A 60882-nucleotide genomic window follows, 5' to 3' on the forward strand; every position below is an offset into this window, starting at 1 on the left:
AAGATCTAGATTGCGGTCACCTAATCTTGCATCTTGAATGCATCCAAAGGCATTTGGCATTATGCATGGCCAGGGGCTTTTGGTTGTTTTCATTGAATGTGAAGTGAGGGACTCTCTCCAAATAAGATTGCCTATGCTTTCATCTTGAAGCCATGTGGCATGTTGCATCATGCAACACAATGTGGACAAATAATTAATGATGAGGCTGTTACTCAAGGGCTACTAAGTGCTTTCCATTTTCTTGGGTTTTGAAGGTTGTATGTGGCAAAACGCAGGAAGTTGGCATAGGTAAACAAACTCATTCTGAGAATAAGACTCAGAGGGCTGTTGGAAAACGGCATTAATGCTTGGTAATGCTTTCATTAACATGTGTGCAGCCACTCCTTTGAATGTATTGAACCTCAAGGGCCATCTTAGGACCCTTGGGCTACTCGCATAAAAGATCTTATCGACACTCCCATTTGGCATGAATTGGTATACAAGCAGCTTGCCTATTGTCATAACCTCTGATTTGAACTCTTTTTCCCCTTGCTTTGAAGCCTTGGCAATCTTTTTCATGGCAAGATGCAAGACCTTTGCATTGTTTCCAGTAATTGCACCTTTGAACACTTCTCCCAATCCTCCCTTGCCTAGCCTCTCCCGGAAGTCTTGAGTGGCCATCCGGAGCTCCCTAAATGTGAATTTCTGGGGAGCTACCATGAGATCCACATCTAGGTGAAGGCCAAATGTATAGACCTAATTCTTCCGTGCGAAGACTAAAAGCACAATAAGGAGCATAAAAAATCCCACAGTGGTACCTATTATCACTTCATTTCTTGTAGTTGTAGTCAACGGTGATGGTGGCAGCGAGGAAGAGATGGTGAGGGTGATGATATTGGTTGATAAGGGACGGAGACAAGCCATCTTGTAAAGTTCCACTCATTTTCCTGAAACATACTAGTTCTTGCAGTAAATCCTACATATGAAGTGCCTTTCACATGCTCCCATAAGCTCAGCTTTGAATAACTCAAAATCTTTGTGGCGGATGCCTTCCATACGTGGGCTACTGCAAGGTGCACATCTATCCATTGTGGTGTTGCATGAAGCTTTGATATGTGGTGGATGTGGCGAATTGATGTACAAGTTGACATGGTGGCCATCCCCAGATCATTGTACTCAGGTTCAGGAAGGTGTCATACTCAACAGCAACAATGTGGAAGCATTAGAGCCTTTGTAGAAGTCGACATCAAAGAGGCCCATGGCAGTTGCAGTGGCAGATCGGGTGATTGGAAGCAGGTCATTGGGTGCTATTACGAATGTGAAACCATCCCTAGGGAGGTCAGTCTGGTTAGTGGATATGGAGAAGGTAAAGGAGGTAGAAAATGAGGCAACTAGCACTTGGGAGAGGTTGTGCATGACCGTGGGCATCTTGTAGAGAACTCTTGAAACAAAATAAAGACATGTCGCTCCGCTTCTGTTGTATGTCATGAAAAGAGAGCTGCCATCTTTACTCTTTACTGAGGTTGGATATACACTGCCAATGCGGGTGTCCGTCACTTTGGGCATGCATTACACACTAACTTCAGTATTTTATCATAAAGCAAAATGCTTTTCAGCACCTGCATCCATCGCATCCGTTCGCTGTCTGATTTTGGCTGACCTGGCAAAAGCTCAACCCCCGCCCGAGCTTGGGCAGGGGGTATCGCCTGTCCAAAACCTTGTACTCTGCCCTTTCTGCGTTGTATATCACGTCTACGTGCCCAAGCTTGGGCACGCGATTTGTAACCAGCCTGATGGTCGTGTTGCCGAGGATAAGAAGGTTCTCTGTGGAACAAAAATCTAGGAACATGAAGCTCACATTTTGGGAATATACAAGCTGGGTAATTATGCTTAGAGCAAGGGAATATACAGCAAGTGAATATAAAACGTCTTGGAAAGCGTTATCAATGACAAAAATTGATGAAAAGAGTGTCACAAGTAGCTAGGAAAGAGTTGGCAATTTGTTGATGCAAGAAACAGAGGCATTGATAGCCTTGATGACATGGGTGATATCCAGATTTTGCCTGCATCCGACTGTGCCAGTAGCTGAGCAAGGTGAACAATGTTTTGAATTTGGCGGCCATTGAAATGATGGTGGAGGAGGTCATCATAGGTGACATTTCAGATGCCAGCACGAAGAAGCAATGTCTGCTAGATGTCACGATGCAACGAATCCTCCTCCAATGCTGAGTAGAAAATTGGGCAATGTGATGCGTGATAAAATTGCATCATAGAAGATTGTCACCCAATTGGTAGTGAGGAACACGCAATGATACTTGAACACTTAGAGAAAGACTCCAATTAGTAGGTCCCTCCTTTGCAAGTATGCACCCGCCTCATCCAACAAAAGGATCGCATGCCAATTTTATGCGATTTGCTTGCTTCCACCTCATTTGCTTCCTTTCCCAGCTCGAAGGTGCTTATGTACCACAACGCACATTGCAGACTTTCCACTAGGGCCTCCATTGTTAGAGCCTTGCTTGCCCTTGGTGGGCCATGACAAATCACTAAAAACTCACGCTGATATTGTTAATCGCGGGTTGTTGAAAAAGATGTCGTGCTTATCAATGCCTTGGTTGACATGTTTGCTAAATGTGGCACACCTCAGAGAGCACCAGAACTTCTTGAAAAGCTTCCTATCTGGAGTGTGGCCTCTGGGAATGCATTGATTGCAGGATTTGTCCCATAGGGGCAGAGCTAGAAAGATCTAGTCTGTTTTCAGCAAATGCAAAGCATTGGCCTTTCTCTTGATTGCAAGATTTTCTCCACAAGGGCAACACCAAAAAGCTTTAGGGTGCTTTCAACAAATGCAAAGCAAGGGCTCTTGGAGAAAGATGTTGTGCTTGGCCGTGTTTTGATCAATATGTATGCCAAATGGGATGCCCCAAAGACTGCGAGTTTGTCTATGTGTGTGTGTGTGTGTGTGTGAGCCTACAGACAGAAAATACAACAAATTCAACCTACCCTTAGACCACGAACATCAAAAGCAGCGCAAGTAATGGTAGGCATGATAGCAAAAGTGAATGTGACAGTCAACATGTTGGTAGAAGTCGGGGAAGGGATGACGATGGCAAAACACATACTAGTTTAAAGGTCGTGGAACAATGTAAGGAAGGTCTAGCAACCAATCCATCCAAGATTGCACTTTACAGATGACCAATACCAAAGGTGCACTTATATTCCATATTTTGATTTCCTTTATGTGATCTCAAAACTACTTAGATTACATCATCTACACATTAAAGGAATGAATTCACATCATTTTCATTGAAAAGATTGTAGATGAAGGTGACAAGGACTGAAATTTTTTTGTTATGCCCACCAAAGAGACACATGGGTAATACACCGCGACATGGCAACATGGAATGATACATGGTTTTATAAAACATCAATAATGATTTCTTCCTTGTACAAATGCATTATTTTTACAATAAAAAAGTCCCTCCAACACTAAAGAAGAAGCATAAATTTCCCTTCAACACTGGAGGGGATAAAAGTGGCAAGGGAAGGGCATGTTCCCTACAGTATTATTATAAATGTGGAGAACGCTGCCAAATCAACACCATTCATATGTATAGTTTTTTCTTTTGTTTTTTGGCACAAACATCACAATGTACAAAATGCATCTCTCTCCATCTTTATTATAATGTGCACATATATACCTCCATACATCTTTTAAGATAAAATCTCACTTGTGATGCGAGATTTTGGTGACAACTTCGAGTAGATATGCTATGGAGCCATCATCACAAGCTATGCCATGTGGTAAAATCCACACCACCACCACTTTTTACTTCTTACCATATACATAGTGAAGCAATCAAGGCAAGCTAGTTGCATTATCCTTGCATATTATGAGGAAGATCCTCACAACTTTATGATGTTTTTTGGAGAAATATATTCTTGTGAAGACTATGGCTTTGAAATGTAAATCCCAAAACTTGTCAACAAACTTTTGAATAGCTTCTCCTCTTTCAAATTTGAGACTTCTCCCAAGTAGTGAGAACTTCATCCTTTTCTTGCTTTGTGAGAAATTTCTTCATGATAATAACTCTACACTCTTTCTAAGTCCTCAGTGCCTCTCCCTAAGCTTTGAGGCTAGCCCACCATTGCCTACCAGTATCTTGGAAATACATAGCCACGTGGTGTAGCTTGGATTGTTCATCATAAATTCTCTTTACCAAAATTAGCATCAAATTGTTGTCAAGTATTTCCATATTTTTTTTTAAAAAAAAAGAGAAAATTTATGCTCTTGCCTCTTGCTTTGAATTTTTTCATGCGACTTGCTCTCTACCATGCATGATAGATACGCCGGTGCCCTCTCTTCTTTTTCCCTTCTGAGGCATAACATTCTTGTTCAAGAAAAGAGCTTGTTTTTTCCTAATGAGTACAAGAAAGAAGAGAAAGGACGTGGTGTTCCCTAAGTTCAGCTCCCTTGATGATCTTCTATGATTGACTTCTCTTGAGAAGAAGAAGAGCTTAGACTAGGATGGAGGTGGAGGACACATAAGCTTCTCAAAAAAAAAAAAGTGTTGTCTCAAAGTCATTTTTAAGTCATTTTGTTTTTGAGAGAATCAGTCAAAACTCTTAAACCAAATCTAGTGGCTTGTGAATGTTCTGGAGCTCTTTTAATACTTTAGATCTAGTCTTACCATTCTCATTCACTCTATAGTCCATTTTATGTTAGATACAAGCATTTTCTCTCTCTTGACTGCAGATAGGATTTACTCATCAAGCTTTAGGATTTCATTTTGATCACATTAAAACTTCTCTAAGTGATCAAATGAATTTTTGTTTCTTTTAGAGTATTAAGCTTCACCAAAAATGAAATTTGGTGACATTCCTAGCTCTTATACCTTGCTTGACTTGTCTTTGTTAGGCATATCATTGTAAACAATGCATTCCAAGGGACCGCATCTAAGATATTATTTTACATGGGAAAGCGGCATGCAAGTTTTGCATGGATGTCAACAAGAGGCAATTCTTTGGCTATGCAAAAGTGGAGTGACCAAGGCATTGAACAACAAGAGTTCTTGCCCAAGCATGGCGGGTGTTAGTTTGTCAAATGCATTTTTTGAAAAGAAAATGGATATATTTCTTAGTTTAGTATATTTATTTTTTGAAAGGAATAGTGGAAGGAGGAAAGATATCTTAATTGTAGTAATTGTGAAAAGAAAGAGAGAGAGAGAGAGAGAGAGAGAGAGAGAGAGAGAGAGAGAGAGAGAGAGAGAGAGAGAGAGAGAGAGAGAGAGAGAGAGAGAGAGAGAGAGAGAGAGAGCACTTGTGCTTCCTCTTTATCCAAGCATATGAAAGTGTGGTAGAGAATGTGGCTTTCAATTGCAATAGATGTTGTTGGAAATAGGGTTGCAAGAAAATACACAGCTTGGAGAACAGGAAGGAAGCTCAAGGCACACAATAGAGAGTATATTACTTAGTGTGCAATGGAAAGATAAGATAGCCCTAGAGTGATGGGCGTATATACAATGCACGAGGGGGGGGGGGGGGGGGAATCTCCTAGCAAGGGAAAAAATGCCCCGGCGGTCACACACATCACTACCACATGCATATGGTAACAAATCCCCCTTGGGAGTGATGTGGTGAACAAGAGCTGTCACATAGAGTATAGGGAAGTGCCATTTTAATGACAAAACCACAAGGCTGCGTTACACAAACCTCCTCAAATACGTCACCACTAAAGAAAGCAATAACATTGTCACCACCATCAAAAGTACTTGGAGACTTATGACACAAAGAAATCAAGAATTTGTCAAGTTTGATGCATTATGCACATTGTTGTTGCAAGAGTCACTTTCCAAAAAAAAAAAAAAGGGCTAAACAACATGCAGTTGAACATGCTTTTATCACTACTCAAAGGAAGGGTGGTAACAGCAATGTAACCACTTTTCATGGTCGTTCTATGAGTGGAAAATCTTTTGCTCCTAATGCTTCTACTGGAAACACTTTGTCTGAGAATTCTAGTGATAAGGGCAAAAAGAAGATGCGTTGCCATTATTGTAAAGCTAATGATCACTAATCAAGCAGTGTCCAAAATTGAAGGCAAAAGAGGCTAAGAAGAAAGAGGTTGGATCTACTAAAGGGTCCAATACAAGTGCACCTATTTAGAGTCTTCTGTGAAAGGAGATTGTGATGCCGGTGTAGATGCAGAGTGGGCTTTTAGTGTAGAGTGTACTTATGATCCTCCATTTATGATCAATGCATGTCAGTTGCTGCAGATTCACATGTGTGGTAATAAGTTGCTCATTGATATCCTTAACACCAGCAAGGAAAGTGTCCATCTCATCTTCCTCATGCATAATCTTCGACTCTAGCTCTTTACGCAGCAATGCACTTTTAGCCTCATTCTGACTTGCATAAAGACCAACCAGAAAATCCCAAGCCTATTTTGCAAATTTTGCTAAATGAATATAAGGAGTAATAGTGTGCTTCATAGACAACACAATCAAAGCATGAGCCTGTGCATCTTTTACATCGCAACGAGCTTGCTCAGTCGTAGGAAAAAGAGCTATGGTAGCAGCAATCCTACCACCAAAACATGCAACATCACCTACATCGTCACAACCAGGACATACAACAATGCCCTGCACAATATTCCAGATGCCCTTTGACACAAGGACATGTTGCATCATGTAAGCCCGCATAGGGTAATTGTCCCCATCCAATCTATCCTCAACAGTAAACATCTTGAACACATCTGTGTTGTTGTCAACCATGGCAAATGCTGCACTTGATGTGAAAATTGCCCGAAAAGAGGAGACACGAAGCAAAAATAACACGTGCTATATAGCACAAACCCTATTGTAAGGGACCTGTTATGCAAAACATGGCACTGACAAAAATTTTGCACAAAATGACGAAATAGCCTATGCAATACTACCTGTAGTGGAAACGGAGGTTGAAACAAGCCCAAATGAAAATTCTGACGAATCAAACCAAAGTGAGCAGGCGTGTGCTGGAGCTACTAGCGACTAAGCCCGGGACCTGTAGTGGAAGAAACGGAGGTTGAAATGAGCCCAAATGAAAATTCTGACAAATCGAACCAAAGTGAGCAGGCATGTGCTAGAGCTACTGGCGACTAAGCCCGGGAGGACGCAACCTGTTGTGATACCAATTGTTGGAATTAGGGTTGCAAGGAAACACACACAGCTTGGAGAAGACGAAGGAAGCAACATAGAGTGTATTACTTAGTGTGTAATGGAAAGATAAGATAGCCCTAGAGTGATGGGTGTATATACAATGCAAGGGGGGAAAACCCTCCTAAGGAGGGAAAAAATGCCCCAGTAGTCCTAAGTGTGTTCACACACATCACTACCACATGTATATGGTAATAGATGTGCCTCACAAAGCTTGCAAAGAACCATAACAAGGGTCATAAGTTTGATGTTTATAATCATACTGACTTCATTATTATTTATAACGCATTGTTTTAATTTTTATGTTTCAAAAAAAAAACTTGCAATTTTCCTTGCACTGGGGAGTTTGCACAATCCTTCCTAGATTTATAATATGTGGGCACGTGCCATCCCCACACCACAACAAAATTCTCAACATGTCAGTTGATTGCATGGTCATTTCTAAGTAGAGAAATAGAAAATGCTAACTCACCCTCTTATACAAGCATTGACTTGTTACTCATGGTCATTGACACAACGCTGTTACCAATCAAAACCTTTGGAATGGGAATTCCATTGCTAGTACTTTGCTGGCATATCCTCGTGAAAGCTCGTACTCAAATATCCTCTTGAAAGTAGTCCAAGATGCTATAATTAGAGAGAAACCCACCTCTCCATTTGCTGAGAACAACATGGACCTTCTTTGCCTTGACCTACTCGGTACACCTTGCAATTAATGCATTCCAAGAGCCCACTTCCTAACATTTATTAAGAACTTCTTAAAAAGTTTCTAACGATTCCTTTGCCTATCCTTGCACCTATAATTGAAATCTAACTTTAATAGACTACATATGGAGAGGAACCCTCACTTTGCATTCATTGCACTACAACAGCCCAAACCATCCTAGAGAAGAACTTATAGCCCAATCCAAGTTGCTTCTCACATTTCCTAAAACCAATGCAATGCAAAAGACATCCAACTGCATAGGAGGCCTACTTCTTACTATGCTAACAAAGTGAAAAAAAATTGCAATCAATTTTTTTAATTAAATCCAAAGCAAATTTGCTGCACATCCTTGTTGAGACAATTTTACAAGGCCCTAGCTACACATATCCTCTTATAGATGTAGTCTGAGAGCGAACTTTTGACAACATATCTTTTTATGGGTGCCCTTGTTGTGTATAACCTCATATAAGTGCAGTTCAAGAGACTACATCATGAGAGAAAGCCTCCCTCCACATTCATTAAAACAGCCCTAAGCTTTGTAGCTCCGCTTGTGGTGGTGGACATATGCTGCAATAAAGCATTCCAAGAGATTGCATCTTGAACAACATGCTCATCAAGAACTTGAAACTCGCACTGGATTCCTTCACCTCCCACAATTTTACATGCCTACAATCAAGCATTCCAAAATACCATGACACAACATAGACAAGTTCTCATACAACATTCATTGAAAATAGTATATAGTGCCTTTTCAAGCCCCTTACTGGGCATATTTTGGACCACAACTTCTCACCCATCTTCCCTCCCTCCCTTTTCTTAAAGGGGATGCTCCCTTTGTAGTAGTTAATATCGTTCCTCAATTGGTCATAAGGAGTAGGCTCATACATACCATCCAAAAGGGCTCCATACAGTCTTGGGGGAGGGTTTGTTAGCAAACCCTTTCCTCTTAGCATTTCTTACGGAGACTTGCTAAATAGGTTGAGAGTCCTTCCCTTTAGAATATTATATTTTTTCTTTGGCCTGAGAAATCCTTAATAAGGTGACTTTGTGTAAAATAGTGAGAGCAGGCATGAGGGAGGATTTTGTGAATGACTTCTAAGCATACAATAAATCATTTGATAGAGATATAATCCCTAAGATCTTGCTTAATATCAACTTCTATAAGTAGTTGGGGATCCCACTTAGGATTGATGCCATTTGTAGTCTTTTGGCCCAACAATATAACTATCAAATTGCCAATAGACTTCAACTAGGAGTAATACTATTCTATTGGATGATCACACTGCCCCTTGTTAATAACGTGAAGGGTATTGTCTAGGGAATCAAAAAATACGCAAATAGTTGTTAGGTAAGTATTGACCATACCTGGCAAACAAATTTCTGGCTTCCTAGCTTTGGGACATCCTTTGCTAGCAGGGTGATCTTAGCCCATGGCAAAGCCCAATAACAACCCTTTCCTATAGCTGTTTAAATTCCTCATGAACCCTTTGAGCTAACGGACACTGGGTTACATTTATTTGATTGAATAATGAAAAAATAATATTTATTTAAAAATAAATACGTATTTTTGAATAATACATAAATAAATGATTAAATTATCACTTTTATCAATTGATTAACTTATCAATCGAGAAACTTATTAACCGATAAGCATATCGACTGATAGGCCATAGGTATAAAGCCGAGAAAAACTTACATTCAATATATTAATCGCTAGATCTCTCTCTCTCTCTCTCTCTCTCGCCACTTACAAACGCACTCTCTCTCTCTCTCTATCTCTCTCTCTTTCTAGCTACACACACTCTCTCTCTCTCTCTCTCTCTCTCTCTAGCTTGCAGACACACTCTCTATACTTTCACATCCTCTGTCTAGTTTATAGCCACTCTATCTAAAAGATGCAAGGTTGGATTAGACACATGAGGATACTAAAGACGACACATAACCATGCCAGGGCAAAGAGGATAGTGTTTGGAGGTTCCCTTGTCAACTGTTGTAGGATCAATAAGTGAGCCAAAGTGTAGGGAGTAGACCCACCACCCCACAAACATTGCAGGCAGCTTTCCAAAAGTAGGACCTATACACATTACACCTAAAGTGGGCATAGGCTTTCATGGCATGTGGGATTTTATTCAACGTCATTAGAAATTCCCTTTTTAGGAATGCTTTGATGTCCATTGCAAAAATGGGTTTGTCTTGTCTAACTATAACAAAATGCGCCTTCTCCCTGCACTGCTTTATGTAGCCTACAAAGTGAACCCAAATATTCGTAAGCAATGCTCCACAATTCGACACATTTGTGCCAACAATAAACAAGTACTTCTTGATGTGAGTTGCATTCAAGCTTGATATAGCTTTGCCATGGCGAAGCTCTTGCACATATCCCCATTCCTTTTCTTGCACCACATTCTTCGAGCTTTACTGTTTTGAGCTTTACTAGTCCCTTCTACAATATTCATGGATTGCATGGTTAGTATTTCCATCCATAATAGTTTTCTAAGGAACCAAGTCTGTGTAATTTTTGTAAAAGTACAATGCAATTTAGGGATATTATAGTTTAGGGTCTAAACAACATTCACTAGTGGACATTGATATATAAGGCTACTAGCCTACTTGGAGGTCAAAAGAGCTAACTCATGAACAACTAAGACTAGCTGACAATCTAGTCTCTATACCTCTTGGAAGCAAGAGTGTAAGGTTAGAACACCAAGAGACCCTAAAAACATAATTCTACAAGAAAATGGAGCTAAGAATCAAAGTCAAAACACAACCAAGTTACGCTTAAAATTACCGATGACCTTCTCTTCCCTAGGATGTAAAAGTTGTTGGCTCAAACACAACTAACTACTGAATTTTAAGTAAGATACCATCTATGCTCACAAATAAGAGTGTTTGCTAAAAAACAACTAATCAAGCACTATTGTCTGTCCTAACAAATAGAGCTTACTTGGAGGTAAGAATATCATCTCATAACAACCAAGAGGTTTGTTTGTTGCATTGTTCTTGTCCTCTTGGGCGTAACAAAGAAATTTAGAACAACCAAGAGAACTTCTCACGCCATATCAACCTTGGAAGTAAGAGCAAGTGCTCGAATAACCAAGAAACCAATTATTACATTGTTGTTCAAAAATCATTTTGAAGGGGTTGACTAACATTCTATCTTAATCCACAAAGATAATTGGAATTTAATATCCTAATCTATAACATTGTAAACCTAAATGACATATTAATCTCTACATCTAACATATGACCTTGATGCTTTAATTATTAGAATGCGAGGGATTGTCGATGCCACACTAAAGATAGCAAAGCTATTGACTCTCCAATGACATCAACTATTTGTAGGTAAAAAAATTTGGAGCAAAAAAATTCTTTTGAGCTCATCTATTTTCAATGTTGTATTAGCTCAAAAATCAAAACTAATGTATTCTATATTCAAGCTACATTTAAATTACCAATTTAGAAATTCTTCTTAGATAATCAATTTAATTATTTTGTTTAAAAATCTTAAGTCCATGGAAAACAAGGACCGTAGCGAGGCTAAGGGGAAGGAAAACGTCCAAAAGTCTCCCAAAGGCAACTCCAACGATAACAAAGCTAAGGAAAAGGGAGTTTATAAAGGCAAAAATAAACTCTCTCCTGAAGAGCTAGAGCGTTATCAAAAAGGTAACCACAACGTTGTTTCAAGTGCGGGGAGCAAGGGCATGCCTATCGTGCTTGCTCCTACAAGAATACACGTAATGAGCCTTCTAGAGCTACCTTGGTCTAAATTCAAGAAGAGGATGCTCATCACAAAGGATCTCCTCTATGTCATGCTTGGGGAAAGGTAAGAGAACATGATGCTTTCATTCTCTTTGACCCTGGTTCTACTCACAATTTCATATCCACAGAGTTGGCCACCAAGTTAGGCATCCAAGCCTACGAGATGGGAGATGTCCTACCTACCGATGGTGCTTTCAATGGACAAGAATCCTCAGTCACTCCCTTAATTGAGAAATTGAGGCTCCATGTCCAAAGCTATGTGGACAAGGTGGATTTCTTCATCTCTCCTCTCAAACATGAGGATGTAATCCTAGGGGCACCATGGTTTGATCGCATGGCTGCCAATGTTGAATTCCCTGAAAGACAAATCTATTTTAGGTACAGGGAAAAAAAAATGTACATAGATGCTAAGGAATTGGGTAGCACCATACCCATTGTACATGTGCAAGATTTCAATAAGTCAATAAAGAGCTCTATTTCAGTGTACATGATTTTTGTTAAAGATTCCCAAAATGAACCAAATGTTTTAGCAAAAGACGATATAAGCAATCAAAAGGAATTACAGTTATCCAATTTCCTCAAGGGATTCCAAGATGTTTTTATTGATGACATCCCTTGTGAGCTACCTCCCAAAAGGGGATGAAGACCATGCAACTGAACTTCTTCTAAGAAGCTCACCACCTAATAAACCTCCTTATCAAGTTTCTCAAGCTCAACAAGAGGAGATTATGCCGCAAGTGCATGAGTTGGTTGAGAAAGGCATGGTTAGGCCTAGATCATCTCCATTTTGTTCACCAATGTTATTAGTGCAAAAGAAAAATGGCACATATCGTATGTGTGTCGACTATAGAGCACTAAATAGGATCACTATTAAGACTAGGTTTCCCATTCCATGGGTAGAGACCTATTTGATAAGCTACAGGGGTCGACCTACTTTAGTAGGATTGACCTAAAAAGTGGCTACCATCAAATAAGGATAGTTGATCAAGACATTGTAAAGACCTCAATTTGCACTACATTTGGTCTTTACGAGTACATAGTCATGCCTTTTGGCTTGACCAATGCACCAGCCACATTTAACCACCTAATGGAGAAGCTATTCAGGCCTCACCGAAGCTTTACTGGAGTGCTTGATGATATAATCATCTACTCTAATTCATTAGACGAACACAAGCAACACCTCCATGTAATATTTCAAGTTTTATGAGAGAATAAACCTTATATTGATCGAAAGAAAAGTAATTTTTACTTACAAGAAATTTAGTATTTAGGTCACATTATCTCTCAAGATGGCATCCAAATGGATCCATCAAAGTTAGAGGTAATAAAACGATGGCGTAATCCAAGGAATCTGCATGAACTAAGAAGCTTTATAGGTATGTGTGTATACTATAGATGCTTCATAGAAAAGTTCTCACAAATCGCGGGACCATTACATGACCTAACAAAGAAAAAAGTTAGGTATATATGGTCCACTAAGGAGAACAATGCTTTCAAAAAGCTTAAAGAGAAGCTTATCTCTCAAGCCGTGCTTACATTGTTGGATCTCTCAAAGCCATTTGAGGTCCAATGCGATGCCTGTGGTGATTGCCTTGGAGCTGTTTGCTCCAAGAAGGGTACACCATAGCCTACGAAAGTCGAAGGCTCGACCCTGTTGAGCAAGCTCTAGGTATATATGAGAAGAAACTCTTAGCAGTTCTACATGCTCTAGACTCGTGGAAGCACTATTTATTGGGGACTCCTTTTATTCTACAAACGGATCACCGAAGCCTTAAGTACTTCATGACGCAGACCAAGCTCTCGACAAACAAATGAGGTGGGCAAATTTCCTTTCACAATTTCATTTTCATATTGCTCACATTGCTGGCAAGCATAATCAAGTAGCCGATGCACTCTCAAAACGACCGAGAGTGAATGCGGTATCCATAGCAACTCACAATGATCTATCTTCTATGATAGATGACTACGCTATCGATCTCGATTTTAGAGATGTGATTTCAGCCCTTGCACTAGGGAAGAAGGAAGAACCATTTACCTTACAAGATGGTTATCCTCTCTATGGCAATAGACTATACGTTACTACCTCACTACGTGAGAAAGTAATATATGAATCCCATGCTCCTCCTTATGTGGGGCATCGAGGGATTTAATCTACCCTAAAAGGGATAGAAACATATTTGTATTGACTTGCCATGAAAGCAAACATACAAGAGTATGTTTCAAAATGTGTGGTATGCCAAAAGACAAAACTTTAATGGAGGGAAGCAACCTAGATTGCTTCAACCTTTGCCAATTCCTAATTCACCATGGGAGAGTATATCCATGGATTTTATCTTTGGATTGTCCAAGTCTATCCATGGAAATACATGAATATGGATGATAGTGGACAGGTTTAGTAAACAAACACATTTTATACCTATGAAAAAGACTATCAAGGCCCATCAAATGGAAACCCTCTTTATCTCACAATTCTTCAAGTACCACGGCTTGCCAATGTCCATAGTGTCAGATAGAGATCCTAGAATGACGAGTAATTTCTGAAAGGGTCTCTTTGAGGATTTAGGTACAAGGCTAAACTTCTCTTCGGCCTATCACAAACGGATGGCCAAAGTGAAATAGCTAACCTAAAAATTCTTGATCTATTAAAAGCTTATGTCACAAAAGTAGATCAAAAGTCCCAATGGGAGAAGTACTTACCTTTAGTGGAGCATGCTTATAATAACATTGTACATACTTCCACGGGAGAAGCACCTTTTGACGTGATTGAGGGAAGATAAAAAAGTCCCCTTCTACTCAAGGTACATGGGAAGATCTTCGCTCCATATGAATATAGCCAAGACCTACAAGAATCTTTCCAAAAGATTAAGGATGCTATTTTCATTTCTCAGCAAAGGTAAAAGGGTGTTGCTGCTAAGCACAGAAGAGCCCTAGTCTTTAAACAAAATGATTGGGTCTTGCTTAAGTTTTCCAAGGCTCAATTAAGACACACGACGGACAAGAATCCTACGGGACACCAAAAGTACTATGCTAAGTCGGCAAAAAGGTACTATGATCCCTTTCAGATTCTTAGGCTAATCAATGAGATGGCCTATCAACTCAAGTTTCCCAACCATTGGCTCATACACAATGCTTTCCATGTGAGCCTACTAAAGCCTTACAAACGAGAGCCACCTCGAGAAGGAACCATTGAAGATCCACTGGAGATCAAGGACCAAGAAGAGATGTTGCAGTCTGAGTCCATTCTCCGACACAAAGACAAGGTATTAAGAGGCGGTAAGACTATCTGATGATATCTTATCAAGTTTAAAAATTATCCTTTTGAAGATGCTAGATGGATGCAAGGCATACAATTAAAGGATAACCTAAACCTTGTCAATGCTTACAATGATTCCCCAGAGTAAGCAAATTTAAATATGTATAAATGAACAAAGTTTTTGTCTTATAAGACTCTCTTTTTCTTTATCGTCCACAAACGTTAATAAATATGCATGCTTAGGATCATGTTTGTGGAGAGACATCTCCCGAACACCAAGTAGAGCTTGTCACTCTATGGAAGATTGATACGGACTGATGTGCAGACATGCTTGCGGCAACTAAGGCTCTCAAGCACCAAATGAACTAGTCATTCATTCTGAAACGGTGTCGTAGGGTAAAATAGGGATCCTCTACCCGCTAGCAAATGGACTAATGACTAGGCTTTATCTTCTCTACCTCATGGTCGAGGACGACTATGATTTCAAGGGAGAGGTAATGTCATAGAAACTAATATCTAATTCTTCCAAATGATTTTCTCATGTCAAACTGATCATTTAATATGAGAAGGTACCAAGGGAGTAAAAGCTAGAATATTGGTAAGACTGCCAAACCGGTCGTAACAGGGATCTAAAGGAGAAAAAATAGGGATCCAAAGGGGGACATTCTGCAAAGAGCAATGTGCATCAATGGAGCTTAAAAGACTTAAGGTTCAACTCCATTAAGACTTCCATAGGCTAAAGTTCCTAAATTTAATTAAATTGTCCAATGGCCAAAAGTGGAGAAAATTGGATGGTTATGGGAAGACGAAAAAGTCTTCCCACATCCCTAGGAAGGATGGGGCGAGGCCTAATGGTAGGGGAAGAGAGAGAAACACACACACACTCCCAAGCTCCCCCTTTACACAGAGGTTATAATGGACACATGGCAAGCTGCTAACCTAGTTGCCCCCAATCTCCCCTCAAATCCTATTGGATGCCATAGAGGTGGACCAATGAGAATTAGGCTAGAGTAAAATTAGTCTAATCAATTTAAAAATGCTTGATAAAAGAACCCATATAATTTAAGCTCTCTAAAAGACTATTGGACAGTCTACCAAGGGGTCCAATGAGCATCTAGCAGTCCAATGGCTTGTTTGATTCCTATTGGCCAGAAGACTAAAAGGTCCAATAAGAGTTTAAATAAATTATTTTAATTACCTAAAACTCTCACAAAAGGAAAAAGGGGGACACATGTCACAAGGCTATTAGTTATGCTTCTAAATTGTTATTGGCTAAGCTTTGTAGGAGCCAATGGAAAGCTAGCAAGAGTATTTGGAAGGAGGGGTCGACCAAAAGAGAGAGAGAGAGAGGTTGGCATTTTAGTCTACCAAATTTTTGCCACACACACACAACTCATGTGTTGAACAAGAACTCCATCTCCTTCTCCAAGCATTGAGGAGTAGAGGCCTACACCAAAAACTCTTGACTATGGAATGCAAATCCAACCAAGAGCCAAGCTTCAATGGCATGCTCATCTCCTCTACCACCATGCTAATTACTAAGCTAAGCTATGCTATTAGAGTGGTTACGTGAGGAGAATACTTCTTTCTCATAGGATACATCTTCTTCCTCTCAATCTTTCCTCATTCCCTACTAGCTCTCACCATCTTTGAAGGTGTGTGAGCTCTTGGGATTGAGGCTAGGTCCATTAGGTGTGTTTTTCAAGCATAATTTGGTGCATGAAGCTTCTATCTTCATTGCACCATATAGTTTTGTCAAGGAACACAAAGATTGTATTGTACAAAAGTCTCCTTTGATGGAAGAAGCTATAATACAAAGCCTTTTTGGAGGGGGGGATCGACTCCAGGTAAATCCGGTCCTCAACTGTAGTCAATTGTTCTATTTCTCTCTTTTCAAGTAAACTAGCTTTGTTGCTTTCTCAAACTTACTCTCTGTATGCTCATTAGGACCTTGTTCTTAATGAACTGTTCACTATGTTATCATTTTTCGCTACACACAAGTTCCTCGTGCATTAAATATTACAAGAATATAATAAGTTCATGGAAGCAAAATGTTCACATAAGAACTACCTATTTTTCTCCTCGTGTACCTCTCTATTTGTGCAAGCAATGTAAACACAACTTTTGATGACACACAAAATCAAACTTTGTGACCAAGTTTCAAAAATGTTCCTCAAAGCTTCATTGCACAGTCGATGAAGATAATTAAGTGCCATAAGGGTGCAAGCAAGTGTAAGCAACCTTTGATGACACACAAAGCCAAACCTTGTGACCAAATCTTTTAAAAAAAAGGTTACTTGATGCTTCAAATGATGTAGACATCCAACAGATGTCACCAAGTGTCAAAGAAGACGATACACACAACCATATAATATGGTCAAGCAACAATTACATTATATATCTTCCAACATCGACAAATATGATCAACTTCTGATCACCTTAACGAAATACGAAGATGCTTTTGCACCTGAAACTAGTAGAACCAATCAACACTCAAAGGGACTTGAAAACACACAGAGCATATAAGGAAAGCAACTCTACATTCAAAACTTGGAGGAGTTGTGGCTATGTATATAAACACACTTAATCAAAAGCTATTTTCCGGTCAACAAAATCTTTCACGCAAAAACTCCCTCCCAATCGTTCACAACACCAAATTGTGATTACTTTAAACAACCTGCACGTCAGACATTAGCTTGACCAATTAGATCTCTCCTCAACAAAAGGCACCGATGAAATCCACAGCAGAAATTATGACATCAACAAAATGATCAAGGTTTCAAATCAAAGCAACAAAACTTGTCCACTAACAACCGATCCTTGCCTGTGCACTCATCTACACAGCACACGCACCTTGATGCTGGAAATACTCATTATGCACCTTTTCCACCTGGGGACTATATCCAGTGCATTCAATGTTCACACAAAACTGTAAATGTTGCAGAAGCCGAAACATTCTTGAGCACGAATCATCAGCTTAAGCGATTGCGATGGAAAAAGAGGGCGCCTGGCAGGGTGGGCAGTCTTAATTAACCCAACCTTAAATTTCAGAAGACCCAAATGGAAACTACTCAGTCATATCCCTCCTAATATATTAGGCTAGAAACAAATAGGATAACAAACATCAAATTTTTGTTAGTGGCCAACACGTACAACATTTTTAGTCGATGCCTCTCTCTTAAGTTAAAGAAAAAAAAGTTATCCATGCCTGATGTAGGCCAACGCCATTGATTTTCATCCTTTTTAACAACCCACAACAAGTGAATACGTGACCTGCAAGACTAAAATGACCCTGCTCAACATCTGTAGGTGCTGACAGCTGTTTCAATGACTTTGACTTTCCACTTGATGGCTCTCTATCTACAACGCTATAGACTTTAACCAACCAGACCACCACCTATTTGGGTAACACTAAATGACGGTTGGATCCACTTGAGCGGCAATATAGTTCAAAAAGGGGACAAAAGAAAAACAGCTTTTACTAAACTAAAAAGAAGGGGCATTGGGGCTGGGCGCCCTCGTAAATTCTCAGCAACTCCAGATTGAAAGAAATGGACTGTTTCACAGAATACAACAGTTATTCATGTATACCAGAAGAACAGTTGTTCATCTTAAATCACAACTTTGTACACAAGACGTGTAGCCGTATACAAAAGCACAAAGCTTCATTTGACAGTATAAAAGTTCGCAAAGGAGTGTGTCTAAAATAGGCTTCTTTTCCTCGTGTAGTATTTTATTACGTGCACTATTGCAAAGAGTGTTTACTCACCCTCAATTTTCCTTTTAAACAGCAGGGCCCTCATTGCAACCAACGCCTTTGCTCCTCTCCACAAAAAGTTTTTGAACTTCTTCAAACGAAAGTCCCTTGGTCTCAGGAACAAACTTCCACACAAAAAGCAGGGCAATCAATGCAATCAGCCCAAAAATGGCAAATGTAATGGATGCTCCCACAGCCTCCGTGAGAGAGAGGAATGATTCTGACACGATCAAGTTTGATACCCAATTTGACATGGCAGCGATGCCTCCACAGGTACCTCTGAATTGCAAAGGATATATCTCGGAGTTAACAGTCCAAGGAACAGGTCCCATACCAGGAGCAAAGAAGATTATAAATAAGGTAAGACCCAACACTGACATCCAACCAAAGTTTCCTGGGCAAACACTTGTATACCAAGTGCGAGACTGATCTGTGCACATAGCTGCACTACCCAGCTCAAGACAAGTACCCATATTCATCTAGAAAACCAGATGCATAATTAGTTAAATACATCTCAATGAACTTATTCTAGTAATTTGTTTCAAAAGATTAACACACTGTACCACGTTTTGCTCCGCTGCACAAAATCCACATCGTTGTTGCAGACACGTACTGCAGCTCCAGGACATTGCTCTTGGAGTGTTCACAAAAGCAGGGCATGCAGCATCTGACAATTCTAATTGAAATGGCGGTGAGGAAACTGCTGATAGTTGGAACGAAGCAGAGAGCAGCACTAGGGCTAATATGACACCAATTAGGCTGGACATGGCTAAATGTCGTCTGCCAATACGGTCGATTAAGTACATTCCTGCAACAGTGCCTAGAGCATTAAAGCCTGAAGTTATTAAAGATAGTGTCATTGCCAGTCGGTTGGAAGTGAATCCAGCCATCTGCATGATAGAAGGACTGTAGTACATCACAGTATTGATGCCCACGAACTGCTGAAAGGCCTGCAAATGAGGTGCCGACAAAGAAAACTTATGAGGTAAGAGCTACGGCAGCAATTTCGTAATGACATACCCACCAGGGAACGTGCACGGAAACTTTCAATCATTGGGATTGTGATGCTTCTTTACATACCTGAAGACCAACCCCCACAACTAATGCAGACCGCACTTCTCTTCTCTTCATCAAATCAAACCATCCTACCCTTCCAGAATTTGTTATCCGAAGGCCACTGCTGACAGAAGACATCAACCCCTGAACTTCATCTTCTACTTGTGCCTGAGGGTAGATTTTTTCAAGTACGGATACTGCATCTTCAAACCTTCCCTGCATGACACAAACTTATTGCCAAGTATATTGTAGCCTTGAAAGCATAGAGAGCAGGAGCATACCTTGTGAAAAAGCCAACGTGGAGATTCTGGCAGAGAGAACATCACTATGAATTGTAAAACAGCTGGTATAGCTGAAACCCCAAGCATCCACCTCCAGGTTCCTGACACCTGCAATAACAAAATAACTCTCTACTTATATATATGACCTTAAAAAAATGAGCACGTTAGATAATGGTAAAGCTAAGCCAGGTTTTCTAGATTTAATGATTGTCTAAAACTCAACTTAATCTGTCCCTAGTTTCCCTCCTGAGCTCTCCATTGTCCTGTTTCTATGCAAACCTCATGTTTCTACCACTTCTCTCAGTATCATTGCCTCGATGCCTTTCTATCTTTCGCTTCACACGTGAATCAAATAGACTGCCTTAAAAACTGCTAAACATGCCAACCGGTTTGAATCTTCTCCCTCTATGACATTGGGGCCTATGCCCTTAACGTGGTCTAGATAACTTTCACCGGGGGTTGTTGGGGGGGGGGGGGGGGGGGGGGAGAGAGAGAGAGAGAGAGAGAGAGAGAGAGAGAGAGAGAGAGAGATTTTCGTCTATGAGAGGCCGAAATCGGCCTATGAGATGAATCAAAAGTATGGGTGTATGTCCAACTATCCGTAAAGGACAAAAGATACAAATAACCCCATAATGGGAGAAAACTTCTAAGTGGACTGATAGAAGGGTAAGGAAGGGGGTCGAGGAGGAAATTGCTACGTCCCAAGACTACAGGATGGACACCCAAGCATTGTCCCCTTAGGTTAAGGGAATATGCAGTCATATAAATAGGAGCCTAATAGGCTTGGACACTCCAAGCGTGAAATCTAAAGCAAACATGTGAGAAAATTGCAAACAATTGGAACTAAACTTGAATAGAGAGAGAGAGAGAGAGAGATGAGAGTCAACACGAAGCGGCGGAGTTCCGCTTCAAGATGCACTATCCCCAAAGACTAGCGCTCCTTTCAGTATTTCTTTCATATTGATGCTTCACAAGGTACAATGTTCGAGGATCCTCTCTCTCTGAGTTGCTCCCGAGCTAACCTGCCAGAGAAGCGGGTAATTCTTAAGGTAATCTACATATTTCTGGTCCTTGGAGCACTTGATCAATCTTTTCATGCACATGTCAACCTGTAGTTGACATTTGTACTCCACTACGTCGAGATTCCCCACCGAAAATGTGCCAAAATCTCCAAACTCCTCGGAAAATTTGCCAAAATCTCGATTGGTTTCCTTTTTTTCCCAGCTAAGATTTTGCTTTTCTTCATCTCCCCGCAGACTAACAGTCAAAGGGGTGTTGTCTCTGTCAGATTCTTTGCAAGTACCCCTATGTGTTTGAAACTAAAGATTCAGGCATACCATGTAATCTGAAAATCTACGAGACAAACAGCTTAGCCAAACGGTTGCCTTTAACTGTCTTCTTTATTGAAATGAAGTGCGCTGTTTATTGAAGCAGTCAATGACTATCCAAATGCCATCATGCCCACTCTGAGTCTACGAAAGATAAAAAATAAAGTCCATTGCTATACTCCCAAGGTCGGATAGAAATGGGTAAAAGTTGTAGGAGACCATGCTTGTGTCGGTCAAACCTGACCTTCTTACACACCAAACAACTGCGAACAAACTCATCCACATCGTTTTTGAGCCTTCGCCAATAGAAATATTTTTCCATACCTTTCAAGGTGCTTTCGATGCGTCTATGCCTAGCAAAAGGTGGATTATGGCACTCTGTGTGTTCCTCAGCCCCTGAGTGCATTGTCTTTCGAATTGAATAGCCTTCCTTTAGAGCATAGCATGCAAATTGTCTCCCCACTCTGCAACTGGTCAGATGTCTGCGAAATTTGGATCGTATTGATCAATCATATGCTCAAAGTTCTATGGTGTATCGTCGAAATAGCCGATATTTGGGGCTTTCGAGACAACGCGTCTGCCACCGAGTTCTTCTTTCCCGTAACGTGGACTATCTAAAAAATGAAACTGCGACCATCTCATCTGCTTATCCAAAAGCTATTTCTGAGACAAGGAGAATCTCAAACTCTTGGTGATCCGTGAACATTGTGAAGTCTGCTCCGAGTAGAAAATGGCGCCACTGATTAAGAGCATGTATAATTGCCAATAGCTCCTTCTCGTAGATCTATGCAACCCGCTCTAGTTGTGAGAACATTGTACTCTCATAAACTACAACATGGGCCTCCCGCATTAAGACAGCCCCTAGACTGCGTCCACACGCATCACAGTAAACCTCAAATTGTTTCTGTAAATCTAATAGAATCAACACCGGACCATTGTCAGTTTCTCCTTAATAGTCTTGAATGTGTAAGTTCCGACGGTCGCCAAGTAAACGCAACTCCTTTCTGAGTCAAAGTGTGCAGGGGAGAAGCAATCTCTGCAAACTTTTCAATGAACCGTTTGTAGTACAAACAAAAGCCCAAAAAGCTGCAAACTTCATGTACATTCTTCAAATCTAGCCAATCTCTGATAGTTTCGAGTTTGGCAGGGTCCATCTTTACACCCTTCGAAGAGATTATGTGTCCTAAAAATTGTATCTCTGGCAAGAAAAAATGGCTCTTTTTTCCATTAACCACCAATCTCTGTTGCCATAATGCCTAAAAAACGTGTAAGAGATGGTGTTTGTGCTCTTCTTCAATCTTGGAGAATACGATGATGTCGTTGAAAAAGGTGCCCACAAATAACCGGTACTCCCTAAAAATCCTATCCATCATCTTGTTAAACGATGAGACCAAAAGGCATCACTGAATACTCGTACAATCCGAGGGACGTCCTGAATGCGGTCTTGTATACATCTCCATAAGTGATTCTGACCTGATGATAGCCACATCCTAATCTGATAGCCACTTTTCAGGTCAATTCTGCTAAAGCATGTAGAACCCTGTAACCTATCCAGTATTTCATCGATCTTGGGTATTGGAAACCTGTTCTTCATGATGATTTTGTTGAGAGCTCTGTACATTCTCCAATATCCATCTTTCTTTAATACAAGCAACACTGATGAACAGTAAGATGATGTATTGGGCTGAATTAGACCCTTTTCCAGAACGGTTCATAATTTCTTCATTCTGGGCTCTCCTTATCTGTAAGGTTGCCAATTCAGTGACGTGTTGCCGGAATCAAATCAATAGTGTGATCTTTAGGTCGCCGAGGAGGTAGCTCCCCATGCAAACCCTCAGAGAAACAATTGGCTAGAGCTTGCAATAAGTCTTGTCGTTTCTTCTCTAGGTCCGACATATTTGACGTTTTATTATCATTTAGCTCATTCAAGTAGATCGAGTCAACAAAAAGACTGGATTTCATTAATTTTGAAGCGGTCGAAGCCGATACAAGTGAAACGGACTCACCATTTAATTTTACATCAAGAATAATATCTCAACCCTTCTCGTTCTTCAACGTTGGCCCTTGTTGAGCAGACACTGGCTTGTCCGTTGGGAACGTCAATGTGCCGGTATGCATATGAGTCGTTGACCACCTTCTTTTGCAAGCGCCGGATCTCCTTGGACTCATATGCATGCCGGCACATTGACGTTCCCAACGGACAAGCCAGTGTCGAAAAAACCTCTTGCAATAATCGTCCAAGGTCTTCTTTGGTCATCTGAAGTTCAGTGAGCCATGCGGAGGTGAAAACTCGTTTGAACTTTATCCATGACTTGGGTGCTTTCTTTCGCAAAAGTAGGGTCAACCACCAAGTCTAGGAATTGCCTTTCAAATAGGAAGATGCTCGTCGTACTTTAGAGTGTTCGGAAAAGCGTCCTCCTGAGAAAACAATGTTGAACTGTTCTGGGTATCTTTATATCTCAAAAAGGTATCAGATTTGAGTGCTTGCTCACGCTCTTCAAAGTCTTTGGTCTTCCCACGGGATCTGTTCTTCTTGGATCATTTGCTCTACCGTTCTTCTTGCTCTTTCGAGTCCTTCTCCGTTTCCGGTGTTTCCCGTCCTCCCCAACTAGAGTCAAAGGAGGAACTCTCAGAACTATCTAAAGACGAAGATGAACTGAAATCATCCTCAAAGCGTACACGATTCTTGGATCTGCTAACTGATTTGAATGTAGATTTCCGACCTAAAGAGCCGAGGTAATCCGCTCTGCAACTTTTCTTTCGAGACTTGTTCGAAGACTTAATGACTTTGTTGACCTGCAGCTCCACCGCACTATCAAACTCATCCTGGGAATACAGTCTTCGCTTATCTGCACTTGCCTTAAATTTATGTTTCATGGCCGACTTGAGAGGTGAATGGATGGCTTTCGCATGGATCCTTGGTGTATTTGAGCATCTGGTTGGCATAGATGTCAACCTTAAGTTATTGTTGGGCTTCCATCCTTTCGAGGTCGCTCGGCGGAGGAGGGCCGTACTCGGCTCCCGAATCCTCGGGAGAAGTAAGACTCCCGCTAGATCCTCCATTGGTCTCCTCACTCAAGCGAGTAGGTATAGCCGTCTCCTCCCTGCCAGATTCACTACCAGAAGCCATGTGTGTTGCGAGAAAAGGGATTTGATCCTTCGTCGTCTGAGCTCTGATACCACTGTAATAGATTTTGGCACCCCACGCCGAAGATCAACTGCAACGCACAAGAGAAACTGCAAATAACGTGAATAGCGAGAGAAAAAGAGAGTCGACACGTCACAGATTCACAAGAGAAAAGGAGAGTCGACACGTAACGGCGTAGTTTTGTGCCGAAACGCATTGGCCCCAAAGACTCGCGCCCTTCTCGATATTTCTTTGTTATTATGCGTCACAAAGTACAATGTCCGAGGGTCCTCCTCCTCTCAATATTCCCCAAGCAAATCTGAGCCAAAGTGAGACCTTGTACACACTTATGAAGGCCCTTGGACAAACTATAAGCACTTACATGAAAAGCTCACTTCTAAAAGCTCTTGGCTCCAAAAGCTAATGCACCCATGGGCTTTCCGTACGCTGCTGCCATGTCATCAACCGTTCGCAATATGCACCACAAATCGTGGGTGCCCGTACAGCCTGCCACATCAGCATCTGCTACGCAATTTGAGCCTCTGCTTCATTTTAATAAGGGTTTAGGCCCATCGGCTGGGTTTCCTAAGTTGTGAGGGTTAGGTTTTTTATTCCTAACCCCTTTGAGCCCCTCTGCAGGAACCTGTAAGTTTTAGGCCCTTTCTGTCCGGGTTCTTGTCCTTTAGGCCATGCCACGCCATCACTTTGTGACATGCTTGGACAATCTGAGCGAGTAATCAATAGCAACACACATGAACAAAAATTGAAAAACTGCAAACAAATAAACTTGAACAGAGAGAGAGGAGACACAGCACGGCGGAGTTTCGAGCCAAGACGCATTGGCCCCAAAGAGTGGTGCCCCTTTCAATATTACTTTATTATTGCTTCACAAAGATATAACTCCCCGAGGGTCCAGTTCTCTCCGAGACTATGCTTCCAGAAGCTCTCTAGAGACTGGCCCAGAGGGTCCTCATAAAAAGTACAAGGGATGCCCGAAAACAGAGCCCCAAAAAGCTTCAGTTCTAAAAGCTTATGATCCCGAAAGCACTCGACTCTAAAAGCATGACCAAAATCTAGCCTTGGGGGCTGACTGACAAATTCCACTTCTGGCTACCACATCATCCCCTCTCCATGTTTCATGCTGCCTACTGCCACATCAGCACTTACCTGCCTTTTACACTGCTAGCCAATCCTTGTAGGTCTTCTATTAGTAGGGTTTAGGCCCCTTGGCCGGTGCTCATCAGTTGGCGGCGTTAGAGTTCTCTAACCTTTTTAGTCCTCTTGGCCCATCTTTTAAGTCGGGCATGCCACGACAACAACTTGTGACAGATCTTCTCCTTTCTTGGAGAATTCGATGATGCCGTCAAAGAAAGTGCTCACAAATACCCTAGACTCCCTAAAAATTTTGTCCATCATCCTGTTGAGAACGTTGCAAGAGCATTTGTGAGACCGAAAGGCATCCTACAATCCGAAGGATGTCCTGAACACAGTATTGTATGCATCTCTAAGAGCGATCCTCATCCGATGACAGCCACTTATCAAGTCGATTCTACTGAAACATGTAGAACCCTGTAGTCTGTTAAGTATATCATTGATCTTGGGTATTGGACACCTATTCTTGATGGTGATTTTATTAAGAGATCTGTAGTCAATGCACATTCTCAAAGATCCATGCTTCTTTAGGACTAGAAGCACTGTTTCTTTAAGACAAGAAGCACTCGCGAACGAAAAGATGATGTACTAGGTTGAATTATACCCTTTCCAAGAAGTTCCTTTACTTGGTTCTTGATTTCCTCGTTCTGGGCTTTGCTTACATTGTAAGGTGGCCAATTTGGTGGCGAATTGTCGAGTATCAAATCAATCGTGTGATCTTGAGGTCTCTCAGAAGGTAGCTCTTCAAGCAAACCCTCAGAGAAACAGTAGGCTTGAGCTTGCAGAAATTCTTGTCGTTCTTGTTCTATGTTTGACAAATCTGACTTGTTATGTTCGTCTAATTCTTTCAAATAGATCAAGTAAACAAAAAGATTAGATTTCATTAATTTGGAAATGGCCGAAGCTGATACAAGTGGGATAGATTCGCCTTTTAAAACTACATCAAGGGTGATTTCTTTGCCTCTCAATCTTCGATTTGGTTGCTCAATAATTGAACACGACGAGGTTCTTGTGGTACCAAGAGATCCCCAAAAGTACATCACACCCCCCAAGACAGATGATATAAAAGTCCTCGTGCCCTAAATACCCCTGACAATGCAACAGAAGTTTGCCTATGACAGGTGTAATAGCATCACGCCCTGATGCCGCTAAACCCGCCTACATTGGTGATCCCATTTCTTTGGGCGTTATTCCAAGTCGACTGCCAATTCATGGGAGATGAAGTTAGCCTTGGCTCCTCCATCAAAGAAGATAAGAACTTCCTGATCTCATACTTTGCCCCACGCTCTGCAAAGCTCCGTACTCTCATCCTTTTGCTCTAGGCTCGTTGTCACAAATTGTTCACGTGTCAAGCCACTGAAGAACGGAGCCAACTTGCAGATCCTGGCCAAGGAGCCTAAACCATAAGTGAAGAAGCAGAAGCAGCAGAAGAAGTTTTACCAACTTTTAGAGTCTTTCCGAGTGGCCTATTTTTAAAGAAGAGTTCCCACCAACTTATGGGACCCTGTGCGATGGGGCCCAAGGGACCTAAAGCCTTTAAAATAAAGCGGGACCACACACACTTAATCTCTTGAAAAAAAAAAAAAAAAAAGGTGATGACGTGGCACCTGTACGAACACCTGCAATTTACACTGATGATGTGGTAGGTTGTATGGACTTCTGCGTTTTACGCTGGATTGCTGACGTGGCAGTTGTACGGAATTCTGTCTTCCATTGGCAGCTTTTTGGCGCTAGAGCTTTTGAAGAACACACGCTTTTGACTTTGATGCTTTTCATGTAACTTCTTTTCATAGGCCAAGGGCCTTTAAATATGTGCAGAGGGCTCAGTCTCTGGCACTACTCTGTCACAAAATGTGATGACGTGGCTATCCATGTGTACACACACACACATTGCACAAGCCGGGAAAATGCAAAGACGTTGAAATGCTGACATGGCAGGTTCCGTATTTTGCGGCGTGACTCCCGAGCTCACACGTGGCAACTGTACGGACTTCCGCGTTTTGCGGCAGCAGGAAAAAGCAACTTTGGTCATTGCTTTTTCTACGCACTTGCTGAGAGAGCGAGAGCCCTTTTTGCTTTATTTTACCCAAGGGTTCAAAGAGAGAGGAGAAGCCTCTTTTGCTTTATTTTTCAAAGCTTTTAACTTGAAGCTTTTGGGACAGCTTTTGAAGCTTTTGGGCCTCTGCTTTTAGCATCCCTTTGTAATCTTTAAATAAGCAGGTAGGCCTCTCATAACTCAGAGCATTTGGACGTAGAGTCTGAGTGTGAGCGCCTGCCTGCACTCTTGTACTTTGAACACAGATTAATACAAAAAGAAATACCGAAAGGGCCGCCAGTTTGGGGCCAATATCTCTAGGCACGGAACTCCGCTACGGGCCAATGTCGAATCAATTGTGAACTGTGAATTGTTTTGAAGTGATCTTTTGTGGTGTTGTGGTAGATTCTCGACTTGGAGTGTCCAAGTCTATGGGAAATCCGATCCTTTTTACGCGGCGCCTATGGCTTCAGGCAAAGATCAGTCGACTCCCTCTGCATCCGGAGATGTGGGAAGGGATCACAACGAAGATTCACGCGAGTACGGCCCTACTCACGCGGAGCGTCAAGAGATGGAGCGTCGACAATTGATCAGCGCTGCAACAAAGATGATGCTTAATTTTGCGAAGGACCCGAAATTGGCAAAATATATGAGCCAGACTTCCTTCGATGAGGTGCACACGCAGTGGCAGAAGACCACAAAACCACCCCGAAAACCCGCTCTCAAGAAACCTCCTACTCCCAAGAAGTATACAGAGAAAGAATTAGAAGAGGTGGTTGATGCACGAATTGCTCAGCTTTTTGACGCGCAGAACGAAGCTAAAAAGCACGACAAAAAGCAGAAGAAAGGCATTGACTTCCCGGGTTATTTGGGACGTCGGTCTACATTTGGAAAGGCAAGAAAGCAGAAGAAGCGTGTTTGATTTGAAGAAGTACCCAATTCTTCTTCTTCTTCTTTTGACAGTTCTTCTAGCTCATCTGACTCGAGCGAAGAAGACAGAAAAGGCAAAAAGCGAAGCAAAAAGCAACGCTTCGGAAAGGGCAAGAAAAAGGCAAAGAAGCCTAAATCTCGCCCCGTGATTTACACTTCTACAGAGGACTCGTCTACAGACAGTTCGGACTCTGATGACAACAACTTTTACGCAAAGAAGAAGAATTTTTATAAAGCCAACCAGTATACCTTTCTGGAAGACAAAAGCAAGAAAGTCTGAGAGTTTAAGGAAGGTGGACAATCAATTAAATTTGACACGTTTTCTGGTTATATAGAGATGCTTCGAAGGCTTTGTCTTTTGAACAGCACTTTGACATCGCTTTCGCGGGAGGGTGTTACTCAGAGCACTCTAAGATTCGGAGAGCTACCTCTTACTTTAAGGGAAATGCTCGAACTTGGTGGTCCACGATTCTATTAAACAAGACACCGCCACTTAAATGGCTGAAAGTCAAAAGGCTTTTTATTTCTTCTTGGCTGACTCGAGAGTATGAACGCGATATACGAACTGCTTGGAACCATCTTCGAATAACCAAGAAGGATACAGTGGACGCTTATTGGGAGAGATTCTGGAGCTCTTTTCTACCCGTCTCTTCATTTAAGAAGATCTCGTTCAAGGAACAGATTGAGAGGTTTTCCTTGGGTCTTCCTACAAAGATCCGAGATCACTGCTTGGAACAAAAGTCAGCTTCCATTCACGAGTTGATGAGTCGTGCAAAACGGGGTTTTGCCATTCACTCTAGCAGTTTGACCTACCCCACAGATGAGATCGTGACGCAAAGAGCCGAACAGACTTCGACAAATGAAAGTAGAAAGAGGAAGACCAATCCGGAAAAGAAAGAGAAGGATGCACGACCCAAACTTACTCCTCATGAGAGAGCTCGCTACTACCTCAAGGAAGGGAAGTGCTTTGGATGCGAGGAAACTGGACATATCTCCGCAAAGTGCCCTAAAAAGGCACAGAAAGAACAGAACGACAAGGACGACGATAGGCCTGAGAGTTTGAGAGCAACTGAGGAACGTGGAAGAAAGGCAAGATGAAAACAGGACTAGTTCCAGATTATGTGGGTACCGATCCAAGCACGATGGATGAGAGTACAGAACTTTGCCGAGCTTGGGACAAAGTGAAAGATCAAGAAGCTCTTCTTTGATGGAGGAGCCAAGGCCAACTTCATTTCACCGGAATTGGCGGCGCAGCTCAAGATCACTCCCGATCGGATGGGACCACTTGTGGAGGCAGTTCCAGCGACACCCGGTAGGGACGTAGCCATTACACTTGTCATTGGCAAACTTCGGTTGCATTGTTAGGGGTATTTGGGGCATGAGGACTTTTACATAATGCCTTTGGAAGGTTGTGATGTTCTCTTGGGAATTCCTTGGTACCACAAGAACAACGCCGTGGTCAACTATCGGGCAAGGAAAGCGACATTGACCACAGAGAAGGGCAAAACCATTGTACTTGATATTAAACTTAAGGGCGAGTCTATCCCTATTGTATCGGCTTCGGCCATTTCAAAGTTAATGAAATCCAGTCTGTTTGTTTACTCGATTTTTATGAAAGAGTTGAGTAATGATGATAGGACAAATATGTCTGAACTTGATAAAGAACGCCAAGATTTTCTCCACTCTCACGCCGATTGCTTCTCAGAGGGCCTGTCGGGCGAGTTAATACCCGCTCGTCCTGAAGATCATACCATTGATCTGATACCTGGAAGCTGTAACAAACTGCTAACGTGTCAAAGCCTAAAGAATGGAGCCAACTTACAAATGCCGGCCGAGGGGCCTCAACCCTAAGAATAACAAGTAACAGAAGAAGTCCTCCCAACTTATGGGGACCCGGTCCGATGGGGCCCCAAGTGACATAAAGGATTAAAATAAAGCAGGACCCGCACACACGCAAAAACTAATGACATGGCAAATTTCCGAAAATTGCGTCGGCATGATGACGTAGCAGGCTGTACGGATTTCCGCGTTTTGCGTTGGCTAATGACGTGGCAGGCTGTACGGATTTACACTGGCAGCTTTTTGGCTTTGCTTTTAGACCAGATGCTTTTAAGTTTGAAGGCTTTTTACTGTAAACTGCTTTTTAGGCCAAGGGCCTTTAAATATGAGGTTAGGGCTCATTCTCTGGCATGCTTCCTGGAGAAGGTCCAGAGTCTGGAGTACCGGCTTGTACTGAGTTGATGCAATATAAAGAAATACGGAAAGGGACGCCAAGGTTTGGGGCCAATACTCTCTGTGGTGGAATTCCGTCACTCCGTGTCACGTGTCGTCTCTCTCTCTCTCTCTCTCTCTCTCTCTCTCTCTCTCTCTCTCTCTCTCTCTCTCTCTCTCTCAGTTCAATTGTTAATGAAGTGCTAAAAGTTTGTTCAGTCTGTTCTTTTCTATTGGCACGTGGTGCCCGTCTTGTGACAGTGGTATCAGAGCATTAGGCGTGTGCTTTTCTGAAAGCATATCGGTCCCACAAAAGAGCAGACAAAGCTTTATTTGAGGTATCTTCGCCGTCCAACCCGAACTTATTAGCCACTCCCACCCTTACTTTGTCGCGTATCGGGCGCGCTCCCGTCTTCACCGTTGTGTCTTACAGGGCATAAGCCATAAAGAACCCAAGACTTGGAATTCATGGATTCAACAGAATATTTACAGTTTTTGCTCAACGAACTCCACGACATTGTTTCGCGGAATCCTGAGCAAAATCTTCCGATGTTGCAAAGTTTTCAACAATTTTTGAACTACATGTACCCCCTCTGATACCCCAGGTGGTACCTCCTCCTCCGGCATCAGAAAGTACGAGAGCTTCCAATGGGCAACCTTCTCAGCCGTCTTTTCCGATTGTGGGAGTTTTCAGGAATATGGTGCAGCCATCTGACCCCGATCCAGTGCAACCGCCTTTGCCACCACCATTGCCCCCACCTCCACCACCGCCACCGGCACCAAGCTACAATGGTCGGAGCCCATATGGATACCCTTATTATCCATACCAAGGATATGCGCCTAACCAACCCAAAGATTTCAAAGATGGTGGCACGACAATCAAATTTTTCACTTTTTCTGGGGTGAAAGATCGCAAGAAAGCATTGTAGTTTCTACAGCAATTCGACAACATCTATGCTTTGGGAAACTATACAGAAGAATCCAAGATTTCTCGAGCAGCGGGATTTCTTAAAGATAATGCTATGCAATGGTGGAGTTCGATCGCGACACAACTGCTAGCTCCAAAGACCTGGCAAGCTTTCAAGACAGTTTTTGCACGTCGTTACATGACTTCTATGTTTGAAGTACGGATTTTGGCAGAGTGGGGCAGCTTGAAAATGCTTGCCACTGAAACCTTGGACGAATATAACCAAAGGTTTCTCGACGTGTACCTTCCGGTGTCTTTCTTTAGATCTGTTCCCTTGGAGGCCCAATGCGAGCAATACACCATTGGACTACCATCACCATTGCAGGAATATTTTCTATCCAAGCAAGTCTCCACCATGCAAGAACTTATGGACCATGCCGCAGTCGGCTACAAACTGATGAAGGGAAAGCTAGAGTTTTACACAAAAGAATCTCCGGCCACTAAACACAACTCTGGGCAACAACGAACAAATTCTAAAGAATCTCGTGAAAGTCAACTACAAAGGCCTCGTTTGACACCTCAACAACGAGACACCTTACTACAAGAAGGCCGATGTTTTGGATGCTTTCAAACAGGACATAACTATTTTGGTTGTCCCCAACGCAATAGACCTACGGAGCCGACTCCCGTGTCGACGGTCGACAGAAACCCAGGACCATCTCTAGCCAAACGAGCTAAACCGGCCATTGGATTAGTACCTGACATCTATGGCATACGCCTTGAAAGTACAAATGAATTGTGTCGAGCATATGGCAAAGTCAACGGTTTGAAAGACCTAATTTTCTTTGACCCAGGAGCTACAGAGAACTTCATCCATCCACAGTTCTTGAAGCAGATGGACTTTGATTATAATGCAGAGGGTGGAGAAATTGAAGCTAAGCTAGCCACAGGGCAAACTCAGAGAGTGGTACCACTCATTCGTGCTCTTCCAGTGACTATCCAAGATTATCATGGAAAAGCCGATTTCCACATTATGAAGTTGGGCAATTGTGACGTTCTATTAGGCATGCCTTGGCATGACAAGAATGATGCGACTCTCCAAGTTCGGAACCGAACCATCACCGTAATGCAAAACTTTGTTTCAGAAAGTATTATTTGAAGCTTTGTTTAAGATTTGTTTGAAATGGATGGTATTTGTTTTGAACCTGTCTTGGTGCTGATTTGAAATGTTTGACTCTGGTTTTAATACTGGTTTCAACGATTGGTGATTATACTTCTGGGTGGAGGGTGAGAAAAGATGTTTGAGAATGCTTGTTCATACTCATGGCCCGCACCCTTGTGGTTATTTGCGGGGGGAGTATTGCATGATTGAAAAGTGTTGTTTTTACTCATGGCCCGGACCCTTGTGGTTATTTACGGGGGGAGTATTGTTGTTGTTACTCATGGCCCGGACTTGCATGGTTATTTACGGGGGGAGTATTAAGAAGTCTGAGCAGTGGTTACTCTCAACACCTCGACCAGGCTGTGGTCTGGGGAGCATTTGGCTGTAAAAGGCCTCTATATCTCATGGCCCGGACCTTTTTAGATTATTTATGGGAGGAGTGCTGAGGGAGTCATTGAACAGCTCATGGCCCGAACCTGGATGGTTATTTGCGAGGGGAGTGTTCATCGGCGGCTTTATGTTTCTATGTCTTGTAACATGCATATGTGAGCATTTGTGTTGCATTGTGATGTGCCAACTACTGAATATTCCTAATTGGATGAGATTGCTTGGGTATGTAATTTTAGTGCATCAAGACACCCGTGGAAGATCAGTACGGTCTGGGTGTGATGGCTAATTTTACTACGCTGGAATATCAAGAGTTCCGATCTGGACGAAAGGAGAAGCTAACTCCTTGATCAAAAGAGCTGAAAGGAGAAGCTAACTCCTTGATGAAAAGAGTCGAAAGGAGAAGCTAGCTCCTTAACAAAAAAGAGCAAACTGATTGTCCCTCGAAATGTCTCTCGGAATGACCCTTGGAAATTTTTAAGCTAATTTGAGTTGTTTTGCAGATATGCTGTAATTGATTACTCTCTTTCAAGAAGGGGAGATGTAACAAATTGCTGACGTGTCAAAGCCTAAAGAATGGAGCCAACTTACAGATGCCGGCCGAGGGGCCTAAACCATAAAAAGAACAAGTAACAGAAGAAGTCCTCCCAACTTATGGGGACCCCGTCCGATGGGGCCCCAAGTGACATAAAGGATTAAAATAAGGCAGGACCAGCACACACGCAAAAACTGATGACATGGCAGATTTCCGAAAATTGCGTTGGCATGATGACGTGGGAGGCTGTACGGATTTCCGCGTTTTGCGTTGGCTGATGACGTGGCAAGCTGTATAGATTTCTGTGATTTACGCTAGTAGCTTTTTGGCTTTGCTTTTTAACCAGATGCTTTTAAGTTTGAAGCCATTTTACTGTAAACTGCTTCTCAGGCCAAGGGCCCTTAAATATGAGGTTAGGGCTCATTCTCTGGCATGCTTCATGAAGAAGGTGCAGAGTCTGGAGCACCGGCTTGTACTGAGTTGATGCAATATAAAGAAATACCGAAAGGGGCGCCAAGGTTTGGGGCAATACTCTCTGGGGTGGAATTCCGCCACTCCGTGTCACGTGTCGTCTCTCTCTCTCTCTCAATTCAATTGTTAATGAAGTGCTAAAAGTCTGTTCAGTCCGTTCTTTTCTATTGGCACGTGGTGCCCGTCTTGTGACAGAAGCACACCACCAAACCGGCCACCTTACCGTGTGAGCCGAGCCTAGAACGAAGAGATTATGAACCAAGTGAAAGACCTCTTGGAAAAGGGTCTTGTCCAACCTAGTACTTCACCGTATTGCTCTCTAGTGTTGTTGGTTTTGAAGAAAGACGGATCTTGGAGAATGTGCATCGATTATAGAGCTCTCAACAAAATCACCATCAAGAACAGATTTCCGATTCCTAGGATCGATGATATACTTGACAGATTACAGGGATCCTCGTGCTTTAGCAGGATCGATTTGAAAAGTGGATATCACCAGATCCGTCTACAAGACGGTCTTTCGGACAACTTTTGGGTTATTTCAATTTTTGGTGATGCCTTTTGGCTTAATCAATGCTCCTGCGACAGTTAACCGGATGAAGGACAGGATTTTTCGAGAGTATAGACTATTTGTTGGCACTTTCTTTGATGATATCATTGTTTTCTCCAAGGATGAGGCAGAACATAGAGATCATCTACTTCAAGTCTTTCAGGCATTACGAGATCACAAGTTTGTGATTAATGCAAAGAAAAGTGAATTTTTCTTACCAGAGATACACTTTTTGGGACACATTGTGTCGGCAGCAGGAGTGCAAATGGATCCGGCCAAGATAGAGACTATCCGTGATTGGCCCGATTTGAAGAATGTCCATGAACTTAGAAGCTTCTTGGGATTGTGTTTGTAATACAGGCGGTTCATTCGAAAGTTTGCAGAGGTTGCTTGCTCTTTGCATATCTTGACACAGAAAGGAGTCCCTTTCTCGTGGGGACCCACAGAGGTGACTGCCTTTCAGACATTGAAAGCGAAATTGACTGCGGGACCAGTTTTGACTTTGCCGGACTTGCAGAAGTCATTTGAAGTATATTGTGATGCTTATGGTCGTAGTCTGGGTGCGGTCTTAATGCAAGAAGGCCATGTCGAGAGCCGATTGTTCTCAAGGCCGGAATTGACAGCACAGATTTATGAGACAGAGCTTTTGGCGGTTATCCATGCTCTTACTCAGTGGCGGCATTACCTACTCGGAGCGGATTTTACTGTCTTTACACACCATCAGAGTTTACGCTACTTCTTGTTATAGAAGCAGCTATCGGAGAAGCAGATGCGGTGGGCGAACATCTTGTCACAGTTTCACTTCCAGATTATCCGTGTGCAAGGACAGAAGAATTTGGTGGTAGATGCTTTGTCTTAGAAGCCGTTGGTTCTGGCTATGTCCGCGATACATCATAGAAGCTTCGAGGATATGGTCAACCAGTATGCCACAGATACGGATTTTGCAGACGTTTTCACACGGATACAAGATGGGGAGACAATAGCGGGATATTCCATTCGGGATGGCTACTTGATGAGGAAAATCATGTTGTGCGTTACACAGCCGTTGAGGGAAAAGGTTATGACCGAATGCCACTGTCCGCCTTTTATGGGTCACCGCGGCAATACTACCACCTTGAGAGGGGTAGAGAGATACTTCTTTTGGCCGAGACTCAGGAAGGATGTGGACGAGTTTGTGCGCAGTTGCTTGGTATGCTAGAAGGTCAAGTTCGATAGGCATAAAGCACAGGGATTGTTACAGCCTTTGCCCATACCCACCCGCCCCTGGGAAAGTATTGCAATGGATTTCATTTTTGATCTCCCGAGAACACAGATTGGTCACGATGGTATCTGGGGAAAGTATTGCAATGGATTTCATTTTTTATCTCCCGAGAACACAGAGTGGTCACGATGGTATCTGGATTGTTATTGACAGATTTAGCAAGCAGGCTCATTTCATTCCAGTAAAGAAAACACTCAAGCCGGATCACTTAGCGAGACTATTTGTGGCCCAGATTTTCAGATTACATGGCATGCCCGAGACGATTGTCTCCGACAGGGACCCAGATTTACGAGTTTGTTTTGGAAGGCAATTTGGGAGAACATTGGCACGCGGTTGCAGTTCTCAACATCGTTCCATCCGCAAACTGACAATCTCAGATTGCCAACTCAGTGGTTTTAGATTTATTGAAGTCTTATATTTCGGATCAGAAGACTCAATGGGAAAAGTATCTACCTTTGGTGGAATTTGCCTACAACAACACGATACACTCTTCGACAGGGAAGGTGCCATTTGAGATTATTGAAGGTGCTGCGAAGGTTCCACCCTTCTCAAGCACGAAAGATAAGATTTTTGAAGCCGATAAGTACACGCGCGACTTGGACACGGCTTTTGCCAAGGTCCGCGAGGCTTTGCAGAAATCTCAAAAAAGACAGAAAAAGGCAGTGGATCGCCATCATCGCGATTTGAAATTGAAGGAGGATGATTGGGTGCTCTTACGTTTTGAGAAGGTACGCCTGAGAAAGAAGAAGGGAAAGAAGAGGCCTTTCCCGAAGCTTAGTATGCGATACTACAGACCTTTCCAGATCTCAAAAAAGATCAATGATGTCTCCTTCCGACTGAATCTGACTAACACTTGGAGGATTCACAATGCATTTCATGTGAGTCTCTTGAAACCTTTAAAGGTGATGTGCCCGAAGATGGGAAGCCTGATGAGCAACCCAAAGTTGAAGAAAACGAGGAGATCCTTGTTCCTGAACAGATTTTGGCACATAAGGACAGAAAGAATAAGGGTAAAGTGATAAGGCGATTCTTGGTTAAATTCAAGAACTATACTGTATTGAATGCGAAGTAGATGGAAAAGCAGGACCTAGCAGATACTCCTCAGATTGTGAACCTTTACCTTGAAGCTTTTAGTTTAGCATAGTCTACTCCAAATGGAACCCCGAATTCAGCTTGGCCGGAGATCTGGTGCAGTGGGTTGCACAAGAGGGGAGTTACTCCGCTCCTTTGTCAACAAATGCCTTGATTTTTGAATACTAGAGTCACTGATGTCTCTTTGAGCTTCAGGGATACTGAGAGCTGACAGTATTCTGTTGTACGACTTTATGAAATGAAATTCCGAGAAAATATGAAACTAATTTGTTCTTGACTTGTTTTTAAGTGCAGGAATTGATAGACGAAATGACTGCAGCATTTTGGTCTGACTGATCTCGAATAGACATGGTTGCAATAGGGGTTAGTCAATCGGGCATCTATGAGGTCCTGAGTGAATCTAGATGCGATTGCTAACTGCATTGTCGATAAATCATGGTCTAAGATCCGAATGAATGTTGAATGTGATTTGTCATGTGATGTCTTGTGATGTCAAAATGATGTGACTGTCGATTGGTACATGTGCTAGATGTGTGTTCCTAGTGCGTCGGTACTAACAGTCAGTGTCTGCTAAGACAGTTTATGGCTTCTGTCTGTTTGCAGGCGTAATCGAGGGCGATTACAATGCTTTCAAGAGGAGGGTATGTCACAAAATGTGATGACGTGGCTACCCATGTGTACACACACACCCTGCACAAGCCGAAAAAATGCAGACGTTGAAATGCTGACATGGCAGCTTCCGTATTTTGCAGCGTGACTCTCAGGATGACATGTGGCAGCTGTATAGACTTCCGCGTTTTGCGGCAACAGGAAAAAGCAACTTTGGTCATTGCTTTTTCTACGCACTTGCTGAGAGAGCGAGAGCCCTTTTTGCTTTATTTTACCCAAGGGTTCAAAGAGAGAGGAAAAGCCTCTTTTGCTTTTTTTTTCAAAGCTTTTAACTTGAAGCTTTTGGGACAGCTTTTAAAGCTTTTGGGGCTCTGCTTTTAGCATCCCTTTGTAATCTTTAAATAAGCAGGTAGGCCTCTCATCACTCAGGGCATCTGGACGCAGAGTCTGAGTGTGAGCGTCTGCCTGCACTCGTGTACTTTGAACACAGATTAATACAAAAAGAAATACCGAAAGGGGCACGAGTCTTTGGGGCAAATATCTCTAGGCACGGAACTCCGCCGGGCCAGTGTCGAATCAATTGTGAACTGTTTTGAAGTGATCTTTTGTGGTGTCACAGTAGATTCTCGACTTGGAGTGTCCAAGTCTGTTACACACTCTTCCGGAGAAGGTGCAGAGCGCGAGTACCGGCATTATATTGAGTTCAAGCAATATAAAGAAGCAATGCTTAATGTCACCCATCATATGACACATCATAGTTGTCCGTTCCTGATGGCTTTTATAAATTCCAGTAGATCTACAGTTCCTAACATTTGCAATTCAAGTGTACACATTTAAATATCCTAATTTGAGTAAATAGAAAAATACTCAAAAAAAAAGTCAATTTAGCAACATAGAGGGCTTCTAAATAGTTGACCTAAATTGTAGTGCGTGTACATATCCTTCCAAAATCTTAGGATCAAGTGCTAAGTCCTACTCGGTTATCTCTTGAGCTTCCAAAGTGTAATCTTTTTGGACTTAAGTGTCTCGTCTTGATGATGGATGATCTTCTCCGGTTGGAGTATCTCTTCTGTAGTTAGAGTAGGTCCTCAACAATGATTGCTAACTCCATCATCCTCTTAAGGTTATTATGAGAATACATCTTCACGCTCTTCCGAAGTTGTGACTAGAGGCCGGCTTCGAACTTTCGCATCTTGTCCTTGTCGGAAACCTTCATGAAAGGCATAACTTTGACCAATACTTGTCAACATAAGCTGTGACTTTTTCATGTTCCTTTTGGGCGAGGCAGTCCCATTCCTTTTGAATGTCCTCAAAGTCGGACGGAAGAAATTGTTCATAAAATCCACATTTGAACTGAGTCCACGTTCAGGCTTGTGAATCTTGGCTAACCACCAATTGCTTGCCGTCTCCTTGAGATACATCCCAACATGACGCCACTTGGATTTCTCATTAAAGTTTCCGTTGGCAAAAGCAACTTCAGACTGTCTAGTACAAGATAGTGCCTTGGAGATCTCTCTCCGTCCTGTGTAATTCTCAAACTTGACATCCTTGTCACCGGATTTGAAAATCCGCATCTTGTGGTGATGCTTGTGGTTGCCCTTCTTGAATTGGAGCCTATCCTTAGTGTTATGTAAGGTAGTAGTAGGCGCGTTCTCTTCTTAGAAGAAGGTTTAAATACTGTATGAGAAGTGGAAGTAGTAGTATAATTCGCAGAGTATCATGGAGAAGAGATGGAGACATCCTTGCATTCATTCAGCAAAGAGAGTTCTTTTTCTTGGCCCTTGCTCTTAGAAGGCCGTTTGTTACAATCTAGAGTCCTATGTGCGCTTCGACATCTCTTTTCGCGTTTTCCTCCTACGGGTTGTTACCACCGAGAGGATTTTCCTAACGCCCATCGGCATCTAGTCCTTGCGGGTTCTTGATTCCTTCCAAAACCTTTTGAACAACCGCTGAATGAGAAGCTGTTGCAATTTTGAGAGTTGAACTTGTACTTGCTGAAGTTCATCTTCAACACTTCTTCCATGGCTCGTCATGGTTCCTTGAGTTCCTTCCCGGAATTGTCCTCCTTTGCAGGAAAAGAGAGGCGAAGGAGCTCTGATACCATTGTCACAAAAGGGAGCACACACGAATAATCAACAAGCTGAAATAAATAAACTTTCAACCAAAAGAGAAAGTGGGAGAAGATCGAGACAATATAGGGGACCACAAGATGGGGTGCCCAATAAGAATCTTTATTAGGGAGAATCTTTTACAAGCACAACAAACGGAGAACCCCTCCGTTCTAATTCTTAAACTCGATGCTCAAATCCTTCCCATGCGAGAATTTCCAAAAGGGGAGCTCTCAATTCCGTCTGCATCCGGAGTAGGAAACTCTGCAGACCGTTCCGGATTCCGTTTCCGGAATCCCCGAGCGTAAGGCAAGGCCTCCTTGCTCCTCCTTTGTGATGGAGTACCTACATAATGAGCAAACACGAAAAACAACAACTCGAAAAGCGTATTCACAATCTGTACCTATCGCTCAGAGTATGGAAAAACGACCTTTGCTTGATGGCTTCACGTGATCACTTATGGATTTCCCGACGACAGGACCTCTTGAAGCTTGTGCTCGCAAAATTGGGTGGAGAAGGAAATGCTAGGCTGCTTTTATAGCATTTGGAACCGGCAAGAATAGCCGGTGAAGTGGCGGCAACAATAGGGGAGGAGGGGAGCGCTAGAATAGCACGGAGAGGAGAGAAACAGATCGTTGGCTGAAATCAGCCGTATGGGCAGTGCTAGTTTTTTTTAATGTTCTTGGCTTCTAATTGTATTAAGTGGCTGCCCACTTATTAAGTGGACGACTAGTCACTTAATAGAATACGTGAACCTGTTAAAAACTCAAAACTCAGTATAAACTCAGTGAACTGAAAACTGATGCTACACCACACTTCCCGGGCGTCCTTGGATACAATTCTCAAGCACAGATGCAATGCAGACACATTCCTTACGAAAAAGCATTTGCTTTTCCCAAAAAAATATTCTGCTTTATAGAAAAAGCTTCTCAAAACCCATCTTTATTCTTGTGCTTGCGTCTTTACACGTATTCCTTTTTCAAGTTCGGATTTCCTCCTATACCAATAGAATATTCCCTATCGGCTCCATGTGACATCGGGAATACCCACTTCTCGGTCTCTCCCACCAAATTAACGCAACTCCTTCGCAAGTCACCCATCATTTGACACATCAGAGTTGTCTGTTCCTTATGCCTTTTATCAATTCCAATAAATCTACAGTTCCTAACTTTTACATTTCGTGTACACATTTAAATATCCTACTTTCAGTAAATAGAAATTAATCAAAAAAATAAGAAAATAATCCATTTAGCAGCACAATATCTGCAAGTCGAGAGGCCATGCCATGTCACAAACTTGTGACACCTAGGCTCAATGGTCAGCTATCTTATGTGATCACCATACTTGGACTATAAATCCTCGGTGATCCTTGTCAGGACACCCAACCTAGGGTGTGGGCAGGTGGTATGGTACGCAAACTTGTGACACCTGGGCTCATTTGTCAGCTATCTTATGTGATCACCACACTTGGACTAAAAACCCTCGGCGATGCTTGCCAGGACATCCAAGCTAGGGCGTGGGCCGGTGGTATGGTACGCAAGTCCTTGAGGTCTATAACCAGCTAGTCTGGTAGCAAACAGCAAAAAGAAATTTTCAGCTCACAAAAAGTAGATAGGTCTAATAGAGATTTAGCATACTATAGATAGAAGAGATCATGAGACAAAATGATAAAGAGAATGAGAGATAGAGAGGGATGGGGAGAGATGGAGAGGTGGAGTTCCTTTCCTACACAGCACTAGCTCCTGCAAGGCGCCCCTGTCGGTACTTGTTTCTTCAATTTATCATATAGCAGTTACAAGATCTCTCTAGGGAGGTGGCATCTTGCTTGAGAGAGAGAGAGACCTGTACCACTGGCTGTTCAGCCCTTTAAATAGACGCATGCGTGTGTGTGAGTGTTTAAACATTGCAGATGTCCCATTTACCAACCTCTTCCCTCACTAACTCAGCCTGTTGTGGACTGTTTTGGAGAAGTGGCCAATTGCTTGGTTCCAAGTATTTGTGTGTGGGGTTGCCCTTGGCTGAAAAATGGCATCTTTGGACAAGCGGTCAGTTGTCTTGCTGCAAGAATCTGTGTGGAGTCGCCCTCGGCTGAAAATGGCAGCTTTTGGAGTCGCCCGGTGCATGACACCACCTGCCATGCACACCTTGTCCAAGTATCTCAATGCCAGAATGGGGCAGTCCCCCCTTCTTCTCTATGTAGAAGAAGTAATAAAAATGCCCGACCCACATCTCAGTAACCCATGTCAAATAAATGAGAATGTTAAGGGTCAAAAACCTAAAAGTACGGCATGCGGAACTGAAAAACCTCTTAATTTACTAGCTTCAAGACCACAAGCAAGCAAACAGGTTAAGAAATCTGACAAGACACCAAACTGAAATCCAAGAAGATCAAGTACATACCTCAGTAAAGGCCAGATTGACAAGGTAAGAGACAAATTGTCCACCAGTTATGTACAAAACGGTGGTGCTAACAAGAAAACCCCGCACATCAGAAGGGGAAACCTCTGCGACATAAAGGGGTGCAGTTAATGATGCTATACCAACAGCTAAACCCACCAATAGTCTGCCAAAAATCAGCACATATGGGTCAGGTGCAGCAGCCATTACAAGTGCTCCAAGAGCAAAAATGGCATCGGCCAAGAGTGTCGCTGGCTTACGTCCGAATCTATCATTTATCCACCCGCCTAAAAGTGCTCCCACTATTGCTCCAGCAATGGCCATACTCACTATAGTCTCCTGTCAAGGATCAAAGAAAAAGGGTGAGCTCATTCTTTCACTGGGTTACATGTATCCAAAGCGCACACACCTGTAGCAAAGAACTGCTCTCCACTGCAGAAAAATCGTCCCTTATGTAAAGCAGAGCACCCGAGATAACGCCTATAAGCAAGCCAAACATGAAGCTCTCAATAAAACACAGAAGAAACCAGAGAATTTTATAAAGCCATCAGCTGCAAACCTGTGTCATAACCAAAGAGAAGAGCTCCGATGCTAGCTGCAAGAGTCAGCTTCAAAATGTATGGATTGGACCATAGCCTAGTATTTAGCTGTATGCCTCTAGGAAGTAAAGTAGCCTGATCGCTGATCTCTGCACCCATGTTATGCTTGCCTGTGAAAGGTAGCCCTGTCATAAGTCATTCAGAAATCGCTAAAGAACTGCACACATCGTAACCCTTCCTATTCATAAACCTTAAGAGGAAGTGTCGCCCAGCCCTCCAAAGGCAGATTAAGAGACAGACTGCAGGATTAAATACACAACACAAGCTCCTTGCAACGTACGACTCCTCTTCATATGCGTCTCGTGTCTCGCGACCGCCAACAAGCAACAGAGCCCCTACTAACCCACTTTGTTCATGACCCTGTGCAGGGAGGATGATAAACGAGCATGCAGGGGGGAGACGTAGACGTTAAGCTCATATTCGCTAGCGGCGGCGGATTGTGGATATAAGAATCCCTTTTCACTAGGTGAGCCTAATATCCTTTTTTCGCTATTTGACCCCAGTATGTCTGGCCAATTTTAGAAAGGCTTGTTGATGAACGAAAGGCAAAGGGTGTGGGCGAATGAAGGGCGGTTCAAAAGGGAGGGACAGCTGGTCTTCTTCTCGCTTGCTCGCGAACCGTCTTCCGAGAGGCGGATCTCTTGAGGTTGGGCGGTGTAGCCGACCTCTTTCCTCCCTCTTATACACTCTCTCTCTCTCTCTCACACACACACACACACACACGGAGATTGCAGCAGTCTCTCTCTCTCTCTCTCTCTCTCTCTGCGTCGCAGGTCTGAGAGGACTCAAAAAGGTGGAGGGGGGAGGTAGGCTAGAGCTGGGCGAGGGGAGCAAGCCGAGTTGCTGGGAATATTCGTGAGGATCACGAAAATCAATGAGTTTTTTTTAGGAGGAAGCGCCGCGGAGGTGGAGGGGAGAGTCCGGCTCTCTCTCTCTCTCTCTCTCTCTCTCATTGCAGTGTTGCCTGCATGGCATCCGAGCCTCGAGGGGGAGGAGGCGAGGCAGACAGAGAGGTCTCTCTCTCTCTCTCTCTCTCTCTCTCTCTCTCCTGGAGCGTTGCAGGCGACTGCATTTTTTGTGTGCCGTAAGGAGGTGAGGCAGACAAGGGCCGCTGCGTATGCAGAGTCGTGGCCAGCAAGGCGCGCCCAGGGCCGCTGACATGGAAAATGGGAGGGGGAGGAATATCCCAGGGGGATCTTGAGAAGTAATAGCATTTACTTTAAGTTATGCCAGAAAGTAAGTGTGTAGTAATTAAGTCTCCCCAATCTCAGAAAAATCAAAATTCTTTCAAAACATATTAAGTGCATAAGTGAAGGTGAGTTTAAGAAATGAAAAGACGAATGAAAGTGAAAAGTCAAAAGACGAATGAAGATCAAAAGGCAAAAGACCTTTTGTATCAATATAAATAAGTGTTTCTGTGCTCTTTCAATTTTTCTTTAGCGTTTTCTTCCAAGTTCTCTTTAGCATCTCTATCTCTCTATCTATCTCTCTCTCTCAATGTTGTATTCATCTTTCTTAGGTAATATTGTTGCAACTCTATGTGCTTCCTCATTGCATGTCGTTACGTGCTATAGATTAACACATGGTGTTTTTATTTTGAGTGGAATCTTTGAATTAGAAGCATCTTTTAATTTTTTTGAAGCCAATAGGAGGTACCCAATTGGAGAAAATCGAAAAAACGACAAAATCCCTCAAGGTTCGTTTCGAAGCTGAATGGATGGTGTCGTCGTTGAATGGAAGGTGTTGTCGAGCGTTGAAGTAGGCAGAGAACCACAAAGGGGGGTGGGGGGGGACCTCAACAAGGACGAAAATTAAAAAAACGACAGAATCTCTCAAGGTTCATTTTGAAGCTGAATGGATGGTGTCGTCGCTGAATGGAAGGTGTTGTCAAGCGTCGAAGCAGGCAAAGAACCGCAAGGGGGGGTTGGGGGGGGGGGGGGGGGGCGACCTCAGCAAGGACGGCAATGATTACACGTAGTGAAGCTGGCAGATGTGAGCACATTCTCTTTTTTCTAATATATGAATTGCATCATAGACAACAGCAGGGCGATGCTGGGTTGCCTACATGGGTATTGTTTGAAGCCTTCTCGGGTAGCTGGTCTGCGTTCGAGTACCTCGATATGTACCTTTTGTAGGGATGAGACCCATGAGAGAGATCTCAGCCCAGCAAACATTAGTGCATATGGAGGAGGTATCGTACAAACGAATGAATATAATATATAGAGAGCCAATAGTAGGGGTAGTAAGAAATCACATAAAATCAAAAATTGCAAGGATCGAATGAGATACGATGCCGCAACACGACAATAAGATAGGAGGTTGTGTTGGAAAGGTGGCAGGTAGACAAGCAGGAGACGCGCTGGGACTGAGGACTATAGGCAGAGCATAAGGAGTTGATGCACAGAGAGATAGACTTGGGTTGCCCCTATTAGTAAGCTTTTTTTATTGCATGGGTTGCAGTCCTAGAGCAGCTCAACGTGACTGCTTGGTTGGTTACGGGAGACTATCATAAGGGCTTCTATATGTTAATAATGGGTTCGAGTCGAATCCGCCATCTCCCTTTTAGGTGGATACGACAACAATCTCCTGAGTGTTAAAAAGCAGGATCCTAAGGAGCCAGTAGAAGAATCGGCCACTTTCTCCACTTCTTGACTCGGATCTTACAAAGGATAAACTTCCCAATTAAAAGACGGGCCCCTTTCTAGAGGCTTGTCTACCCCCATAATATTTTATCTGTAAGCGTCACTTTAGAGGCACCAAGCAGCGAGTGTTTCCATGGATAGTGCAGCCAGGTCAGATACTCATCCGTTTGATTTGTGTTCGATCTATGGTGGCACCATTGCCTCTAAAAAGGCCCCCGACAATCCTGCAAATCGGCTCTGCTTTTTATTACACACGAATCACAAATCAACGTCGTTCGACCATCGCTCAAGATGGCGTCTTTACTGGAGATAGTTGTTGCATAGGGCTTTCGAAAGCACATCCGCATTCAAAAAATGGTGTGGCACAGTTATCGCGGTTGCTTGCCCAAGTTAGGCACCTCTAAACCGGCTCCTTTACCCTATGGTCTACTCTGTGCAGCTTTTTCAGATGCGCTTGCTTTTCATATGACCCACTTTACGTGCTCATATCTCAGCGGTGGTAACGAGCCTGGTGTTGATATGGGTCAGCCTGCACAGGTTTGGGCAGCGCCATAGCCACGACCCCAAGACTTGGCCTCTTGTAGGTGCCCAACTAGAAGCCTTCTGCAACTTCGATCACCTGTATGACTAGGTTCTATCCTTGTTTAGTGATCGCCACCGCATCGTCAAGTTGTCCATCATCTCTGGCTCCATCTTCTTCACTGTTGATCCTAGAAAAGCACATCTTCAAAACAAACTTCCCCAACTATCCTAAGGTAATATTCACGTCCTAGTGGAGAGGACGTTGTCGTGGCACAAGCACAACTGCCTCTTCCAACTAGAGAAGAAGAAGGTGCGAGCATCCCAATTTGTAGGTGCAAGTCGTTAGCCCGTTGGTAGTGGTGTTGCATGTGTAGAGGGCGTGGAGCTGTAGTTTCAACTTCAGAAGGATTTTGACATGTTTCAAGCGGCCATCGTAGATTCACAGGCTCCAACAACCGCCTGCTACTTGTGAAGAGGAAGAAGGACTTCTTTTGGGTGGTGGAGATTGGAGAGGTGATGTCGGCCATGGCGCTGCTGAGGGAGGTTGTCGTCGTGAAACAATTGTCAAGCCCCCGTGCTCCGATTGAAGAGCACAGGGAACCTATGCGGAATCTGGACGTCGACGACGCTGGGGAGGATCTAAAGGAAAGCAACAGTCCTCGACCAATTAGCACTAGTACTCCGTTGGATGGCATCGTTGATAATTTTGTCTCCCGCATCAAGTGAGGCGCCCACTGTGCAAAAGTGTGCATTTGGTCACCTCAAGTGGTGAACGAAAGCAAAGCTTTGTTAAGTTGTATTTACGCCTTCCAAAGTGGAGCAATCCGTTCCAAGGAGGGTTCTCGTGTCAAAGTGTGACAAATGGGTCATACTCTTCGCTCGCTAAACATGGTCGCTACTGTCAAGCTCAACCAATGGGATGCAAGCAACAAGTAATTACTTTCATAAATTGATGTAATGCTCATGCCAAAGCTGTACACGGAACCATCAATTTGAGGATAGGCTAGAGATGGATTGGGAGTATTCTGACCATACAAAAACAAGTTGTCCAAGCTCATTTTGCAGAAAGGCCAATTTGTTGATGTTAGTTTCCCTCCATGAGAGCACAAAAACATTAGCCCAAAGGCTTTATATCCCAAACTAGTGCTTGGAATGCTTGACATGGAGAAATTGGAGACACATTCGCATATATCCAGTGTGTAGGCACCCCGCTTGAAAAGACCCAAGCTTGTAGAATCCATTCCCATAATCAAAATCAAAATTCAAACATGCCATCCATCAAGCATTTCCATCAGCTGTTGTTGCCGATACCAATGTGCCTGAAAGAGAAAGTTCTCTATATTTATCTCTAGCTTGGAGAAGCTTTGAGATTGCATATGGCACTTCATCAATGGTTGCCTCCATCCACCAATTCATGCAAAAGCATCATCCCTGCATGAGGAAGAGAAGGCGGTCATCGATGGTCTTTGGAAAGAATCAACACCGGCATAATTTGTTTTTTCACTTACATACATTGAAGGTGAGGGATTTGGCTCCATCCATCATACTCGGGCGTTGGAAGTATTAGCAGAAGGAACAATTGATCATGCAAGCCTTTAAACATTGGAGGCAACTAGGGAAGCCCTTGTTCACAAAGAGGTCTCTTACCATTGTCTTGATTAGCAGAGAAGCATTGCCACCCTCAAAATGTACAAAGGTACACAAGTTTTCCTTAAAAGGGGCTACCAGGACAACCAATAACAACCTCCTATTCTACAGCTTGACGCTTCTTTCACCAAGGTACAATAAGCATGAAATTCTATTTTGTAACACCAATGGTTGGCATACAATAGGGAAGAATAAAAAGTTTTCCACATTCATCACCACCAGTGTGAGCCACATGGAGGGGCAAGTTGAAGCTCACTATATTTACTTGGTTGGTCCAAAAGATTTTTCTGGAAGGAGGATAGAGGATGCTCTACATAGCGTAATCCCAAAGTGCCACTGTAGATTGTTGTTGAGGACACACACGTGATAAAGGCAGTGATATTTGTTTTAACTCATGTTCTGTGTGTGACAAAAAGGACATATATTCACAATGGTGGATGATTTGATCGCACAACCACGATTCCATCTTGACAACACTACGAGGTTTGTCATCTGCATCCAATTCCCCATGTCTACATTTGCTTGGCGCTACGTGGCACGGCACTGCAGCTTCTGTTTCTTATAATTTTTGGAGAGACCATAGTGCCAACTCTCCACCATACTTTCGTATGGCACTTTTTGCATGAAGTGCACTATATAATTAGCATTTTCACTTTGTGCTTGACTGCAAGCAAAATGTTTAACTATTCAGATTGCTTTTATGTAGCTTGATTCAAACATTGTCCTTCGGCTTGCAGTATTGGACGACACCCGTACACAATTATCAGGTTGGCACTAGAGTCCAATATTTATAGTCTGTTGATGCTTTCTGTATGTTTTGAGTTTGTCAAAGCTTCCTTAAGTTTAGTTTAGCCACATGTTGGAGCATATAACTCTCTCTCTCTCTCTCTCTCTCTCTCTCTCTCTCTCTCTCTCTCTCTCTCTCTCTCTCTCTCTCTCTCATGTTTTACGAGAAATAAAGGAAAATTGACTACGCTTGATTGAGGATAAGATGGGTGTCTCAAAGATGGGTCCACGGTCTAGAGACTAAATGGTCGATATTAGTAGGCTGAATGTCAATCTGCAAACAACAACCAAAGTAGGTTAGGTTAAGGTGCAACCCTTTTGCTCGATTCAATTATCCTCTTTAATAACCCTTTGTTGTATAGGGAGCACTATGGGACACACTGCTTCTTCCCAATGCTCATCAAGTCCCAAGATGAGCTATTATTGGTGCCTATCAATTGGTTCTACTCATCTGCTTGTGTTCCACAACAAAACCCGAGGCGAGAGTAGTGACAACCAACTAACCAAGAAACCAACTGCGCTCCAAAATCTATCAGATTATGTACGACACAAGCCCACCAAGCAAGACTAGTTACCCTTCACTTTTTGATTAAATTGGATGTTTTGTAAGTACCCTTCACTTTTAATTGCATTGGATGTTTTGTAAAGATTTATTTAAAGAACATCAATGGCTGACATGTCCTTGAAATTTTTAAGCTCCATAAAAACATAGTAGAGAAGTAGAAATGTAAAGATAATGAGAGTGAATTGCTCTCTATTTGTCTATATAGAAATCATGTAAATTGAGTTAAAGGGCTTACACATGATCATAATTTTTGAGCTTTCGAAAGGTCAAAGGTCAAAGGCCATGACGATGCCTTCATTTTTCCTTGGCTAAGAATACAAATTCTTTCATTGGCTGAAGGAATTAGGAATCACTCATTAGAGAGACAGGCATGTAAAAACAATGATGGAACATCTATTGCTAATGATTTTCTTTTTGGTTGTACTAAAAATACCTTTCTCAACTATGATGAACAATGCTAGGGGTGGATAAGTGATTAATCCGTCAAGCTCAATTTTTGACGTTAGCAAGGGGAGTTTTCTATCATCCTAGTCTAGCCGGACTGCCAACGTCAAGGTGAGATCACATTGGTCCAGTCCCCGCCCAGTGGAAGCATCCACTTAGATAGCAAGGAAAGGTCAGATGACTGCAACACTTATGAAACAACTAAAAATTTGTTTCGAAATACGGAGAACACTTATTTTCCCGTACAAAAAAAAAACAATGTGCATTAGCCCTCCTTGGCCACTAGGCTTACTGCTTAGTAGCCTCATGCAACCAAGCTCTTACTCTTTGGTTGTTTCTTGTTTCCAAAGTGTGCAATAACGCATACTGATTTTTGTTTAGCTCTAAGAGCTTAGACTTTGTATCAATGCATCACTCATGCATTCGTCGTCTTTCTTGATGTGATGTTAATTTTCTTGTAACCTACCAACAAGGAGGGCAATCGCCACACCAACTAGTGTGGAAAGAAACTACTTCACACAAGGGGAAAATTAGTTGCTTGATGGTTATAAAGGTGATTGAGAGGACTTGGTGCGAGACAACGCCTTAGTCCCTCAATAGTGGGTATTTTATCATACACCACCCAATACTGCTTGATGTAATCAGTGCATTGATTCAGTAGTTTATTCTATATATATTACCTCCATTTATTTAAGCTCCTAAGGTGAATTGCTTCACTCAATGCTCCATCACCTTGAACTGCATCAGGTATGTGCAAGGACAAAGCAAGCTAGCATCAATAGGGAAGCATGGAAAGTGGATGTGCAAGGTATCCAAAGACTTGAAGCAGACCTTGATAGGTTGATGGGATCCACTCGCTACTGCCTAATGGTAATCTGCGTTGCAGTTTCCAACTCAACCCTCGTTCAAGCTTCCTTTTTTCTGGTGCTTGTAATGTACTTCTCAGTCGACCTCTCAAAAGCTATGGCACTTGTAACATTCATCAAGCACTAAGCTTTGCATCCATCATTTTGAGCTATTTCAATGAGTCATGTCTTGTTAGGTTGACTTGTATTGTGAGAGTAGTAACTCCTCAGCATGAAGCTTTCTCATATTTACCGTTCACTGCCAACTGTGAGTTTACCACTCTCACTTATAATCATACAAGAATCCGTCAATGATGCTGCGATCAATGAGCGATCAATGTGGGTTCCTCCTTCTTAGTGTTTTTCATAACTTCTTTGTTGGCACCTACCTCTAGGGGGGCCATGGCATGGCCTTTGTAATGTCTCCAACTCTAGACTCAAGTAGGCTTTTTCCAAGCCAATACTTAGGCATGTTGAATGCCTCCAACAATGAAAACTCTTCCAATCATGTCTTTGCCATCAATTCGACACAATCCAAGACCTTGAAATTGAAGACATCAACGATAACCATGTGGGCATTAACATAAACAACATGTTTCAACCAATTCTATGGCTGCCAAGAAATGGTCCCCCCTCACGAATGCTTTTAGAACATCGATAAATCTAAAAAGTACCCATCGTTGCGACTACTCAGTTTAAGGTACTTCTTAGCATTGCAGTATTCATGTTGTTCCTTGTCCTTGGCTCTTTAGTTGGGTTAGTTTTGTAAAACAGGAGCCAAAGAGATATAGTATATGGTTGGGAGCTTGAGCTCACACAAATCAAACTTTACATGCATACAAGTTTTGTTCCTTTGTTGATAATGTGGAAAAAGTTGACAGAAAGTAGTTGGAATGTGCATGCAACCCATGTTGAAGAGTAAATAAAGTGGTATGCACCACATGTGAGACATTTGGCAATTGATGTCAAATGTGTAGCACAAGGAGATTGAGTAGTAGTAGAGAACAATCATACGATTGTGTACTTACCATGGTGAAGCTATGAATCCTTGTCAAAGAGTGCTTGAACATAAACAAATTGTGATGCGAAGAAGTTGAGAGTTTTCTCAAAGCGGGTTATGCCAAGTGTGGAGTTCAATCTCCCTAGCCCTGAATCTCCTCATAGATTAAGTGAAGATAATATTATTGTGATAGCATCCATAGTAGACCAAATTGATCTATTCATTTGGTTTTAAAACAAAGACCTTGAACTGTTGAGCGAAGTAGGCGTTACCAATTTTAGGTGCTTGGCTAATTGGAAGGTTAGACACTTATCTTGATGTCTCTCTGAAATTTGTATTATCCACCAACATAAGAGAAATGTATATTCAAGAAGTTAAACATGTAGGCTCTTTTACATTTGAAAGGGCGTGCATATGGGGGGGGGGAGAGAGAGAGAGAGAGAGAGAGAGAGAGAGAGAGAGAGAGAGAGAGAGAGAGAGAGAGAGAGAGTTATCAAATGCCTTGTAAAGGAAAAATGGCATATGCTATTGAAGTACAACAAGACTTCTAAGAGTTTAGTTATGTATATGGATAGAGAGAAGAAATATGTATAATTCCATGTGTGGCCTCCACAAATATAGCTACAAAGAGTTGGTGCTTGCTACAAGAAAGTTTCATGAAAAGGAGATTTTGGGAGTCAGAGGTTTTGACTGGGTTTACTACGGTGTGCTGCCCAAGTCTGCTCTTGAAGTCACCATGAACCGATTGTCTAGAGAGTCTGATCAAGGAGAAAGAGAGATCATCATCATCGTAGAGATGGGAAGCACGAGGCATCTACAATACGATAATCTCATGCAACTCTAGGTGGAGTCTTTGTCTTGTTGAGATGGGAGCAAAGAAAGAAAGTTGTGAAGATAATTGCGGTAGGAATGTTGTACTTGCATGAGGAATGGGAGCAACAAATTCTTCATAGAGACAAAGGTTGTGATGCTAGATACATATATGGATGTGAAATTGGGCATTTTTTTGTCTTACAAGGATATATGAGCATGGGCATACGACAACGGTTGTGGGTACTTTGGGGTTCTTCGCACCAAGTTTCCTTGGACATGCAAGGTGACAACAAGCATGAATGTCTATAACTTTGGTGCTCTTCTTCTTGAAGTGGTGATCGGGCATCCACCAATCAAACGTAGGGGATACAATGCTAAGGAATTGTTACTTGTGGAAAGGGTGTGGCCACGATTAAAGCACAAATAGTAGGCTTCTTGAAGTTGTGGACAAGAGGCTTGATGGGTTGTTTAAATTTGAGGAAGTGGAGGAGGGGCTCATATTGGGGCTTTTGTGCTCTCATCTCGACCCTTTGGAATAATATTTATGCTTCACTCACATGTGGAACTTTCTATTTGGGCATGACATTTTTTGCAAGGATACACAGCTCTTAAAGACCATGGCATGGCATTAGGCACTATGGAAGCATCAAAGGGTTGCATTTGAAGAGTTTCTCTGCCGATTCCTCAAATCTTTATAATTGTGTATAACATTCTTCTATTGATGGAGACTGAGATAGTAAGTAGCTATGTTAGTGACATGCTCCATAGTTACTTGTGACTTACGAGACTCGCTTTGTGGAAACTAACTCTTGAAGTACAATTTTTTTAATAGTCACAAAAGAGTTACCCGAGAAGAAAGTTGGAGAATATGTGAAAGAGAGGGAGTGAAAGTTTATACTTACTACATTGACTTTGTCCCTTCAACTCTTAGAAAGTGTATTTTCAGAAAAGTTAGCGGTTTATAGTATGTATCGGTTTTGCTGCTTTAATTGCGCATGCACAAAGAGAGAGAGAGAGAGGGGGGGGGGGGGGGGGGGGAGTGCGTGATTTTTCTTGTTCTTTATCATAGTTTTTACCTTTATTTTGATCAAATAGTGTCTAGATATTGCGGTAGGGAAAGAGAAACCAAAATTGTACAATTGCACATGCGCACACACACACACACACACACACACACACACACACACACACACACACACACACACACACACACACACACAGAGCACATTTTTTCTTGTTCTTTATTAGAGTGTGTCACCTTTCTTTTGATCAAATTGTGTCTACATGTTCCTATCGTTGCATTTCAAATCCATCTCGCACATAACAAAATATAACAATGGTTAGAATGCATTTGTTAAGGTGTTTCGAATCATATTTGAGAGTGCACATTTTTTCTTGTTCTTTATTAGAGTGTGTCACCTTTCTTTTGATCAAATCGTGTCTACATGTTGCTATCATTGCATTTCAAATCCACCTCGCACATAACAAAACATAACAATGGTTAGAATGCATTTGTTAAGGTGTTTCGAATCATATTTGATATAGTTGTTACTTAATGTGTGATGTTCCATTGTTTATGTTTTTTTATTTTAAATTAAACAAGCAAGTTTCCTTGCATGGGGGACTTTGCAGAGTCCTTCCAATTTCATATAAGAAGCATGAGGCTACATACAGGTTTGTCGCTTGAGCTTTGGACATAAGTAGTAAGCACATTTGTCTACTCGATAAACCGATCACCCTTTATAGCATTGGATGGAGGAATTCTAAAAGAGGTGTGGACAGGTAAAAAGGTGAACCATGCATTTCGCAAAGTATTTGGATGTGAGTCCTTCATGCACATAGACAAAAGTCCTAAGATCTAAGTTAGATGCAAAGTTCAAGAAATGTTTTTTCATCGTTGATGGAGAAGGACTTTGGATATCGCCTATGGGATCCTAAGGATGATAAAATATTTAGGACTAGAGATGTTATATATTTTATTTTTGGGAGCTTGAAAATCCTTGGATAAAAGTAGTTAAGGTTCACCAACAAGTTTTGCAAGTCTCATTTGATTTGAAGATGGATATAGAATATCTCATTTCTTGCAATTCTTGCTGTAATGGAAATGGCCTATGAACTTTGAGAGTAGCGGAATTAGGAAATTAGGTGAAGCATTTTTGAGAGAGTACTTTGTGAGCATAGCGGGTGAACTTAATTGATGGTAGCAACATAAACATGGCACTTAGTGAACTTGGCATGAACAATACTTTTGCAAGAGATAGAGTTTCGAGAACATGACAATATTTGAAGACCGGATTCATATGGAGCCGGTCTCCACTCCAATAGGCATTTGTATTATAGTTTCTCCAATCAAGAGAGACTTGGTACAATACAATCTTTGTGTTCCTTGTGACCTACGTGATGCAATGAATATGGAAAGCTTCATGCATCACAAGCATAGCATAAACTTGTAGAAAGCATTAACTATCCCAAGCCTCAGTCCCAAGGCCGCAAACACCTTCGAAAGTGGAGAGAGCTAGCGGGGAATGAGGGTAGAGAAGAGGAAGAAGAAACATTCCATAGGAGAAAGAAATAGTTCCTCACTTATCATTACTCTTCTTGCTAGCATACATAATAGCATAGTAATGGAGATGGAGAAGATGGCAAGCTTAAGCATTGAAGCATGGCTCTTGGTTGGATTTGCATTCCATAGCCAAGAGTGTTGATGTAGGCTCTCACTTCTCACAAGCTTGGAGAAGGAGGTGGTGTTCCTCAACTTTCACCAAGTGAGAATGCCCTTGAGAATGAGTGTGTGTGTGTGTGTGTGTAGTATATCCCCCTAGCACCCCCCTCCTTGCTTTGGGGGAGTGGTGACTTTTCTACATGCTGCAAGCTCATTAGACCCTCTCCCCCTAGCCAACCACATGCAACATGCAGCCAAGTATATGGGTAGTCTTTTGACAAGTGTCCTCCTTACCCCTTAGACAGAGAGAGCTTGAAAATATCCAGATATTTGTTGGATGGAAGTAGAAGCTCATTGGACCCCTCTTTAGCCCAACCAATAGCATTCAAGCACACCATGTGGTTAAACTTAGTGAGAGTCTGACATGTGTCCATGTGCTCTTTTAGAAAAGGGGTGCCCCTTGGGAGTGGAAGGTTAGGTCAAAGATTCCCCTAACTTTGGGACTTTTATGCATAGAAAGCTTCTCAAGCAACTTCCACATTAAGTGTGTAGGGTCTCTTTTTGACTCAAGCATCTTACCCCTCATGCATAGGAAGCTTCTCAAGCAACTTCCTCATTAACTGTGTAGGGTCTCTTTTTGACTCAAGCATCTTACCCCCCATGCATAGGAAGCTTCTCAAGCAACTTCCTCGTTAAGTGTGTAGAGTCTCTTTTTGACTCAAGCATCTTACTCCCCATGCATAGGAAGCTTCTCAAGCAACTTCCTCATTAAGTGTGTAGCGTCTCTTTTTGACTCAAGCATCTTACCTCCCATGCATAGAAAGCTTCTCAAGCAACCTCCCTAAGGTCTTTTAAACTCCATTAGTTAACCTTGCTCTATGACATACCATCTCTCATTTGGGCCCCTTTACCATTGGCCCCGTGTTGAGATAGATCCGTAAGCACATGTCTATATTCTAGCCCTTGTTCCCGTTTATTATCCTACATTAAATGATCAATTTAATATGAGAAAATCATTTGGGCTGGTTAGATATTAGGTATTTAATGACATTACCTCTCTCCTGAACTCATGGTCGTCCTCGACTATGAGGTAAAAGAGATAAAGTCATAGTCATTAGTCAATTTGTTTTAGCGGGTAGAGGATCCCTTTTTACCCTACGACATCATTCCAAGATGGATGACTAATCCATTTGGTGCTTGTGAGATATAGCTGCCGCAAGCATGTTTTCTCTTTAGTCCATTTCATCTTCCCAAGTAGAGTGACAAATTCTACATGGTGTTTGAGAGATGTCGTCATCCCAACATGATTCTTACTATGCATATTACTTAAATTTGTGCACAATAAAGAGAGAATTAGTCTTATAAGACAAAACATTGATCATTAAAAGAAACATGTACATTTGCTTACTCTAATGTAGCATTGTAAGCGTTGACAAGGTTCATACTATCCTTAAGCCGGATTCTTTGCATCCATCTAGCATCTTCAAAAGGATAATTTTTTAACTTAATAAGATACCGTCGGATAATTTACCATGTCGTGGTACCTTGTCTTCATGCCGAAGGATAGCTTCGGGTTGTAGTACCTCTTCCTTATCTTTGATTTCGGGAGGGTCTTCAATAATTGGTTCATTTGGAGGCTCTCCTTTGTAGGGCTTGAGTAGGCTCACATGAAAACAATTGTGTATGAGCCAATGGTTAGGTAACTTGAGTTGATAAGTCACCTCATTGATTGGCTTCAAAATTTGATAAGGACCATAGTATCTTTTTGCTAGGTTAGCAACCCGTAGGATTTTTGCTCATCGTTTGCCTCAATCGAGCCTTAGGAAACTTAAGTAAGACCCAATCATTTTCTTTGAACGTTAAGGACCTTCTGTGCTTGTCAAAAGCAGCTTTTTGCCTTAGTTGGGAGATGGATATAGCCTCCTTAATCTTTTGAAAAGATGCTTGCAGGTCACGGCTATACTCATCGGTAGCGAAGATCTTCCCATGTACTTTAAGTAGCAAGGGACTTTTAGGTCTTCCCTCTATGATTTCAAAAGGTGCGTTTCTCGTAGAAGTATGGATAGTATTATTATACGCATACTCTACTAGAGGTAAGTACTTTTTCCATTGTGAGCGTTGATCTACGTCTGTAACATAGGTCTTTAGTAGATCAAGAATTGTAAGATTGGCTATCTCACTTTGGCGATCTGTTTGTGGGTGATAGGCCGAAGAGAAATTCAATCTTGTACCTAGATTTTTGAAGAGACCTTTCCAAAAATTACTGGTCATTCTAGGATCTCTATCTGACACGATGGATGTTGGCAATCCATGGTGTTTGAAAATCTGTGATATGAAGAGAGTTGCCATTTGGTGTGCCTTAACAGTCTTCTTGACAGGGATAAAGTGTGCTTGCTTGGTAAACCTGTCGACTATTGTCCATATCCCGTATTCCCATGGATAGATTTTGGTAATCCATGGATATACTCTCCCATGGTGAATTAGGAATTGGCAATGGCTGGAGTAATCCAGGTTGCTTCCCTCTATCGTACTTGGTCTTTTGGCATACTACACATTTTGAAACATACTCTTGTATGTCCACTTTCATGGTAGGCCAATAAAAGTATGTCTCTACTCCTCAAAGAGTAGGTTGAATGCCTCTATGCCCCGCATAGGGAGGAGCATGGGATTCATACATGACTTTCTCACGAAGGGAGTGGGTAACACATAGCCTATTTCTATGGAGAAGATAACCATCCTGCAAGGTGAATGGTTTCTCTTTCTTTCCCAAAGCAAGGGCTGACATTATGTCTTTAAAGTCAGGGTCAGTATCATACTCATCTATCATAGAAGATAGATCATTGTGAGTTGCTATTGACACAACATTAACTTTTGGTCTTCGTGAAAGTGCATCAGCCACTTGATTGTGCTTACCAGCAATGTGAGCAATGTGGAAATTAAATTGTGAAAGAAAATTTGCCCACCTCATTTTTTTGTCGGAAAGCTTTGTTTGTGTCATGAAGTACTTGAGACTTTGATGGTCTGTTCGTAAGATGAATGGAGTCCCCAATAGATAGTGCTTCCATGTGTCTAGGGCATGTAGAACAGCTAATAGCTCTTTCTCATAAATTCCTAAGACCCGTTCATCCGTGTTGAGCCTTCGGCTCTCATATGCTATAGCATGCCCTTCTTGAAGAAAGACTGCTCCAAGGCAATCATCACAAGCATCACATTGGACCTCAAATGGCTTTGAGAGATCCGGAAGCATAAGGACGAGTTGGGAGATAAGCTTCTCTTTGAGCTTGTCAAAAGCACTTTGCTCCTTGGCAGTCCATAAATACTTAACATTTTTCTTTGTTAAGTCATGTAATGGTCCTGCTATTTGAGAGAATTTTGCTATGAAGCGTCTATAGTATGCACACATACCAATAAAGCTTCTTAGCTCATGTAGATTCCTTGGATTAGGCCATGCTTTTATTACCTCCAACTTTGATGGATCCATACAGATACCATCTTGAGAGATAATATGACCTAAGTATTGAATCTCTTGAAGGAAAAATTTGCTTTTCTTTTGATTGAGAAAAAGCTTATTCTCCCTTAATGCTTGAAAAATCACTTGGAGATGTTGCTTGTGTTCCTCCAAGGAATTGAAGTAGATGATGATATCATCAAAGAACACTCCAATGAATTTGCGGTAGTGTCTAAAAATTTTCTCCATTAAAAAATTGAATGTAGCTGGTGCATTAGTCAAGCCAAAAGGCATGACTAGATATTCATAAAGGCCAAACATTGTACGAAACGCGGTCTTTAGTAATCTTCATTCACTATCCTTATTTGACGGTAGCCACTTTTCATGTCAATCCTACTGAAGTAGGTAGAGCCTTGTAGCTTATCAAACAGACCTTCTACCCGAGGTATGGGAAATCTGTTTTTGATAGTGATATAGTTTAGTGCGCGATAGTCCACACACATGCAATATGTACCATCTTTCTTTTGCACTAAAAGGATTGGAGAGCAAAAGGGAGAGGAGCTAGGCCTCACCATTCCTTTGTCTACCAATTCTGTACTTGCCTCATGATCTCCTCTTGTTGAGCTTGTGAAAGTCGATAGGGAGGTTTGTTAGGTGGTGAGCTTCTTGATAGGAGCTCAATTCGATGGTCATCATCCCCTCGTTTTGGAAGTAAGTCCATAGGGATATCATCAATGAACACATCTTGGAATCCTTTTAGAAAGTTAGACAAGTCTAACTCTTCTTGATTCCTGCCATTCACCTTTGATGAAACATTAGGACCTTTTAGGGATTCTTGACAAAAATCATGTACGCAGAAACTGAGCTTTTCATTGATTTATCAAGGGTGGGAGGACTTACAAGTTGTGTAGTACGACCAGACTCATTGGCATCTATATACATGTTCTTTCCCCTGTAGGTGAAGTAGATTCTCCTTTCAGGGAACTTCATGCTGGCAGCCATGCGGTTGAACCATGGTATCCCTAGGATGCATCCTCATGTTGGAGAGGAGAGATAAAGAAGTCTTCTTTGTTGAAACAGCCTCAACTTCCCAATCAAGGGAGTAACGGAGGCTTGTTGTCCCTTGAAAGCGGCATCGGCAGTTACAACATCTCCCATCTCAAAAGCTTGAATGCCCAACTTGGTGGCCAACTCCATTGATATGAAGTTAAGAGTAGAACCAGGGTCAAACAAGATGAAGGCATCATGCTCCCTTACCTTTCCCCAAGCATAGGAAAGAGGTGATCCTTTGCAATGAGTATCCTCTTTTGGAGCTTCGATAGTGGAAGCTCTAGGAGTCTCATTGCGAGCATTTCTTTTGGGGCAAGAACGATAGCCATGTCCTTGCTCCTCACACATAAAACATTTGTGATCCTTGTGAAAAGTTTCAAGCTCTTCAAGAGAGAGTTAATTTTTACCTTTGTAAACTCCTTTCTCCTTGGACTGATTGTTGTTGTTGTTGTTGGAATGGCCGTGGGAAAAACTTTGGGCATTAATTTTTCCCTTTGCATCACTTTTGTCTTTATTTTCCATGGGTTTGACATTTCGTCTAACCCCTTGTTGAAATTGATGCGTGAAGCAACCATGGTATGGTGGATTACTTCGCTGATAGATTCAGGTCGTTGAGAGTTGACATACTCGACCATCTCTTCAAGTAATCCTGCACAGAATTGTTGTTTTTGCTAAGCATAGTCTATCTTTTGAAAGAGAGTAGCCTTGATATGAACTTGTCCACATATTTGCGGATAGACTCATGAGAGAGAAGACTTAACTCCGCCATTCAATGAGCACTTTATCCTTTGCATCGCTTGCAAGGAATTGCTTCATGATGGAAACTCGTAGAGTTTTCCATGTCTTTGGGGCTTTGCCACTGCCACGAAGGCTAGCCCACCATTGACGAGCCGATTTTTGGAAGTGCATAGCTACATGGCGTAGCTTGGAGGACTTCGTGAAGCCCTCATCTCCAAAGGACGCATCAAATTGTTGGATGAAGGCCAATACTTTGTCGGTAGCACCAAAGTGCCATCATAGGTGAGAAAAGAGATACTCTTTCCTCCCTCTTTGAACTTCTTGAGCTTTTGTGACCTTTGCCATGCAGGGTAAGATTTGCGATGTCCTCCCTTCTTATATTCTCTAGGAGAATAGCCATAGCTTTCATCGGTAGAGGAGGAAGGTGAAGAAGAAGGAGAAGAGGGTGACCTCTTTCTTGCCCTTTTCTTCCTTGGTTTCCTCTCTTCCCTTTTGGAGTGATGAGGAGAAGGACTATGGGTTAACCGTTTCCTCTTGGGAGGAGTTGGCGATCGTTTAGTCCGCCTTCTTTGTGGAGCCACATCTTCGGAGAAATTTAGGGATTCATTACTTTCTTGATCTTTGGATTACTCCTCTCGTATGGGAGAGTTTTCTTTTGGGGGTCTCTTCAAGAGTCCTCGTAAGCCCTCTCTCCTCTTGGAGAGGAAAGGAAATCCCATAAGCACGAAGTTGTTGAGTAACTTCGTCTTGCAAAGTGGGGTCGCCCATAGCTTGTTGCCACCTAGTGACAAGATAATTAACAAACATGGGGGCATCATCATTGGCACCTTCATGTGCAAAATCAAAGTTATTAATGTTCATTCTACTCTCTTGGTTATTGT

At 42.3% G+C, this 60882-nt stretch overlaps 1 protein-coding gene and 2 pseudogenes across 2 annotated transcripts; 1 reads left to right on the forward strand and 2 right to left on the reverse strand.

Moving 5' to 3' along the window:
- Positions 1-222: 222 nt before the first annotated feature.
- Positions 223-2048, reverse strand: LOC147445240 (L-type lectin-domain containing receptor kinase V.9-like; annotated as a pseudogene).
- A 16273-nt stretch (positions 2049-18321) lies between these two features.
- On the reverse strand, positions 18322-44153 carry LOC147445241 (putative inositol transporter 2). Of its 2 annotated transcripts, XM_086524805.1 has the most exons (13): positions 43199-44153; positions 43030-43078; positions 42935-42949; positions 42800-42848; positions 42650-42720; positions 42501-42579; positions 42244-42347; positions 19982-20089; positions 19725-19916; positions 19208-19594; positions 18887-19123; positions 18657-18735; positions 18322-18443 (listed from the first exon to the last, which is right to left on the reverse strand). In XM_086524805.1, the coding sequence occupies exons 1-13, from the start codon at positions 43255-43257 to the stop codon at positions 18337-18339; spliced, it is 1536 nt and encodes a 511-aa protein (XP_086380931.1). In that variant the 5' UTR covers positions 43258-44153; the 3' UTR covers positions 18322-18336. The 2 variants fall into 2 exon arrangements, with proteins under 2 accessions (XP_086380931.1, XP_086380930.1); XM_086524804.1 differs by lacking the exon at positions 18322-18443 and having other exon boundaries at positions 18476-19123; positions 42244-42579; positions 42800-42949; positions 43030-44018.
- A 6159-nt stretch (positions 44154-50312) lies between these two features.
- On the forward strand, positions 50313-52642 carry LOC147445242 (L-type lectin-domain containing receptor kinase S.4-like; annotated as a pseudogene).
- The last annotated feature ends 8240 nt before the right edge of the window (positions 52643-60882 follow it).

Source organism: Adiantum capillus-veneris, chromosome 12 (assembly GCF_014529385.1).
Source record: "Adiantum capillus-veneris isolate H3 chromosome 12, ASM1452938v2, whole genome shotgun sequence".
Taxonomy (NCBI): Eukaryota; Viridiplantae; Streptophyta; class Polypodiopsida; order Polypodiales; family Pteridaceae; genus Adiantum; species Adiantum capillus-veneris.

Coding starts and splice junctions, on each gene's coding strand:
- LOC147445241 (XM_086524804.1), bottom strand. CDS start 42,938: ATGGGTGCAGAGATCAGCGATCAGGCTACTTTACTTCCTAGAGGCATA. Junction 42,721..42,799: donor TCTCTTTGGTTATGACACAG/GTTTGCAGCTGA, acceptor GCTTGCTTATAG/GCGTTATCTCGGGTGCTCTG. Junction 20,090..42,243: donor TCAATCTGGCCTTTACTGAG/GTATGTACTTGA, acceptor TTGTTATTGCAG/GTGTCAGGAACCTGGAGGTG.